The sequence below is a fragment of the Oxyura jamaicensis genome, unplaced genomic scaffold, assembly GCF_011077185.1.
Source record: "Oxyura jamaicensis isolate SHBP4307 breed ruddy duck unplaced genomic scaffold, BPBGC_Ojam_1.0 oxyUn_random_OJ97397, whole genome shotgun sequence".
Classification (NCBI taxonomy): Eukaryota; Metazoa; Chordata; class Aves; order Anseriformes; family Anatidae; genus Oxyura; species Oxyura jamaicensis.
The window spans coordinates 1-55,973 of NW_023312028.1; the positions used below are offsets into that span (position 1 = coordinate 1).

The 55,973-nt window shown below is 42.5% G+C and overlaps 1 protein-coding gene across 1 annotated transcript; it reads right to left on the bottom strand.

Moving 5' to 3' along the window:
- Nucleotides 1-3,259: 3,259 nt before the first annotated feature.
- On the bottom strand, nucleotides 3,260-35,151 carry LOC118160114 (probable polypeptide N-acetylgalactosaminyltransferase 8). Its single transcript, XM_035314647.1, has 11 exons — nucleotides 35,112-35,151; nucleotides 29,500-29,788; nucleotides 28,566-28,732; nucleotides 27,309-27,492; nucleotides 25,134-25,331; nucleotides 20,513-20,627; nucleotides 12,146-12,331; nucleotides 10,705-10,842; nucleotides 9,717-9,812; nucleotides 8,299-8,466; nucleotides 3,260-5,021 (listed from the first exon to the last, which is right to left on the bottom strand). Exons 1-11 carry the CDS (start codon nucleotides 35,149-35,151, stop codon nucleotides 4,836-4,838), a joined length of 1,767 nt encoding a protein of 588 aa, XP_035170538.1. The 3' UTR covers nucleotides 3,260-4,835.
- Nucleotides 35,152-55,973: the final 20,822 nt, after the last annotated feature.

Here is a 55,973-nt window from a genome sequence, read left to right on the forward strand (position 1 = left end):
CTGGGCCAGGCCTTTGTCAGTAAGCCTGCCAATTTTCAATCTCTGAATCATGGCTGCTAACAATTGTATAACTTATCCAAAATACTATTAATGATTTTGTATGTTGAGAGATTTCTGTTTAAAGTAAATGGTTTGATTTGGTGATTTTTTTTCTCTAGAAAATAATGTATTTTCTGATGTATCACAAAATCACCAGCTCCCTTACTGCCGAAGTATTGGAACACAAACTTGAATTTCAAGATGCAGGGAATTGCCAAATTACAAAATAATTGTTCATCTTTTGTCCAAAATTACCAGATAAATTATTGCAATGAACATTGATACTTACTTCCATAAAATTTACCTATAACTGCCAGAATAAGGTAAATGAAGTAGAGTAACTCTTGTTCCCTTGTTCTAGAAAGGTCTGCCATCCTTTTCACTCCCTTCAAAGGCTTGAAAGACCATCCAAGAAGCAGTGGTGAAAATCATTATAACGTTGTATAAAATCAATTCTTTCATTCCAAAATAAAATGTTTTATGAGAACAATGATAAATTAAGGCTATTACGTGTTTGCCTACACATTACACACCCATTGTACACACAGTTTTAAGGCAGATTAAAAGAAAGATTACACAAGAAAGATACCTTGAAGTAAGATACACTTTAGATTAGTGAGTAACCACATATTTGCACAAGGTGAAGTAGGAGGAAAATAATCCCTTGGAGACAGAGATGTAGGTTCCTTCATGGTGTAGTTCAGGATCTCACAGACAGATGTCCCAGAACTGGCACGCTGAAACTTCCTTCTTTGCTTATCTCACAGCAGAAACTGTGTTTGTGTCATCATCAGCTTGTTTAAAGGGCTTTTTCCTTGCAACCCCAAAGGCATGCTATTGATTGGGGGTGGAGTGGGCAGGATGTTTAACCACAGATATTCAATAAACACTGATTACTGCAGTTTTAATCTGTTCTGTAACTTCTTCTGAAGGGCAGCAGCAGTCTCAGTGTGCTGAGAAGCACGCGAGGCTTGTGAGGTCCCTGGAGGTATCTGAGGGGGTTCCTGAGCCAAAACGCTCTTGTACTGTGTGTTCCTCAATGGTCTCTCTGGCATGTTGCAGTCTGTGCAAACCTACTGAGAAGCTCAAGGTCTTCAGGAAATAATCAGTGCTTATAAGCAGTGTTCTGAGATTCTTGGTAGAATGGTAATTGAGAGCAAGCATATGCTGTGCTCTGCAGCAGCCAGGAACCTAGCCAGGGACAAGTGGAGGAGACCATCCAGACAGAGCTTCCTCTCAGTGAGGCTGCTGTCCAGGTGGAGATTTTGCAACCCACACTCTTGGGTGGAGGAGTGTGGGGTGCTCCACCCGTGCAAGGTGTGATCTGGTGGAGTTATGTAGGAAGCAGGTGGAGTAGCTGCTGAAGGAAGTCAGCAGGTGATGTTGCTTTAGGAAAGGGGAACAAGAAATACAGTAATACTTGTAGCACTGCATGGGTAATTACTAGGGCCCTGTCTCACTGATCTCCAAGGACTAGAAAACAAAGAACATCAACAAGACAGGCAGCACCTTGGAAGAGAAGGTGTGGTGTGGTCAGACACACAGAAATTCAAGTCCAAATGAGATGCAGAGGCAAACTTGGATGGCTCCGGTGTGTGATAGCTATCAGATGAAGTTTCCTTGCATCATAGGTTTGCACATATGTATCTCAGTCTTTTTCGACATGGCTGTCAGCGTAGCACTCTAATATTGCACCTCTTTTCCTTGAAATATGCTGAATTGACAATGTATTTGCAAAGTTACCTGTATGAGACGAGTATTTTGCCATTATCAAACTACTGTCTTCCCTTAAGATAATGTTTGCCATTAACCATATGTTGCTAGCTTTAAATACTGAAGATGCTTGCTTAAATAATACTTATGCAAAGCCCTAGTGCCATATTTACCAGGTGTGAGAGACAGGGCATTACCCTGTTTTACCCTCTGTAGTTGATGAGCTCCTTATCTTGTTGGCAATCTTCAGGCTTGTGCTTTGGTTACTGAGGGATTCTGGGTGGCTGTCTGTGAGCAGCTCTGCCTCTCTATGCTGGCACAGCTTCACAGTGGTATGAATCTCAGTCATTTTGTTGATAGTTGGTTTGAATTAAAGTTTCCCTTTGCGTCTGAACACTCATTAAAAACTTCTGTTATGTTATTATTTATTATTTGTTTTCCTCTGTTTAACACATGACTCACATGTCATTCTGCAGTAGCTGAGGTGATTTTCTGCGTTTCTGAATGTTCAGCTAATGACTGGTTACCAAATCAAGAAGAGATCCCATTCATTTACTCACTGGACTTGGGTGGCAAAGTTTTGGTAGCAGGGGGGACTGCAAGAGGGGTCTCTATAAGAAGAGCCGAGAAGCTGCCCCATGTTAGAGAAGAGCCAGTTCCAGCTGGCTCCAAAAGGGACCCACCACTGGCCAAAGCTGAGCCAATGAGTGACATTTCTTATGCTTCTGTGAGACCATGTTTAAGTAAGGGAAAAATGGCTGTTCAACAGCAGCTTGGAGAGAGGAGTGAGAACATGAGAAAACCAGCCCCACAGGCATCAGGGTCAGTGCAGCAGGAGAGCAGGAGGTGTTCCAGGCACCACAGTAGCAGTTCCCCTGCATCCTGTGGAGAGGCCCCTGGTGCAGCAGGCTGTCCCCCTGCAGCCCATGGGTCTCACATGGAGCAGATCTCCATGCTGCAGCCCGTGGAGGAGCCCCCAGTGGAGCAGGTGGATGATGTAGCCTGAAGAAGGCTGCGGCCCATGGAGAGCCCCCACCAGAGCAGACTCAGGGCCAGCCTGTGCAGAGGAGCCCATGCAGGAGCAGGGGGTCTGATGGGAGCTTAGCTAGCCATTGGTGTGAAACCACCACAGCTACAGCCATAGGTTCCTTCTCGTGACACACCATGACATACGGTTTCTACCCCCACTCTTGACTTGCTGAGAACTCATGCACTAGTTCACCCTCATGCAGTGAATTTCCAATTTAAAAAGTATTATTAGTGAGAGCAATGCATTACTGCTGTAGCACCAAAAATAAATAAATAAATAAATAAATAAATAAATAAATTGTTCTTTATGTCTCACCAAGGATCACCAGAAAGCACTAGTCAGAGAATTGAGTTATTCTCTTATGGCTACTGTCTTTCCTAAATTAGCCAAACAGTTGCATTTGTGGATGGGCTTCAAAAAAATAAGACAACACATACTTGAGAGAAACCAATGTATTAGTACATTTGTTTTGTTTTGTTGTTGATCCTTGTGTATAACTGTTGGCCATACATCAAGAAACAGAATATCCAGACTTTCTGGAATATTTTGATGTTTTCCAAACTCTAATTTCAAAACAGACTTGTTCAAATGCCTATTACATTTTGGTTGTATTAAAGATGAAGAAATGGTTAAGTGAACACTTTTTATTTACCATCACCAGCAGCAGCAAAACAGATTATATTCTCAGTAGTGCTGGCAAAATTTCCACAATCTTCACTGTGCTTTCCAAATTGCTAAATCCTTTGGCTTTGGTCAGACACACTGTTGAAGATGCAGAAAACCAGCAGAGCACATATAAAACATTTTCTTTGGTGTCTGGCTTTGACACAAAACATGGGAATAATCCAATCTGGATAAAATGTAGCACTTCTAAAAATCAATTTCCAGGGAACAAAAAAAAAAAAAAAAAAAAAGATTTTCTTTTAAGAAGAGTTTGTCCAATTCCAGACCTGAATATCAGGGATAGATGGTTCACACCAAGTTTACAGAGAAATCAGAAAACAAAATGGAAGTCATATCAGTTCATGAGATTATATTCAAACAAACTCTGAACACATTTTCTAATCAAATAAAGTGCTTGGCACTTTTTTGATAATGAAATTACTTCAGGCTGAAACTGTATATTTTCAGTAAGTTTGTTTTGCAGGAGTTCCCTTTAACAAATAAGCGTAGGTCCTAGGAGTGGTTACTCTAAGAAGTAAGACAGCTAGTTCCTCCTACCTCTATTTCTATACTAGAGAAGAGGAATTCATATTGAGTCTACCTGGAGTTTGCCTCTCATTAGCAACTCTGACTGTATTTTACATGGTTTCTTCAATAGGCATACACTACTGCACTGGCCTGATATTAGTTTGCAGAAACTACTGAATTAAATCTCTCTTAATAAACACTCTTAGCTGGCTCACACAAATCAGATTCATGAAGGTATTAATAAAATAGCCTTAGTGTAGCACACTGCTGAATCTAATAAACTTTACTGAGAAACTGATTCATGTCCAGGTAAATTATACAGAAAGAAAATGCACTTCATTTCACCCACTAGCATGAACACATAATGACAAGAAGTATTGCATTATCTGTATCATCCAAGAAAAATTATCCAATTCAGCCTAAGATAAACTCATAAGCTGTGTTTAAGCAAGAAGCCTTAGACCCATATTTGTTGTTTCTGAATATTCATAAGTTACAAAGTGAGAGGCATTGCAACCTGCTCTGTTATTAATGAGAAGAGGTAAGCACTTCCAAATGACATCATCAATAACTCAAGTGGGCTGAAACACTTTTAGGAGTAACTGCTTCTCTCCAGTGATGACGAAACAGAGCAAAGACAATTCCACTCCTAACCAAAGAAACTCATGGTTAGGAGTGGGATTGGCAAGGGCACGTGGCAAGGGATGCCAAGAACACAGAGAGATTAATGTGTACCTTTGCATTAGTAGATGACAGCTATTGTATTAAGTAACACATTGTTAAAACCCTTGCTATGTAACTCTTCAGTTCACTGCTTTCAGTGCTGTGTTACGAACACAGCAGTTTTCAAAGAAAAAGATCCTCAATTAAACACTTTCACTGCTGTATCCTGTGTTCCAGATCTTTGGTCTTTTCCCCAGTCCTTTACTGTGTGTTGAATATTCCACCTTTGTCCTGTGCAGGTCTGCATTACAAGTCTGTATGTACCTGTACTGTCTGCTGTGATTTCAAGGCATCTTTTAGTGTTTCTATTGATTACAGCTGATCCCTACAAAAGGAAAAAAAAATATGAGAGAAGATGTGGGCATGTAAATTTAGTGCTTAGTCAGAAAGTAATTGTCTTGGCCTCTACAAATGAGTCTGACAAACAATACTAGGTGACTGATACAAAAGAAAAATTTTACATTTGCCTCATGCTAATGAAGCATTACAGTTTTTGGTACCCTTCAATGCCTATTAAATATATTTAGAGATTTATTTTGTGCCTGCTTTTTGGATTTTTTTATTCTTCTTTGTTTGTTTCCTTTTACACTTCAAATAAACATTTTATTATATCATAAAATAATAGAATCATAATCATAGAATCATACAATCACAGAATGGTTTGGATTGGAAGGGGCCTTAAAGAACATCCAGTTCCAACCCCCTGCCATGAGCAGGGACACCTCCCACTAGACCAGGTTGCTAAAAGCCCCATCCAGCCTGGCCTTGAACACTTCCAGGGATGGGTTATCCACAGCTTCTCTGGGCAGCCTGTGCCAGTGCTTCACCACCCTCATAGGAAAGAATTCCTTCTTAATATGTAACCTAAATCTACCTTTTTTAGTTTAAAGCCATTACCCCTTGTCCTATCATTACACTCCTTGACAAAAAGTCCCTCCTCAGCTTTCCTGTAGGCCCCCTTTAGTTACTGAAATGCTGCAATAAAGTCTCCCTTTAGCCTTCTCTCCTCCAGGCTGAGCAACCCCAACTCCCTCAGCCTTTCTCCACGGGAGAGGTGCTCCAGCCCCTTGACAATCTTTGTGGTCCTCCCCTGGACTCCTTCTAATACTTCCATGTCCTTCTTCTGCTGTGCACCTCAGAGCTGAACGTAGTACCCCAAGTGGGGCCTCACAAGAGCACAGCAGAGGGGGAGAATCACCTTCCTCGCCCTGCTGGCCACACTTCTTTTCATGCAGCCCAGGATAAGGTTGGCTTTCTAGGCTACAAGTGCATATTGACAACCCATGTTGAGCTTCTCAACAACCAACACCCTCAAGTCCTTCTCTTCATGGCTGCTTTCAATTCATTCTCTTCCCAGCCTGTGCTTGGGATCCCAGTGCTTGGGATTGCCCTGACCCAGATGCATTACCATGTGGTTGGCCTTTTTGAACCTCACGATGTACGTACAAGCCCACCTCTCAAGCCTGTCCAAGTCCTTCTGCATGTCATCCCTTCCTCCTAGCATGTCAGCTGCGCCACTCAGCTTGGTGTCATCATCAAACTTGCTGAGGGTGCATTCAATCCCACTGTCCATGTCACTGATAAAGACGTTAAACAGTGTCAGTCCCCATACCTGCCCCTCAGGGACACCAGTCATGACTGATTTCCACCTGGACATTGATCCATTGACCACAACTCTTTGAGTGTGACCATCCTATGAATTCCTTACCCAATGAGTGGCCCATCCATCAAATCCATGTATTTCCAATAAAAGACAAGGGTATAATGCAGGACAGTGTCAAATGCTTTGCACAAGTCCACACAAATTATATCAATTGCTCTTCCCCTATCCATCAATGCTGTAACCCCAATTCATAAGGCCACAAGATTTGTCAAGCATAATTTTCCCTTAATGAGGCCATATTGGCTATTACCAATCACCTCCTTATTTTCCAGGTGTCTTAGCATAGTTTCCAGGAGGATCTGCTCCATGATCTTGACAGGCACAGAGGTGGGACTGACTGGCCTGTAGTTCCCTGGATCTTCCCTTTTTCTCTTTTTTAAAAAGGGGGGTTATGAATTTTCCTCTTCCAGTCAGCAGGAACTTCAACAGACTGCCAATTCTTAACACTGTATCCTGTTTCTAAATAAATCTTAACATATCTTAACACTACATCCTATTTCTCCATAAAACTAGTAACAGATAAAAGAATAGTCATCCCTTATCTCTAAGTCAATATTTCAGTTTTAACTATTGCGAAAGGCGTGGGGTGTGATTAAGTCATCTCATTACACTGGAAACGAGGATGTTGACAAGTAGCTGGGCTCCAGACCAACAGGATCTTAACTGACTCCTGTTTGCCAGTTGTTTCACTATGATAATGCTCGACACATATGAGGAACTGAAAGTTTACTTTTAAGGTGGATCTAAATCTTCCAGAAACACACCTGCACTTTTTCTAAGTTTTATGGTTACAGCCCAGACTAAAGATAAAAGAAAATCTGTATTAGAATTTCTGGAGAACATGTAGATCTATATTATTTGTTATACTTCACTGAAACCTTTGTCTTTCACCAGTTCAACTCTGTTTTCTACCACTCTTACTGGATTTGTCTCCTGTTTAGTTTTTCACTGAGAGGGATATATAGTAGACATTGCCCATACATTATATGTAAAATTAATTAACTACTAATTACATAAGCTAATAAGGTTTGAACTGACTGACAAGGGTGAAGATGCATGGCTTCCTTTCCACCTCTCCCTTCATCACTGCTATTGCTGCAATGTTTATCTTCCCCCAGCACCATGATACACCATGGCTGTATCTCTCCTAGACTAGCTGACTAAGCAGAAGGAAGAGGTACTGAATACAGAAGATGAAAGTATCACTGACGCTCTTAAGCATGTCAGCATCATCTAGCATAAATACTGCACAAATGGAGACAACTGAACTTTTCATATCATGAAGACTCTAATGGCCAGCTGTAACCAGAGCACTGAAAAGATGACCCTAGCCTGATCTCTGGCTAGGACTTCCATGCTCTGACACTGTAACAGATGAAAGTACCAGAGAGGGAGCAGGATGTGGTGTCGGCCTGTTACTTTTTCCCTTAAGACCAACAGGTCCCATGAGAAGAATGGGAAGACAGATGGTGGATAGTGGAGAGGGTTCACGATGCACAGTCAGACCAAAAGCAATAGAGACTCCTGGGTTTGCATATTTCCTACCTTTCAGCTGAGCTGTGAGCAAGTGAATGTTTTTAGTCTTCCCAGCTAAAAATTAAAAGACCTTTATGCTTTAACCTTTGTGTAACATGCTTAAGCCAGCTGATTCTACCCAGAAAGACAGACAGATGGACAAAGGTAAGTGGCTATGGTTCAGATAACAAGTGAATACTACTTAAATTCTGGTAACTCAGTCAGCTTCTGTTGTATGACCATTCCCCATATCACACACCCCTGAAGACTAAATCAACTTCATCTTAGCTCTTGTAGTGACACCTGCAAGTCTTGAAATTGAGGCAACACTATTCAGAGGCAAACTGTTGTGCAATGAAAGTGTTTAAGTGTTCCTCATAATGGGAAAGCTTATCAAAACGTGGGGGTATAGAAATGCACCTACCTGCTTAAAATCCCAGTGCAAATTCAGGCCTTTACTCACAGCTATGTCACATTGCTCTAAAATTGGCAGGTCCCCTCTCCCAGGGTCTGTTACACATCGATCAACTGCATTTAGTCGGGCACGTAAACCTCCTATGAACATTTCTCCTGTGCTGTGATAAAACACATGCTGAAAGGCAAGGTGACACCACTGACAGTGAGTTAAAGTACTAAGAAAATCACAGAATCACAGAATCACAGAACTGCAGGGGTTGGAAGGGACCTCGAAAGATCATCAGGTCCAACCCCCCTGCCAAAGCAGGTTCCTCAGAGCAGGCTGCCGAGGTAGGCATCCAGACAGGCCTTGAATATCTCCAGAGAAGGAGACTCCACAACCACATTGGGCAGCCCGTTCCAGCGCTCCGTCACTCTCACTGTGAAGAAGTTCTTTCGCATGTCGGTGCAGAACTTCCTGTGTTCTATTTTGCGGCTGTTGCCCCTTGTCCTATCCCCACAAACCACTGAAAAGAGGTTAGCTACATCCTTCTGTCTCCCACCCCTCAGATATTTGTACACATTGATAAGATCCCCCCTCAGTCTCCTCTTCTCCAGGCTGAACAGACCAAGGTCTCTCAGCCTTTCTTCATAGGGAAGATGCTCCAGGCCTAGTATCATCTTTGTGGCCCTCCGCTGGACTCTTTCCAGGAGATCCCTGTCTTTTTTGTACCGGGGAGTCCAGAATTGGACATGGTACTCCAGGTGAGGCCTGACCAAAGCAGAGTAGAGGGGGAGGATCACTTCCCTTGACCTGCTGGCCACGCTCCTTTTAATGCACGCCAGGATCCCATTGGCCCTCTTGGCCACCAGGGCACACTGCTGGCTCATGGTCAAATGTGTCATGGTCAAAATCTCATCAGCAGACTGATAGAAGACAGTTCCCAAACTGATATTGAGCTGTATCAGCTGTACAGTAGCAGTACTCACTGATCTCTCAGTAATGAAACTAGGATGAATGTGACACCATACAATGTCTTTCTCCTGTGGTAATGAAAAAAAGCAGGATGCTTACTCCTGAATGGTAACCCTCAGCTTCCTACCTATGGAGAGAATAGGCAGTGAGGTGTGTGGAAGAGCTCCATCTCTCTCCCTTTTAACGCACTGATCTTCTGTCAATCAACAGGATCAGTATCAACATAAGGTCTCATGTTTTTCAGCAAGGCTAAATCAAAAACTTTAGTTTAATGCACTTAGATGTCCAAATGAGCCTGCTCTGATACCAGTTGGATTGGGGATCAGAATTTAATGAAATAAAGTTTAATATTTCCCTTTCAAAAGCATAGGGAGGATAGTCATGATAGCCTTTTTCATGTCCCTTGAGAGCTTAAAAGTAACAGTTAGCAATACCTCATATGTGAATATCTGTTCACTTATTTGTATTACCTGTGGTGAGTATGCATGACAGGGATATATAATTGGTGTGTTTCCAGGGACCGGACCTTGATCAATGCAGAGGTCTTCTTTCAATGTGTTTTTCATCTACAGAATAAAATAGGAAATTTACCATGAGGAACAGCAATTCTATTTTTGACTCCTCATCCCTAATTTTAGAAACTGTCCTGAGAGTAATGTTACTTTATTCAGAGTATTGAATCCTGAAGTGGGAAATACATTATGGTTTTAGAAAAATAAAAAATAAAAAAATCTTGAGTTACTATTGTAGAAATTATTCATCACAGTAAAAATCAAAAGCAGATCTAAGGTACTTCAAAGGCTCATCAATGTTATGTAACATTGCACCATCTCAGAAGTCACCAGGCAGCTCCAAACAGGTGGGTACCACTGCCCAGCTCTAGCAAGGTATATAAGCCTGGGTCTAGAAACTGCTTAGCTATGTTAAGAAGCCACTGCAGCCTGGATGGTTAGTTCTCCCTTTTGTAAACAGGAAAAACTATTGTAATTATATATATTGTTATTCTCTAGAACTATTGCTAAGCTATTTGCTGTCTCAATTCATACTTTCATGTTTTCCAAATTATCCTGCTAACTTCTGCAGAAAAAGTCCATACAATCCAATCCTTATCGTTCAACTCCATGGAAAAATGCAGGTACTTACAAGAAGTTGTTGATCTATTCTTGTTGATCAGTTGGTGAGTTTTGCATATAGTAAAACGATGTATATTATGCACTTTCCCAAATTTCTTTTCTACTCTCATCACTACATATACAATAACCACAGTTTAGAAATTCTAGTTTGATAACTAATATGAAAAAGGTGTTTGAAAGCTTTAATGTCTAGAAAGACATGTTAAAAGACTTTTTAAGGTTTCTAGTGAAATATATTACAATCAGAAAAACAGTGTTTGCAACATTTCTTCCTAACACTAGAGTTAATGAGTCGTTCCATATTTGAAATAGACTCAGTACTTACTGTTCCATAGCCAACAATGTTGGGAAGAAATCTTAAATTAGGGTAAACATTTTTTATGTACCAGTCAAAGCCTTTACAGTTCATTTTTTTCCTTAGCTCTTTTCTGGAAGAAACATCTCCATAGTCTATTCCAGAATTCTGCAAGAACACCATACTTAATTTCAGAACATAGAAGTCATCTGAGAAACCAGGAAAAACACAGACTTATTTCTCCATATTTCCTATTGATGGCATACAAATTATATTCAAAAGGTCATTTAAAAAATCCATGCACGTTTTTAAGTTTCAGAAATTCAGAACTTGTTTTGCCTAGAAGTACCAATACATTGATGAAAAGCTAACATGCTATGATTTCATAAATATAAAGAATATCAAACTAGGAAAGTTTGACAGAGATAAGTCCTACAAGAATTTAGATCCAGTCTTTAAGCAGTGTTCTAAAATGCAGTCCGAGGCCTGAATCAGCTTAGGAACTTCAACTGCATTCGTACATCCCAGAGAAAAATGGTCATTAAAAATGAAGAATTTTCACACAGGTTTCATTCATTGTGAAAACTGTTATATATGTTACAACTAAAAGCTTAGTTTTTGATGACTACCATATTCAGATGAGAAATTCCATATATTTACTGTAAAGGTTAATGGGAACGGGAAATGAATTATTCTGAGGTTTTAATTTATAGTATGTGACTATGTATTTTGTTTCTGTAATACAAGGAAAATACAAGCAGATAGGAAGCTGTTCTTCCTTTGTTAAAGATTCATAAACCCACTAAGGGCAGACTGGGAGAATTCATACAGTTTTTGTTAGTAACCAAAGTATATATACTCAAATGACTTGACAATTTCATATCTTCAACAGTTTGTACAGGCTAAAATCATATTCAGAGGTATTGAAGTTAATTAAATATATATAAACATATACATATATATAAATAAATACATAAATAAAGGACAGATTATTATTAAAGGAAAAATAGCAGTGTAAAAATGTTTTTCATGAACAGGAGTAAAAAGTCTTGAACGGTAAATGACTTGACAAAGTGAGAGAGAAACAGAAAGTTCCAACAAAGAATCAAACAGGGACCTAATTTTATAAGACTTACCTCATAGATCTCAGTGAGTGTTAAGAACATCAAGCCAAATGAGAAGTCAATATACTGTGATTAACATGAATGAACTACTGCATTTGAAAACACTTTGAGTGGTGCCTGATGTAATTCACAGTGCTTTCTTAGCCAAAGAGGAACAAATCTATAAGCATGGCTCTTAGATGTCATCCATACCAATAATTACCACCACATCAATATTAATAACTTTTTTTTTTTTTAATAACTACTCGTAACCATGATAGCTTGCCTCTTTTCCTGTGGCCATATGCTCTTATTTGACCACTTTTAAACTCTGCTTATCAGTTTGAAACATAGGAAAACATTGCCACCTCAATTGGAAGATTCCATGCAAAGTAGACCATGTACTTGTAGTCATCCATCCATACTTCCGCTACTCGCAAGGCATTGCGTTTCACTGCAATACTCAAGTCCGGCAAGTAAGGCTTGTGAGCTCTTTCCAAATGAGCAATTCTCGAACAGGGCAGTACTTCTATTTTACCTCCACACTGCCAGGCCTGGATCAAGAAGAGAGAATGTCAGGTAAAGTTGCCCATTTCTTCAAGATCTATGCATTTTTGTTAAAATGTTCCCATTTTTGATCTCCCTAGTCTTTCACCAGATGAGCTGCCATGCCCTCAGCATTTCAAGTTATAGTTCCTGGCTTGAGTAAATGAGAATTTTTCAATACCTCTCAATGCTACTGTGTGTATCCCTATCACAAGTCCAGGAGAGCAAAAGAATATTCTTTCTTCCTTTTCTTTGCCATCATCATCAACAAAATTGCTCACCAGTTTCCTGTTGCAAGGCACTCAGAACCACTTTGATACTCTAAGGCAAACTGGTATATGCCTCCAAACAGTCTCACTAGAAGCTAGACTGCTAAATACTGTGGTGGATGTGGGCCTGAATCAGGAACTGTCAGGAGCAGTGACATGGCCTGGACAATCCTGAGAACAAAATTCATCCTGCAAAATCTTATATATGTTAGGAAGAATTCAAGAGGAAGAAAAAAAATCCAGTGGGTTCCTGGAAAATATGTACTTGGCATTCAAAAAGATACCTAAGCAGGCTACAGCCAACACTTCAAAAGTACCAAATATCCAGCACAAACATACCCAACCTTACTATATATGAACCAGTGCAAGTGTGGAAGCTCCTCAAGAGGCCAGAAGCTATGCTAATCTAAACTCAAGCTTACTAATTAGGATTCAGAACTAAAAATAAAAAGAGCTGTAAGAACATGCGAAAAAGTCCATACTGGACCAAAGGTCCATCTAACCTGTATTCTGTATACAGAACAAACTACAAACTTATTCCTGGAAAAGGGTAAGAACAAGCCAAATACATCTGTTACCTCTCACAGTCCTCAGTTATTTTCCGGCCAGGAGGCTTTCTGCCTGGTGTTTACTAACTCTGAGTACATTTTTCTTCAATAACTCTTCAGTCTTCCCATCAAGGACTGCAAATTTTTAAGACCCACCATATTTTTTGGAAGGAGATCCACAAATCTGCAGCTGGAAGAGTGAAGTTAATCCTCCCTCTTGTTCATTTTGAACCTGGCTACTACTGTCTTTCAAAGCCCCCTAGCTTTCATATTTCTTTAGAAAGATAAGCACTATGTTCTTTTTTTTCTTTCTTTTTTTTTTTTAATCTTCTTAGGTCTTCTAGAATATCTCCATCCACCATTACTTTTCAAAAATATTTGCTAATGGAATTTTTAGTTCTGAAACATGTTCCCTAATAGCTGAATATGCTCCAGATAAAAATATTGGGGAGGGGGGAAGTCATCCATTCTTGATTTGAAGACATCTGAAGTTGAAGAATACATTACTTTCTAGGGGACATGGACCTGTCGTTGTTTTAAGAATTAAAGTTGTGCTTTTGCAGTGGAAAATTCCACTAACCATGCATATTCAAAAGTGATTGCACAGACATAGCAGTGGGGAGTATGTTAAGCAAGTAAGGGGACAGTGGAAGGTCCCACTGTCCCAAAACAAGGAGGATGACTAAGAAAAACAAGACAAGCAGTTGCAGAATCATCAAGAACAAGAAGCTACAAAATCATGGCCCCCCTTCCAGTTCAAAAAAAAAAAAAAAAAAAAAAGGGGAGAAATAGGTGAAATTAAAGGTTGGTCAAATAAAATTGCATATACAGGGCAGTTTAACAAGCAGTGCATAGTTCATGAACCTGTAGCACTCAGCCAATGAGGAAACAAGGAAGGAATCAAGCGTCAGGTAATAGGGAATACAGGGCTATGATACACTTCCGCTGTGCGCACCTGCTTGCAGAATGCCCACCATTGCAATCATGAATAAAAATGCTACTTCACTGAGATCCTCGCCTGAGCTGCAGATTGTTTCTCATAAACTGGGGGCTCACCCAGGATCCAGTTGCCTTCAGGGGAGCCCCATTACCACTGCAGCAGGAAGGCATGCCTCACTGATTTCAGCGGTCCTGTGCCTTGGTGACGGTGCTTCTGCAGAGATCTGACAAAGGAACCGAGACTGATTACGACAGCAGGACTGGTGAAGAATTAGGGAAGAAAGGAAAGTAGGCATTCCAGTTTCGAGAATTGACCCAGTAACTCTGTGCACAGACCAAGGTAAGAAATATTAAGTATTGCCTTGGGGGTTGGGCAAGACTCGTGTGAAGTGTGATTGAGACGTACTTTTGTACGAAGTGAGTGTAGAGTCCTGATCCACAGTTCTGTAGCTCCACAAGGGGCATGGCCAGAGACAGACGAAGTGAGAGTTAGAAGAGAGAAAGGAAGAGTCTTGTGGAAATCTGGTGTACACTACCTCCATGCATGGCAAAGTGCTCAGCAGTACACCCCCATTTTCTTGAACTTTAGCATGTGGTACCCTGAAGGGGGAAAAATTTCTTCAGCAGCACACTGACAAGGGCTAGGAAAAATAGGAAATAAGGGTTCCAGGGGACTGCGAGATATCCCTAGGGCAGTGCCTACCAGTAGTCCTTCAGGAAGAATGATAAGAAATTGGAAAAAAATAATCCCAAAACTAGAGGAAATAATAAAAAGAAAATGATTAAATACTGTGTATTAATCTAAACAAAGGAACCAATTGAGGGAACAGCAGTATTTTGGCCAAAATATGGGTATGGTGAAAATTGGGTTTGTCAGGCTTTGAATTTATACGTAAATGATAAGGCTCCTTTTTTGGAGGAAGAGTTGTTATGCTGCTTGCTGTGTGCAGGAGGTAAGCCAGTTTTTATTGAAAAAGGGCCACGACCAGGCAGAGGGAAGTGCGGGTTGATGGAAACCCTTGGATAATTTACACACACACCACAATCATAATATTGCAGCAGTAGCAGCAGCAGCCGCTCCAGGAAGGGAGCCAAGGACTGCAGTTAACCCTGTCCCTAGACAAAAAGTGCACTCTAGACTCTGGCAAGAATTAGAACAACTTCGAAGAGATATTGAGAATTTCCCCTTCCCTTATACTAGCAGTACTAACGCTCCTAAGTATCCTCCTAGGGAGGGCCCAGAGGGACAAGGACAAATAGGTTATGTGAACTCCCCCCCCCCCCCCCACCCCTTACCAGCAGAGAGGTTAGGAAATTTGAGAAGGAAGTGAAGGCTTTAACTGAAGACCCTACAGGACTAGCAGAAGAGTTACACCAGTTTCTAGGGCCTAATTTAGATTTGGGGCAGGGGGGAGAATATCGATCTTGAGTATGTTATTCACTGGAGAAGAGGGGGGAATGATTAGGCAGGCAGCTATGCAAGAATGGGAAAGAACCAAACACCCAGGACAAGGAGTAATTCCAGAAGAGAAGAAATACCCACTTGCCAATCCCAACTGGGATAATAACCCACAGCACTGAAATCATATGGGAGACTTAAGGGATATAATAATAATGGCAGTTAAGGAAGCATAAATAGGAGAGTACTTGGGGATGAATCCTAAGGACCCAGTAGCCCAAGGGCTCTTATAAGTTCATTTTGTGACTAAAGCCTGGCTGGATATACAGAAAAAGCTCCAGAAGGTGGAAGGACAGAGCAAACAGTCACTGGAGACCCTCCTGTGGGAGGCCCAGAAAGGTAGATGAGAAGGAAAAGCAGAGAGCGAAACTAATGGTCTTCACAGTGGACCAGGTAGTGAGGTAGAGGGTTGGAGAAAGAGGAAGAAAAGTTTCAGGGGAAGTTGGGCCCAGGATAGAAGGGAGAGGAAGAGAGACAGAAGAATGGCAGGCTAGGAAAGCTACCTGTGTTACATCCTAAATCCTAGCAGGAACAGGCTTTGAGAAGATGTTCTAAGTATGGCCCAGCCAGTCATCTCAAACGGGAGTGTCCGGAATGGAAGAAGGAGGAGAGATTGTTTTCTGTTACAAATTCAGAGTAGGAGAGTCAGGGCTTCTCAGAAAGCTGGTCCCACCAAGCACCCCTGATAAATATAGCGGTGGGACCTAATGAAGGAGTTGTATTTAAAATAGATACTGAGTGTTGTGGTTCTACCCAGCTGAGCAGCTGAGCTCCACTACAACTGCATTACTCCCCCTTCTCAAAGGGAAAGGGGAAGAAAATACAATGAAAAGGTCTCAAGGACTGAGATAAGGACAGGGAAATCACTCAACAATTACCATAACGGTTAAAACAGAGTCAGAATAGGGAGATTAATAAAATTTATTACCTATTGCTGATGGGTTGGAGCACTGTGAAACAAAACAAAACAAAACAAAACAAAAACAAAAACAAAAACAAAAACAAAAAAAAAAAAAGAAGAAGAAAGAAGATGGGAGCGCATTCTCCCCATTCCCCCCTCTTCCACCTCCTCCCCTCCCCCGGACTGGCATGGGGGGGGCGGGAGTGGGAGCTGTGGTTGGTCTGCAACACTTTTTCTCCACAGCTCACTCACAATTGCTCTCTCCTCTGCTCCACCGTCGGGTTCCTCCCATGGGGTGCTAGTCTTGTGTGGGCTTCTCCACGGGTGGCAGCTCTTTGTGAGTTGCTCCTGGTATGGGTCCATGCTGTAGGGTCCATCCATCAGAAGCAAACTGCTCCAGCCTGGGTCCCCCACAGGTGGCAGCTCCCCCCAGACCCCCTGCTCCTGCTTGGGCTCCTCTCCACAGGCTGCAGCTCCAGCCCAGGGCCTGCTCCTGCGGGGGCTCTCCATGGGCTGCAGCCTCCTCCAGGCCACATCCACCTGCTCCACCGGGCACTCCTCCACAGGCTGCAGCATGGAGATCTGCTCCATGTGGGACACATGGGCTGCAGGGAAACAGCCTGCTCCACCAGGGGCCTCTCCACAGGCTGCAGGGGAACAGCTGCTCCATGTCTGGAGCACCTCCCTCCCTCCTTCTGCACTGACTTTGGGAGCTGCTGGGCTGGTTCTCACTCCCATCTCCCAGCAGCTGTTGTGCAGCAGTTTTTTTGTTTGTTTGTTTGTTTTTGTTCCCCCCACTCCCCACCCCTTTCTTAAATCTGCTCTCACAGAAGCACAAACAACATCACTTGTCAGCTCGGCTCTGGGCAGCAGTGGGTCCCTTTGGAGCCTGCTGAAACTGGCTCTGATCTGACATGGGGCAACTTATGGATTCTTCTCGCACAGGCCACGCCTGCAGCCCCCCACTATTAAAACATTGCTACATACACCCAGCACACTGGGGCAGCTAGGTCATCACTGGCCCATAAAGTATCAGGGCTTAAATTAACTAATGAAACCCTAAAGGTGACAGCGGCAGAAGGGACTGGGATAACAGTGCCAGTTTTTAGGGACATCAAACTGAGACTAAGGTATAAAACGATCACTGGGCAATTACTGTATGTACCTAAAGCAGGGACTAACTTGTTGGGAAAGGATTTGATGATGAAATTGGGCATTCAAATAGTAAGTTGTTAGACTGGAATAACAGTGTCAATGAAGTTATTGACAGAGGATGTTGAAAAAGAGAGAGACCCTGTGGTATGGGTCATGGAAGGAAATAGAGGAGGGCTTAATATCACTCTCCTGAAGACAGGTGTGCAGGAAGGATATGAGGCAATAAATCAGAAGCAATACCTTATCTCAATTGAAGGACAAATTGGTCTTACACAAGTAATAAAAGGGCTGATTAAAGATGGGTTATTGGAACCATGCTTATCTCCCTTTAACACTCCTATCCTGATGGTAAGGAAGGCTGGCAGTACAGATCTAAGAAAGATCAATGAGATAGTGCAGAAGTGGCACCCTGTGATTCCAAATCTATACACTCTGATAAGCAAGATCCCACATGAATGTAAGTGGTTTAGCGTGATTGATTTAAAAGATACCTTCTGAGCCTGTCCATTGGACCCCAAGAGTAAAAATATATTTGTCTTCAAGTGGAAAGACCCTGAAATGGGGCAGAAGCAACAATACAGATGGACAGTTGTACTTCAGGGGTTTACAGAGTCACCAGATTTATTTGGGAAAGTTCTAGAGCAGACTTTGGAGCAATTCCAACCACTGGAAGGGGCGCTAATGTTACAATATGTGGAAGATCTTCTATTGTCAGGACAGGAGAAATATTAAGTTTTACATCGAGGGTGTCATTGCAGAGTTCAAGCTGTGTGTGGCACTGTGCTATGGAAATATGTATGTGAGGGAATATATACTCCGGCTAACCAAGTATGCAGAGTAAATAAACATGAAAATTATTGGCAGCCAGCCTAAAAGGGGGCAAGAACCGGGAATTCAACCCTTCCAAAGTGTACAGGTAGATAGTAAAGAACTCCCTAGAGTAAGTAGATTTAAATACTTATTAGTCGATCATTTGTCACGGTAGGTGGAAGCTGTTCCTTCAGTATCTTCTACACTGCAAATGTGGTAGCTAAGGTACTTCTAGAACAGATAATTCCCAGGTATAGAATCATTTAAAATATTGACTCTGATCAAGGAAGTCACTTTACATCACAAATATTGCAAGGGCTAATGCGGACTCTAGGAATTACAAGGGAATTTCACACTCCTTGGCATCCTTCCTCTTCTGGAAGGGTGGAGCGGTGGAATCAGACAGTAAGGAAGCAACTGACTAAGTTAGTACTGGAAACTTGGCTCCCCTGGATGAAGTGCTTACCTTTGGCACTTCTCTGAATTCAAATGGCACCAAGAAAAGAAGTGGCAGTTTCACCATATGAAATGTTATTTGGATTGCCATACCTGGGCAAAGGGAATGAGTTATCTCAATTTGAGACAAAATATGTTTTTCTCAAAAATTATATACTTGGGCTGTCGTCCTCTTTGTCATCTTTTAGGGCCTGTGGATTTTAAGCTCAGACCCCATCTTTGGAAGTCCCAATCCAACCATTTCAAGCAGGAGACTGGGTTCTGATACAATCATGAAGGGAATCAAAGCTACAACCTGAGTGGGAGTGACCGTTCCAAGTACTCCTGACTACTTAGAATAAGAACAGCTGAGAAAGGGTGGACTCACTACATCTGGGTGAAGGCACCAGTAGACCCAGAGACCTGGGAGACCATTCCTATAGGAGAACCTTTAAAATTAAAATTAGGAGGAAGCGTGGAACATAGTTGTAAACTAACCTTTAACTTCTCCTTAGGAAAAATTAATGAATACCATGTGTAATTGAGGAAAAGGGTTGGATTACATAGAATTAGAGTGCCCCCACTGTATTCTGGTTTTTATATTAGTAGACATATCATTCTTTATACTGATGGAAATTCAGGGAGCAGTAATACTAATCATGGGTGTGGAGATGTTACCCGTGAGGTAGGGAATTATCCATATTGTACCAAATATGGTAATTATGGGAGTGCTAATATATATAATGCACACCAAACATAGTGCAGGAATTATTTGGTAGCTGGATGGCCAGTCTCGAATGGCAAAGAGTGGTATTGGCAATGTGGTAATAGGGCCAGGAAAGCATTGCCCCTAGGATGGAAGGGAGCTTGCACCCTGGGTGCAAGCAATAGTTCTGAATATAATCATTATTGAGGATATGCAAAACCAAAGCACAGGTCTCCTTGGGACCCACCTAAGCAGAATCAAGAGAACTTCAATTAATCCTGTAGTGGAGAGAGGAACAGTGTTTCATCGTTTTGCAGGGTGGTTTATCCCCTGGTTAAGAGTGAGTGAATTAGGAAAAACTATTGTGAGTATCTCAGCCATAGTCGAAGACTTAGAAAATAACACTCTAGATGTGAGCTGGGCAGTGCAAGAAGAGGTAACAAGTTTGTCAAAAATGGTATTCCATAATCTAATGGGCATGGGTTTATTACTGGTCTTGCAAGGAGGGTTTTGCACTATAATTAACGCCAGTTGCTGGATTTATGTAGACTGATCTCAAAAATATTTGGGAGAAAACCAAAATCTTACATGAGGTGGCCCAAGACAACACTTCCTGGGGTTTTAGAGACATTTGGGAAAAATTGATTCTGTTGTTGCCTGGTTGGGGTTGGCTCAAGCAACTATTTGTTAGTACTATAGTAATAATGGCATTGTGTATTTTGATCTGCTTGCTTATTCCTTGTGTTAATCCTCGTATGACGTGTATCAAAAAAGTATGTTCTTGGCAGAGCCTGTCATCCCTCCATTACGTTTGAAGGAAAATATTGTGCCCAAATGTTGGAAAAACTCGAGAGTGGAGGATGTGAAGAGATGCAAAATCAAATATAGGAGTAAGATATTTTTTTCCAAAAAAAAAAAAAAATACTAATTTTCACTGCTTCTTTCAGGAAAATATAAAATGGCTTACCCTCAGGCCAAGTTCAACATTTTCTCCTCCATATATATGCATTCCACCATCCAGTACACCAATCTCACCCAGAAATTTTCTATCTGCAGCAAGAATCCCCATTATAGATGGGCTCCTATAGTATAAAACAAGCACAATTGGAAATAAGCAACAATGATGAAAACAAAAGAGAGTCTACTGGCCATCAGTCAAAGCTTGAACTTCCAAAAATATTCAAAGGAGAGTAACAGGTTAACTTTAAAACAACGTGGATCAGCAGAGAGGAATCCAGAAGACAACAAATAAATTTGATCAATGGTCTAAAAAGCATGATCTAGTATTGTTTAAAGAATTAGTTCTATTTTGAGAAGAGATCTGGTGGCAGTTTTCAGATATTTAAAACAAGAAGAAAGAAATTGAGTTAAACTGGAACGAGGAAGAGTAAGGTTAGACATTATGCTAAAAACTTACACAGTAAGACACATTGCTAAGGGGGATCATGAAATTGCTGTCAATTGAGGTTTTGAAAGAGATGAGACAATTGTGTGGCAGGAACAATTTCAGTACAGATTAATCCAGCATAGAGGCTAGGGAAAAGGGGACTGAAGGTGGATTTGGTCCTCTTTTGATATTACCGTCCACTGTGACCAAACCCATTTCCATTTTCTCCCATCTAAAAATTGTGGACCTCCTCCCCAAGCTCCCCAACACCAAACCATTCTTTAAGCTACAAAAGGGGAAATTGTACTTGCTCTTAGTTGTGACCAGGGAATGATCTGACATTGAGTGCCAGAGGGCCAGACAGTAGAATGAGTTAAAGTGAATGGAAGTAGGAATGACAGGGTCAGAACAACTCTACATAATGGAGGGAAGATTCCCTTGTTGTTAAGAAAAGTAATGATGCTCACAAACCATTTTTAGCAAACAGAACTGGTACAGGGATATGAACCAAACACCAGGTAAGGTGCATGGCGACAGCATTCCTATGGCTGGTGCTGGTGAAGGTATATGTAAGGAATCATCCTGTGTTGCATCTTTGGAGACTCTGTAGATCCATTTAGGGCAGTAGGACTTTTTCCAGTGCATTGTTCATGGATTTTTTTTTTCATATTTAAATAGAAGCATGTTTAATTTGCCTCTAGCAGTACAACAAAAAATCCCCAATGCTACAGATGGCTTTCTTTCTTTCCATTCTCCTGTCAAACAATTACTGTTTACGATATAATGTTTTAACACATTACAGAAACCAGTTTCATATATAGCATTTTGTCTAGGTATCTGTGCAGCTTTATCTCCAACTTTTAGTTACAACATGTAGCAGCATACAAACATCTGCCTTAATTATATCTTATCTGTTACCAGTTTTTTTCTTTTAATGTAGTGTGACAGGTTTTTAAGAGCTAAGAGACTGTCAAGATCACCCGAAATCCTTGTAGAAAAAGGAGACAGATGCATTCAAGTATATAAGGAATTGGCTGGATGATCACACTAAAAGAGTCGCGGTCAACAGCTCGATGTCCAGGTGGAGATCAGTAATGAATGGTGTTCCACAGTATTAGGACACCTAATGTTTAACATCTTTGTCAGTGACATGGACAGTGGGACTGAGTGCACCTTCAGCAAGTTTGCCAGTGACACCAAACACTGGAAGGACGGGATGCTATCCAGAGGGACCTAACAGGCTTGACAGGTGGTCCTGTGCAAACCTCATGAGGTTTTGCAATGCCAAGTACATGCTTGCATCTTGGTCAGGGTGATACCAAGCACAAATACAGGCAGGGTAGAGAATGGATTGATGGGATCCACCCAAGGGTGCTGAGGGAGTTGGGCTGCTTTACATTATCTATCAGTGGTCATGGTCATCTGGAGAGGTCCTACATGACTGGACACTTGCTAATGTGACGCCCATCTATAAGAACAGTCATAAGGAGGACCCGAGAACCACAGGCCTGTCAGCCTGACCTTGATGGCAGGAAAGGTGATGGAACAGGTCATCCTGAATGCAATCACGCAGCATGTGCAAGACAACTAGGGGATTGGGCCCAGTCAGCATGGGTTCATGAAAGGCAAGTCCTACCTGACCAACCTCTTCTCCTTCTATGACTGGGTGACCTGCCTGGTGGATCAGGGAAAGGCTGTTGATGTAGTCTCCCTAGACTTCAGCAAGGCCTTTGACACAGTCTCCCACAGTATTCTCCTGGAAAAGCTGGGAGCCCATGGTTTGGACAGGTACACGCTTTGCTCGGTTAAAAACTGGCTGGACGGCCAGACCCAGAGAGTGGTGGTGAACGGATTTAAATCCAGTGTGAGACTGGGCAAGAGTGGTGTTCTGAAGAGGTCAATGCTGGGGACCTTCCTCTTTAATATCTTTATTGATGATTTGGATGAGGGAATTGAGTGCACCCTCAGTAAGTTTGCAGATGACACCAAGTTGGGGGGAAGTGTTGATCTTCTGGAAGGTAGGAAGGCCCAGTAGAGGTACCTGGACAGGATGAGTCAATGGGCAGAGGCCAATGGGATGAGGTTCAACATGGCTAAGTGCTGGGTCCTGCACTTTGGCCACAACAACCCCATGCAGTGCTACAGGCTTGGGGCAGAGTTACTTGAAAGCTGTGCAGAGGAAAAGGATCTTGGAGGTGCTGATTGATGCTTGCCTGAACATGAGCCAGCAGTGTGCCCAGATGGCCAAGAAGGCCAACAGCATCCTGGCTTGTACCAGGAATAGTGTAGCCAAGAGGACCAGGGAGGTGATCATCCCCCTGTAATCTGCTCTTGTGAGGTCACACCTCAAGTTTTGGGCCCCTCAGTACAAGGACATTGAGGCCCTGGAACATGCCCAGAGAAGGGCTACAAAGCTGGTGAAGGGCCTGGAACACAAGTCCTGTGAGGAGATGCTGAGGGAACTGGGGTTGTTTAGTCTGGAGAAGAGGAGGCTCAGGGGAGACCTTATTGCTCTCTACAGCTACCTGAAAGGATGGTGTGGGGAGCTGGGGGTTAGCCTCTTCTCACAGATAACTAGTGATAGGACTAGAGGGAATTGCCTCAAGTTGAGCCTGGTTTAGGTTAGAAATTAGGAGATATTTGTTCTCAGAAAGAGCAGTCAGGCATTCAAACAGGTTGCCCGGGGAAGTGGTGGCATCACCGTCCCTGGGAGTGTTCAAGGAAAGGTTGGATTTGTTGCTTAGGGACATGGTTTAGTGGGTGACATTGGTAATAGGGGGGCGGTTGGACCAGATGATCTTGAAGGTCTTTTCCAAACTTAATGATTCTATGATTCTGTGAAAGCAGCCCTGAGATGGACCTGTGGGTGCTGGCTGCTCAGAAGCTCAACATGAGCCAGAATTGTGTGCTTGCAGCCCAGAAAGCCATTCAAAAACTCTGGCCTGCATCAAAAGAAGCATGGCCAGCTGGTCAAGGGAGGTGATGCTCCCCCTCTACTCTGCTCTTGTGAGACCCCACCCAGTGTACTGCATTCAGCTCTAAGACCCCCAACATCAGAAGGACATGGAAGTATTAGAGGGAGTCCAGAGGAGGGCCACAGATAAGATCACAGGGATGGAGTACCTCTCCTATGAAGACAGGCTGAAGGAGTTAGGGTTGTCCATCCCGGAGAAGAGAAGGCTCCAGGGAGACCTTATAACAGCCTTCCAGTACTTAAAGGTTGCCTAAAGAGAAGAAGGGGAGGGACTCTTTGTCAAGGAGTGTGGTGATAGTACAAGGAGTAATGGCTTTAAACTAAAAGAAGGGAGATTTAGATTACATATTAGGATGAAATTCTTTTCTCACTGGGTGGTGAGGGACTGGAACAGGTTGCCCAGTGAAGCTGTGGATGCCCCATCCCTGCAAGTGTTTAAGGCCAGGCTGGATGGAGCTTTGAGCAACCTGGTCTAGGGAAAGGTGTTCCTGCCCATGGTAGGAGGATTGGAATTAGATGATGTTTAAGGTCCCTTCCAACCCAAACCATTCTATGATTCTATTATTCATCCCAAGCTGGTTGCTGATACCACAGTACTAGTGACCATCTTCTGTTGAATACATAAACTAATCTGAGTGTTTAAGGAAGATGTGAGAAACACAAGTAAATAGATCGGAGCCTAGCAGTAAGAGTAGGTATATCAGCTATATGCATTGTGTTCATGTCTTTTTCTTGGTTTTGTGTGATGCATGAATAATAAGGGTTGAAAAATGTTGCTGAAGATTATTGTTACTGTGCATCACTCCAGCATCTCCAAAGAAAGAAATAATTGAATCTATATGAGTCTTCACAGCTCAGTCCAGCAAACTTTTCAAACTTTTCAAACTTCACATGCTTGTCCAGCAAACTTTTAAGATCCACTGCAGATTCTTGGATAGGCATAGACAGGGGCCACAGTTCATCTTGCACAGTTAAATACTGCTACTACGCTCCTTTTTCGTGAGTATTGGATAGAAAAATCAACAACTTCTCTGCAAATGCCTGGAAGTCCAACAGCAGGATCAGCACAGGAAGATTTTGGAATACAACTCTGCAACTGGTATACTGAGATTTCTAGGCCTGCTGAAGAATCCTTGGTTCCAAACCAACTATCTAGTTACAATGTGCTTTATAAGTTTCTGTCCCACCACCTATGAAACAACTGTCTCAAATGCTGTTTATACTTACCGGACTGGAGCTGTTTCATCTTTAAGAGCATACCATTCATCTGGTAAAGGTTCATAAAGGCACCAGAGTGCCCAGTCAAATCCATCTGCAGCCACTGAATACTGAAGAAGCTCAAAGTCATCAAAACGGATATTGTCAAATACCGGTGATATTATAACAGTGTGATCTTCTTTTATTCGAGACAAAATAGGTTCAGCCCTACCAAAAAGAATTAACAGTATTTCAGCTTGAAAAAGATGAAATCTGTTGAACAGAACTATGTTTTACAACTTGTTTCAATAAAACTGGGTTAAATAATTTATTTAAGCCATTGACTTTGGCCTCCAAGAAAAGTTATGTACCAGTTTTAGAACATTGGTAACATGATTTTCTAATGCCATGGTTCAATTCTCTCTTACATTAGGCAACATCTGAATTTGACTGTCACTAATTATAATAAACATAAGTTCCACACAACTTGCTGGGTTTACTGCTATTCTGGACTGCTTCCTACAGATTCTAGAGTCTTCACTATCTGCATAAAGAAACAAGAAAGAAGAGAAAAAGAACAGAAAAAGACCCTGAAAGATACTGTAAACCACTGATCAATCTCCCTCCTTCCCTGTGCCTTGATGGCACAGCTGCTGTATGATGGAAGGGTTGACCAATCAATGAACCGCTACAGTGGAAGACATCTCAAAGATAGGCAAGGACTGATATAAAGCTCAGAGAAGAATGTAGGGAGTGACCACAGTGATTGTAAAGGAAATTAAACTTGTCTCAACACCAAGGACCTTTGTATGGATGTCTTTTGTTGTAGATAAATGGCAGTACCGATAGAGTGGGGCAACTGGTTATGTACATGTCCTTCCTAAAATAGTAGTAGAAAGTATTATCTTCCTGAGCCAGCCAGATCGATATTGGAGAAGTGTATATGTGGCTCAGCCCAACATAGAAGGTGAAAATTGAACACCCAGCAAAATTAACTTTGAAGAGAGTAACTGACTTGGCTTCAACACATGCATTCTTTCTGAGCAGATGGGGATATCTAGCATCTTGATGGTGGGCATATAGGGATCAGTAATGTGAATCATGTTCATATTGTGATTCAACTGAAATTGAATTTGAAGTTCAATTGAAATTGCTATATTATGCTTGTGTTGTGACTTCAGTATAGTGTAGTATCACTTTTCTAAACAAAATTCTGTGTAAGGCCAAAAATGTTCAAATAAGTAAATTTAGAATTAAAACATGAAACACATCTCGTGTGTAGTATCTAAAAGAACCTGGTCAGAGACTTCTGTAATCTGACAGAGGGACAGTCTTTTTGCTGGGCCCCAATTACTGCTAGACCTGGAAGAACTGACCTTATCTTTCCCTCCACATTCTTGCACCCCAACCTCTCCAAAAGAGTTCATAAAGCCATGACTAGAGGCCTTCAATATTACCTTTAAGACTGTAAGAAATAGAGAATATCAGTTAGCATGTTATCAAGGGAGAAACAAAAATCTGGACCAGAGCCATTTTGGCCCACGAAGGACTGAGAGAAAAACCTTTTTACCAGGAAATGAGGCAACATGGACAAGAGTCAGCCAGAGAATTCAACAACGCAGAGTGGACAGAATACAAAGAGCACATAAAACAGCACCATATAATTCATTACCTAACAGAATGTAAATATCCATCACCAGCCACCTGTTCTGTCTCTCATTGCAAAAGCAGACCTATAGAACTGTGATGCACTATTAAATTAACAGGCAACAGTAAACAAACTATCTAAAAAAGCTGGAATAGGAATCAAACCAATTTAAAGTCACTGAGTATTATGGTTCTCTAATATGCTTATAAAATGCCAAAGCTACTGGCGCTGGAACAAAATAACCTGCATCAGACAGATTATTTCACTGAATTAAGACTTTTGTCCTAGAAATGTAATGAATATACACAGAAAGTAAGCATTTCTCTCTTGCTTTTCACTAGACAAATTACAGATATGTTAGATATCTGTCTGGCTGTTTAATTCAAACAATTAGATTTCTCTCCCTCTTAAAAATAAATGACTTGTTGGCTGTTAATTAACATGTGGCAGACCAGAAAGGAGAGCCATATGCAGAAGTTTGTCCCAGCTGCACACTTGAACTCTTTGTCCACCTCTATATCCCCATGTCAGAAACCCCTCACTTTTAGTAGTCTTACCAAGCCATGTTCACTTCAATATGGGCATCCAAAATTGCAACGACATCTGCCGTTGATGCCTCCCAGCCAGAAATCCGGGCTTGTGTTAGTCCTTGTCTTTTCTTATGTCTGACAATTTTCAGTAGTCCAGGATGTTTTGCATTGTAACTTTTTATCTGTGTTTCCAAAGGTCCTTTCAGGTCATCTAAAAATGTCCCACACGTTTTAATGATTTTTAAAAATAATAATAGAGGTCATCAATATTTAGAACTGGAGAAGATCATGTGCGTAACAGCTTTTTAGCTTCTCACAGCTCTAGATGGAAAACTGATTTGTTCTTTACAGTAGAATAGGTAGAATTATTCAGGTACTAATGATTTCAAGAGGTTTATTTTAAAATGCAGCTTTCATTCCAGGAGTATGATTATGTACCTACATTTAATTTACATATTGTGATATTGTATGGTTTCTAAATTTTGTACAAATGCCTCAGTATGTACAAACTTTACTTTAGACATGCCATAAAAGCAAGTAATTAGCTGTCTTGGTGTAATAATTTATGTGTGTATCATATTGCTTGTAGAAAGGAAAAGAGAAAATAAACAAGTCCTGAAAATGTGAAATGGTCCTACAAGAGCTGTAGGCATGCCAACTCCCTTATCAAAAGGAAAAAAAATAGTGTTAGAGAAAAGGGATAGAAAATTTGGAACCTCTTAGCATTGTTTTTGAAATTCATTTGAATTCTTGCTGCACCCAAACTGACACGTTTTTCTAGCAGTTACAAACCTCAAAATTGAGAAATCACACACAACTCATTAGGCAAGGAAGAAAAAGTACTCCTAAGACAAGGGACATAACCATTTCTTACAGATAATCTTTACAGTGCTTTGCTCCATTCAATTTTAAGAGCAATGATGCATCCTCTGCTTCCCTTAGGACTATTTTCCACAACTCAGTATACCACTCTTCAAGGAGTTATTTCAGATGCTTCCAGAGATAGCTTTTTAAGCATACTCTTAGTTTCATAATTTGTCTTACGAGCCCAGGATAATAAATTTTTAACTTCTGCTTTTAACCTTTTTCAAATACTTGCAGCGCATCATGCTGTTCCTTATTGACATTTTCCAGGCTACTAAAGAGGTGTGTTTTTTCTCACATGCTCAATTTGTGTCTTAATTTTGAGTAGTCAATCCTGTGTGTATACTAACGGCCACCAAATTTAATTTGACACAACAGCAGCATACATTTGCAAGACTCTGCCTTCCCTGGGTCACTTACCATTTGAACTGTAATCATCTACCAGGATGATTTCTTTCAATAAATGAGCAGGTGTTCGATTAATTATACTAGTAATTGCACGTAAGATGATTGACAGTGCTTCATTCATAAATATAAGTACAACACTAATTGTTGGAAGGTCTTTGGGATATGTCTTCTTTTTACAGCTGTAATAGAAGAACAATTTTAACACAATTTCTGAAGAAAACTGACATTATGCACCAGAGTTAAGGCTTGATGCAAGACTCAGAGGACACCCACAATCAAGGGCCCAAATGGAACCAGCTCCAAGCAACAGGATCAGGAACCAGTGGTACTATTCACCTTGAGAAAAGGGATTTGTCCTTCTCTTCCACAGGAGCTTAGAGGGGAACCCCGTTTACCTCCTGACAGGATAATTCCTGTCTATGTCATTACTGGTGGCTGTTAGGCTAACCTGCTCTTGAAATCATCCAGAGGGCTGCCAGTAAGACAACTCCCTTTTAACCAACAACGTGACATGGTTAACTCAGGCCCAGTTTGCAACCCATTTTACATGCCACATTATTTGAAACTCTGTCAAATTTCATACAAGGATCTATAGGTACTAAGATGTAGGCTCTCAGTATATTTGTGACATTCTTCCACCTTTATACCAATTAACTCCAGTACAGTTTAATATTATATTTTGCAACAAATCATGTATCTTATCATATGATGCAAAAAAAATGTGTTTCCTTTTTGAATGGATACTCATTCCTAACAAGGTTGCTAGTGGTTACTTACATCAGCTCCTATAGTACCACTGGTCTGCTTAAAATATATTATTTATTGAGTTCAAGAACCAACTAATTTCTAGAAAAATACCTTATAATAACTTATTCCAAAACAATGCAGATTCTTTTCTCCTTAATTTCATGTCACCTTGTGAATATTGAGAGGGCTTATACTGTACCTGGGAGATCTGGTATCTGTGATAGGTCGGTCCAGAGGCAGGTGATCACTGATATATACATTATACCCATATTTTAAGAACAGCTCCTGTGCAACAGTTTGCTCTTCTTCACTTAAATCTGCACCCCAGCGTTTGAACAGAGCTGAGTCTGGGTACAACAAATGATGTACTATCTTCTTTTCCTCTTTCATATTATCAGCTTGGCGTACTTCAGTCCTGGAGATATATTGCAGCTTCTGATCATGTTCTATTTGTTTTACTTTTCCATGGACCTCCTCCAGTGATTTAGCTGATTGAAAATGAAAGAGGATTGATTATAACATCAGTTGAGAACACTGTCCATTTGTATTGAGTTTACATGGCAAGGTTTTGGTAGCAGTGTTAGACCAGTTAAACCTACTAGAGATAAAGCAGCACAGCCCTTTCCGGCTACCAACATGTAGTTTGTAAGGAACTTGAGGTAAGGACAGTAACTGAGAGAGTTTAACAGGCAACCCATAGACAGGATATTGTGTAGTGGGTTTATGTGGCAAGGTTTGGTAGCAGGGGGCCATAGGGGTGGCTTCTGTGACAAGGATCTAGAAGCTGCCCCATGTTTGGTAAGGGCCCCACTGCTGACCAGAGCCCAGCCAATAGGTGATGCTGTTTGCGCCTCTGTGAGAGCATATTTAAGACAGGAAAAAAAAAAAAAAAAAAACGCTGCGCCACAGCAGCTGGGAGAGTGAGAGGAGAGGAACAGCCTTGCAGGCACCAAGATCAGCGAAGAAGGAGGGGGAGAGGTGCTCCAGGCGCCGGAGCAGAAGTCCCCTGCGGCCTGTGGTGAGGAGCATGGTGAAGCAGGATGTCCCCCTGCAGCCCATGGAGTACCACAGTGGAGCAGGGTTCCACACTGCAGCCCGTGGAGGAGACCGCGGTGGAGCAGGTGGACCTGCACCAACAGAGACTGCGGCCTGTGGAAGACCCCTGCCAGAGCAGATTCCGGGCCAGACCTGCAGCCCGTGGAAAGAAGACCACGCAGGAGCAGGTGACCTGGCAGGAGCTGCTGCCCGTGGGGGACCCAGGTTGGAGCAGTGTGCTCCCAAGGGATGGACCCCGTGGTACAGACCCATATCTGGAGCAGTTCTTGAAGAGCTGCTGCTGCCTGTGGGAAGCCCACGCAGGATCAGTTCAGCAAGGACTGCATCCCGTGGGAGGGACCCCACAGCACAGGGGATGAGAGTGACCGAGAAGGAGTGGTAGAGAAGAATTTCTATAGACTGACCATAACCCCCATTACCCTGTTCCCCTGTGCTGCTCAGGGGGAGGAGGTGGAAGAGGGTGGATGGGGGGGAAGGTGCTTTGGTTTCTTTCCTTTGTTTCTCACTTCTCTAGCTCATTAGTAATAGGCAATAAATCTTACTATCTTCCTATGCTGAGTCTGTTTTGCCCGTCACGATAATTACTGCGCGATCTCCTTGTCCTTATCTCAACCCTTGAGCCCCTTTCATCGTATTTTCTCCCTGTTCCTCTTTGAGGAGGGGGAGTGAGAGAGTGGTTGCGGTGGAGCTCGGTTGCCCACCCAAGTAAAACCATCACACATTGCCAAAGAGTGTAATAACTGGTGAATTTGTGTTGTGGCAATATGGTAAATGGACAAGAGGTAGACTTTGTGTACTTGTCCAGCTCTGTAGGTGTGATGATGTTATGTTCACTTTGGTGTGGAGAATTCTTTTTGCTGATTTCTGTGAAGTGTGTGAAGATTGTGTGATGAATGTATATATTAATCATAATTTTAAAATATGTTTTTTACAGATGCAAGAGGTAAAATGTACTGTGCTTACATGGCAAGGTTTTGGCAGTGGAGGGCTACTGGGGTGGCTCCCATGAGAAGAGTCCAGAAACTGCCCCATGTTAAAAGCATGCATAAAAGCAAGTTCCAGCTGGCTCCAAAAGGGACCCACCACTGGCCAGAGTGAATCAATGAGCTCAGCTCACTGATGGTTGCACCTCAGTGAGAGCAAATTCAAGCAAGGGAAAAAAATGCAGCACAGCTGGGAGAGAGGAGTGAGCAAATGCAAGAGAAACAACCCTGAAGACACAAAGGTCAGTGAAGAAGGAAGGAAGTCCATAACACTTTCCATACAAAGTGTTATGAACTGACTGCAGCCGCCATTCCCCATTCCCCTGCCTTGCTCTGGGGGAGGATGTAGAAGAGGGTGGATGGGGCAGAAGGTGTCTGTAGTTTGGTTTTAGTTATCTTTGCTCTGTTATTAGTAGTCAATACATTACATTAATTTCCCTTTTGCTGAGTGTGTTTTGCCCATGACGGTAATCAGTGATTTATCTCTGTCCATATCACAACCCACGAGGGTCTTTTTTGATCATATTTTCTCCCCCTGTCCTTCTGAGGACGTGGAGTGAGAGCAAGCTGCATGGTGGTGCTGAGCTTCTTACCAATGTGAAACCACCACCCCATTATAAGTAAGCCAAATTCTACTCAAGGTGCTATAGGTGAAGTGATCCATGAAGTTACAGCTAAATTGATATTCACATGAGAGTAGCATCAGACCCTCCATTCTACTTGAGATCATTTCTGAAACATTACATTCCACATATCCCGCATCAAATTCTATACAAACACAGAGCAAGATACACTGAAGTAGTAGTGTTTGAGAAATCAGGAAGTAGGGAAACTGCATAATTTTTTTTAATGAGGCCCAAACCATTTTTATGAAATTATGTTTTTTAAAGACAACGTCTTTAAAAACATCTTCATGCACAAGCTGAGGACATATGCACTAGATAAGTGGATAGCAATGGGGCTCAGACAGGCTCAGAAGGTTGTGTTCAGTGCCACAAAGTCAAAACGGACACCAGTCTAGTACTATCTAACATGGTCATAAATTACCTTGATGATGGGGTGGATTGCACACCAGTAAAGACTGCACATGATACCAAAATGGGAGGAGGGACTGATACATCAGAGAGCCATCCTGCCAGTCAGAGTGATCTGAACAGGATGGAGAAATGAGCCAAGAAGGACATCATAAAGTCCAACAAAGCCAAGTACAAAGAGAATAACCCCATATTCTAACACCAGTTCTAGCTGAAAATCAGCTTTGTAGAAAAGGGCCTGGAGATCCTGGTGGACAAGCTGAACATGAGCCAGCAAAGTACCACTGCGGCAGAGAATGTCAATGGTATCCTGGGCTACATTAGCAAAAGCAGTGACAGCAGGTCAAAGGAGGTGATTCTTCCCTCTACTCAGGACTGATGAGACCACATGTGTAGGGATGTATTCAGTACTGGGATTCCCAAAACAAGAGAGACATGGACACACTGGAACAAATCCTACAAGGAACCACTAGGATAACTAAAAGACTAGAGCATCTGTATTACAAGGAGAAGCTAAGGGAGCTGGAGAAGAGAAGGCTTGGCTGAATTGATGAATATAAATATTTGATGTAAGGGACTAACAAAGACAAAGTCAGTCTTCTCCTAGTACACAGTGAAAGGACAAAAGAAGTCGGCACAAACTGAAATACATGGAATTCCATTTAAAATTTTTTAAAATACTTTTTTTGCCTGCTAGAGTGACTGAAAATAAGAATGGGTAATCTAGACAGGTTTCCACATTTCCTTCCTTGGAAATTTCAGACCCTGACTGGACAATATCCTGGACAGCCTGCTCTAGCTAATCATGCATTGAGCATGGGAATTGAACTAGACCATCTCCAGAGGTGCATTCCAACCTCAGTTAATCTGTGGTTCTGTGGCTAAGTGTTGAAGTGAAGGCTTCAGATCAATTCTTTCAAATGGCTCTAAAATACTCTAAAAAATATATACATAACTATTGGTGTCCATGAGAACAGTTGCAAGTGTCAACAATAACATGGCATTATGGGATATTAATGTTTGGGATATGGGATATTAAAGCTGACCAAGCTGTATGCGATATATTCCTCACTAAGTTCAAAGGTGCCCCACATGCCATTTGAAACAGCTAGTTTCAGGCTTGATGACTGGGACATTATAAGTTTGTTCTTCTATTTTACCTAGCATTAAATCTAGCTCTAATGTGAGGAGGTGTAGACAACATGACTGTTAAAACAATGACAGCCAGCATGGTTCTGGCTGCTTTACCCCTCCTACCACTGCCATGAAGTGATGATGTTATCCATAGGTTTGTGCCCAGTGCACATGGCTGTCCTGGTTTCAGTTAGGACAGTTATTTTTCCTCCTAGCAGCTGGTAGGGTGCTATGTTTTGGATTAGAATGAGAAGAGTGCTGTTAACATGCCGATGTTTTAATTGTTGCAGAGCAATGCTTACACTAAGCCAAGGACTTTTCAGCTTCTCGCTCTGTCCTGCCAGTGGGCAGGCTGGGGGTGCAGCAGGAGCTGGGAGGGGACAGACCCAGGACAGCTGACCCAAACTGGCCAAAGGGGTATTCCATACCATCTGACGTCGTGCTGAACAATATATAGGGGTGGCTAGCCGGGGTGGGGGGGGCGGCTGCTTGGCATAGGCTGGGCATCGGTCAGCGGGTGGTGAGCAATTGCATTGTGCATCACTTGTTTCGTACACATTATTATTAGTAGTACTATTATCATTATCATTATTTTCCTGTCTTAATAAACTGTCTTTATCTCAACTCACAGGCTTCACTTTCCCGTTTCTCTCCCCAGAGAGGGAGGGGGGAGGGTGAGTGAACGGCTGTGTGGTGTTTAGCTGCTGACCAGTTTAAACCCCAACAATGGCCAATAAGCACAGAGAGCTGGAATCCACACAAAGGTCTTAATTACATAGTTAATTAAATAATTCTGCAGAACTGTGTGCTTGGTGATCTTTTGCAAAGCAAGTACACCTCTGACTTGAATCAGTGTTATTTATATACAGATAACTTGTAAAACATTATTTCTGGCTACTTTTGATACTTTTTTTTTCGGGGGGGGGAGGGTGTTGTGGACAATGACACCAAATTCCACATTTCCATATATTTGCATTTTTATGTGTGTTTTTGAATATGTTAATTACCCTTAATCGCAGAATGTTAGGGATTGGAAGGGACCCTGAAAGATCATTTAGTACAATGCCCCTGCCGGAGCAGGAAAACCTAAATCACGTCACACAGCAACACGTCCAGATAGGTTTTGAAAATCTCCTGAGAAGGAAATTCCACAACCCCCCTGGGCAGCCTGTTCCAGTGTTCTCTCACCCTCACCATAAAAAACTTTTGGCTTATATTTAAGCAGAACTTCCTACGTTCCAGCTTGCACCCATTGCCCCTTGTTCTATCATTGGGTGTCACCAAGAAGAGCCTGGCTCCATCCTCCTGACACTCACCCTTTACATATTTATAAGTGTTAATAAAGTCACTCCTTGGTCTCCTCTTCTCCAGGCTAAAGAGACCCAGCTCCCTCAGCCTTTCCTCATTAGGGAGATGCTCCACTCCCTTAATTGTTCTCATGGCTCTGCACTGGACTCTCTCAAGCAGTTCCCTGTCCTTCTTGATCTGAGGGGCCCAGAATTGTTCACAGTATTCTAGATGTGGTCTCACTAGGGCAGAGTAGAGGGGGAGGAGAACCTCTCTCGACCTACTAACTGCACCCCTTCTGATACACCCCAGGATACCATTGGCCTTATTGGCCACAAGGTCACAGTGCTGGCTCATGGTCATCCCTCTGTCCACCAGGATCCTCAGGTCCCTTTCCTCTTCACTGCTTTCCAGCAGGGCAGTCCCTCAGCAAATAATATGATGGAGAGTGGCCTAGCAATGACTTCCACCAGCACCCTCAGCACCCGCAGATGCATCCCATCAGAACCCATGGACTTATAGATGTCCAGCTTGCTTAATCGGTCCGTAACCCAGCCCTCATCAACTAAGGCAAACTCCTTTATTTTGACTTTGTCTGGGACCTCAGGGGCATGGGGCTCCTCAGGAGAGCCTCTGGGATTATAGACAAAGAAGGCATTCAGTAACTCCACCTTCTCTTTATCTTCTGTCACCAGGGCACCCACCTCATTCATTAGTGGGCCTAAATTGCCTCTAGTATTAGTTTTATCTGCAATGTATTTGAAGAAGCCCTTTCTGTTGTCCATGACCCCTCTTGCACAGTTTAATTCTAAGGAGGCCTTAGCTTTCCTAGTTGCCTCCTTACATTCTGACAACAGCCTTATATTCCTCCCAAGTGGCCAGCCCCTCCTTCCATGATTTGTAGAATCTCTTCTTCCACTTGAATCTGCCCTGTTTAACCATGTAGGTCTCCTGGCTCTCTTTCCTGCCTGTTGCTTCTGTTCTTTAGCTCGGAAGAAGCAGTCCTTGAATGCTAACCAGCTATTTGGGCTCCTTTTCCTTCAAGTACCTTGTCCCATGTGATTTCCCTTAGCATATGCTTGAAAAGGCCAAAGTCAGCCCTACTGAAGTCCAGGGTTGCGATTCTTCTTGGTACTCTGTTCCTGCCACATGAAATCCTAAACTCCACCATCTCATGGTCACTGCAACCAAGGCTGCCCTCAACCTTCAATGCTTCAGCCAGCCCTTCCTTCGAGATGCAGCAGCGCTCCTCTCCTAGCTGGCACATCCACCATTTGCATCAGGAAGTTATCATCAATACACTGAAGGAACCTCCTGGACTGTGGATGGCTGGCTGAGTAGGCCTTCCAGCAAATGTCAGGGTAGTTGAAATCCCCCACAATAACCAGGGCCTGTGATTGCAAGGCTGCTATCAGCTGCCTGTAGAAGGCCTTGTCAACTTCCTCATTCTGATCTGGTGGCCTGTATCAGACACCCACAACAGTATCCCCCATGCCAGCCTACCCCTTAATTCTCACCCACAGACTCTCAACTCACTCCTCATCTCCCCCTGGACATCCTCCCTTTCACGTAAAGAGCAACTCCGCCACCTCGTTTTGCTGGCTGGTCTTTCTTGAGGACATACCTATCCATGACCACATTCCAGTCATGTGAGCTGTCCCATCATGTCTGTTATTGCCACTAGATCATAGTCTTCTGACCGAACATGGATTTCTAATCCCTCTTGCTTATGCCCCATGCTACATGCATTGGTGCACAGGCACTTCAGGGAGTGAGCTGAGCACACCAATTTCACCCTAGGGAGGTCTCCCGTTTTTCACCACTGCTAGAGTGCTGCCCCACCGGTGAAAGACCAGCTACAACCCCCTCTCCCTTCAGATTTAGTTTAAAGCTTTCCAAATGAACCCTGCTAATTCCTGTCCTGGAACCCTTTTGCCCCTGTGACTTTTCCCACATATTATTGCCAGGCCTGGTGTCTTATAAAACCAGCTATTATCAAAGAACCCAAAGCCCTGCCTGTAGCACCAGTCACACAGACAACCATTTATGGACTGGATCCTTCTATTCGGCCCACATCATCACCCCAGAACGGAAGGAGGGAAGGGAAAATGACTTGTGCTCCAGACTCTTTCACCAACCATCCCAAGGCCTTGAAATCTTTCTTCATTCCCCTCAGACTACAGGATGTGGCTTCCTCCCCACCTATCTGGAAGATCAGTAGCAGGCAGTAGTCTGTTGAGCACATCAGGCTGGGGAGTGTCCTGGTGATATCCCTGATCTGGGCTCCAGGGAGACTACAGACTTCCCTTCGATGACAGTCAACTCTGCATATCAGGCCCTCTGTTCCTCTCAGAAGGGAATCTCCTACTACAGTTACCCTTCTTTCTTTCTTTTTGAAGGCAATCTTGAGGCAGTGTCAACTGCCTCTTCCTGTGTGACCTTGTAGGCAGGCCTTCCACCATATCCTCACCTACCTCTCCTTCAAGATCCAGGGCCTCAAACCTATTACAGAGGGGCACCTGGGGAAGCGAGGTAGATAGGGAGGGGGGTTGCCCGCAGCGCCGAACTGGGACTTTTTGGTCCCTCCTCATCTTTTTGGTCCCCTCTCTCTGCCTGACAGCGACAGGACAGGGGCTGTCCTGGGCCGCCCCTGGCAAAGCAAGGGCCTGAGATCTCCCTGTAACGCATGGTCAGGTGCTGCAGCTGCACCAGCTCCAAGGCAGCCATTCTTGACTACTTAAATAATGTATGGCGTTTATTAATGTATGCCCTGTAATGGGGAAAAGGTTACCATAGGTCAGTCTGGAATCTTCCTTTAGTTGTTTTCCTCCTTCCAGTTTTCTAGCTTTCATCTCTTCTCTCTATTGCTTCTGCTTGCTAAAGGCTACCAGTTTCCCTGTATTCTTCAAGGTTTCCTTGTTTTCTTCAGCTTAAGACTACTTAAGGCTAATAAGATTCAAATTAAATCAAAAAAGTAGGAAATCAAAAGTAGTCCAAAGAAAATAGAGATCTGAAATCTTCAGCCCTGAACTGGGTGAACTTGACAAGGTTTTGGTAGTGGAGGAGGCTGTAAAGGAAGCTTCTGTGACAAGAGACCAGGAGCTGGCACCATGTCAGCTGGTTCTAGCTGGCTCTGCTAGCAGGGGCCTGCTGTTGGCCGAAGCTCAGCAAATAAATGCTGGTTGCACCTCTGTGAAAGCATCATTAAGAAAGGGAAAAATGCTGCAGAGCAGCAGCTGGGAGAGAGGAGTGAGAAAATGGAGGAGAAACAATCCTGTAGACCCCCAAGGTCAGTGAAGGAGGGGGAGGAGGTGCCTGGAGAAGATGCTTCTGGTTCAAAGTTGCCCTGCAGCCTATGGAGAGGTCCCTAGTGGAGCAGGCCGTCCCCCTGCAGCCCATGGGTCCCACATGGAGCAGATCTCCACGCTGCAGCCCATGGAGGAGCCCCCAGTGGAGCAGGTGGATGTGGCCTGGAGGAGGCTGCGGCACATGGAGAACCCCCGCAGGAACAGGCCCTGGGCCGGAGCTGCAGCCTGTGGAGAGGAGACCACGCAGGAGCAAGGGGTCTGGGAAGAGCTGCTGACTATGGGGGACCTGTGCTGGAGCATTTTGCTCCTGGGGGATGGACCCCGTGGTACAGAGCCATGTGGGAGTAGTTCTTGAAGAGCTGCTGACTGTGGGCAGCCCCCGCAGGATCAGTTTGAGATAGATGGCCTCCCACGGGACCCCTCATTGGAGCAGAAGAGAATGACCATGAAGGAGCAGTGGATACAAAGTGTCAGTGACTGACCGCAGCCTCCATTCCCCATTTCCCTGAACCACTTGGGGGGATGAGAGAGAAGAGGATGAATGAAAGAGTTGTTTTTTTGTTTGCTTTTAGTTTCTCACTGTTGTTAGTAGGCAATACATTACATTAATCTCCCTTTTGCTGAGTGTGTTTTGCCCATGATGGTAATTACTGAGTTATCTCACTTTTGTTGTCTTGATTCATGAGCTTTTTCCTTCCTATTGCCTCCCTGTCTTGCTGAGGTGGAGTGAGAGCAGCTGAGTGGGCGCACAAAAGCCAGGCAAACTTAACCTACTACAAGCTGTCATTCAGATGGCTCTGTTGTGCCCACCTCCCAACAGTCCAACAACAAATATCTGAAAACACAATTCTTCAAAATTCACAAACCCTGCTGTGAGAAAGAAGAGGGATCAATTAATATCCCTCATGTATAAGCACATCAGCTGGGATGCTGTTGGCCTTGCACTGTAATACTGTAAGTGAGAAATAACCCTGACCACAAATTTTAGCAAATGCTGCTTTGAAATTCACTCCAATTGACCAGGTGATGTAAAGTTCATCTACCTATTTACCTCACAGCAACTCTACTGTGTATATGCTCGAGTTGGATGGAGGAAAAAGACAGTGCTGGTCAGAAGTACCCTTGTTTCTCACCCACACAGCAGAGGCTGAGGAAATGGAGCATTTCCTATTTTTCATGAAACTAAATTTTTATGGCAAACAAAATAATGAAAGGCTTAATAACCACTTGAGATTAGTATACTGGTACAATTGCCTTAAAACTGCTTAATAGTTCAGGGCAAGAAGCTGTATAATATGCAAAAATAAAGAACACAGTGATGACTGTGAAAGACTTTAATGTGTTGCATGTAAGTTGAGAAACTATCACATCTTTTTCAAGATTGCAAGAAAGAAAAAATTTAATGTCCAGGGAAATCCAAGTAAACATTAGTGCTGTTAATTGTTATTCTGTCCTTCAGAAAATCTAGAAACCTAACTCTAAAAAAAAGTTAAGCAGCATAGCATTTTACTTACATAGGTTATAAATGTTCCAGTCCAAACGATTCAGTCTCTCAAGGATAAGATTTCCATTTAGAGATCGAGGATTAACTTCCAATGAATCATGTCTTCCCTTTCTTTGATCTTGCAATAAGTGCACAAGATAACAGACAAAACCTGCATTCATGATTAACAGTGCAACTTTATGCGGTCTTCTCCACGGTGCCATTATAAGTGTAGAGAAACTCTAGGTTCTGCTGGCAGAAGATTGTACCTGGTTCTAGGTCCGCACTGAGTCTTCCTCTTAGATTTCCTGTTTCAAATGCCTCTCAGTCAAATAGAAACAAGGACTGCTCAGAAGTAATTAACTGAGTCTAATGAGTCATGGAACTGATGGTAATAAAGTACAGCTTAAAGGTGTTCTCTCATTCATGCTCTTATGCAACTGTACACATTACCACTGTCAGAGAAAGAATGCAGTTCACTGAGTGCTTACCAGGAAGGATGCTGTCTGAGCAGGGCTGTTGCATATATATGTCAAAGTCTGTTGTGCAACAAAGCACATGATCACACAAGGAAGTCTGGAATAAAATATGAGCCACTTCAATATTTCCTGGTCATTATCAGCTAGAAATGTTATATACTATATATAATTAAAGCACACTATGAGATTAGCATGTGTACACCTGGATGGCATACAAATTCTGCAGCTGAATTTTTTCATATGTAGCCAATTCACCAAAAAGATATGATTTTCAGCAGAGTAATCAGTTCAGGACATTAGCTCTATCTTGCTCTCGTCTTTACAGAAAAAAGCAATAATCCTCTGAGTTCCACCAGAAATGCAAGCAGCTGCTTTAGTGACTATCTTCCAGGCAAGGAGAGGTGACTGACTCCATGTGAACAGAGCAGGCAAACAGGGTGTGGCATGGCAGTTGGCACTGCAGGGAGAGCCCAACCAGGGAGAGATGGTATCCACCCAACAGAAGGCAATGGCCTCTTGGAGTTTGGCACCCACCACATCCAATGCAGCCTCCCAGACAGAGCTGGGGGGGGAACATGCTGCCACTCAGGTGTCAAGCTGCCAAGTGTGCCCTTCTCTTATGTCAGTACAGGATGGCAGCAGTGAGAACATCTGTGGGAGATGTGACCAGGTTGAAGAACTGCTTTGCCAGGTGGCAAAGCTTCGGGAGGAGGTGGGCAGGCTGAGGAGCATCAGGAAGTCCGAGAAGGAGATTGAGTGGTAGGGTAGAGCTCTGCCACCCCTGAGACAGGCTCCTCAGCCAGCCACTATACAGTAAATTAAGTTTCCCTTACCCCCTCACCGCCAGGCAGAGGAAGGGATCTAAGAGGCAAGGGGAAGTCAAAAGCAGGTTCTTGTTCGGCACAGCAGGCGAACCCTCCTGCTGCATACGTCACCTTCCCAGGTGCCCCTACGCAACAGTTATGAGGCTCTGGAACTGGGAACTGGATGGTCAGGCAAATGATGTGGGCAAAGGTCCATTCATGTTGGGGAAGTTGCCCAGGGCGAGTCAGTATATGCCCTACACAACAACAACCCCCACCAAGAAATAAAAAAAAAAAAGAAGGATTATAGTCATAGGGGACTCATAGGGGACTCCCTTCTGAAGGTAACAGAGGGCCCAATTTGTGGTCCAGACCTGACCCACAGGGATAGGGAACTCTGCTGTCTCCCTGGGGCTTGGGTAAGAGATGTCACTTAGAAAGTCACTTGCTTGGTACAGCTCTCTGATTATTACCCCTTATTGTTTATTTCACATTGGCAATGATGAGATAGCAAAGAAAAGTCCAACAGTGATCAAAAGGGACTAAGGGACTTCAGGGCTTTGGGTCTATTGGTTGAAATATGAGATGCACAGGTAGTGTTTTCCTCTATCCTTACAGTAGTGGGGATCAATACTGAAAGGAACAGGCAGGCCCAGGAGATGTGGTTCTGAGGCTGGTGCCACCGATGCAGTTTTGGGTTTCTAGATCATGGGAAGGTCTACATGACACTGAGCATACTGGTTCCTGATAAGGAGCACCATTCTCAGAGGGGGGGAAAATGATTTTGCCCAGGAGTTAGCAGAGCTGATTGATAGGGCTTTAAACTAGATTTGAAGGGGGAAAGGGGCAAAAATAGACCACACTAGTGATAAACTGTGGGACTGCATGCCAAAAATTGAGGGACTGTGTGCTAGTAAGACCCTTCAGTCTGCCCCATGAGGAGCTGGGTTCAGTGAATCATAGAATCATAGAATATCCTGAGTTGGAAGGGACCCTTAAGGATCATCAAGTCCATCTCCTGACACCGCACAGGTCTACCCAAAAGTTCAGACCATGTGACTAAGTGTACAGTCCAATCTCTTCTTAAATTCAGACAGGCTCGGTGCTGTGACAACTTCCCTGGGGAGCCTGTTCCAGTGAAGTGAACAAGTGAAGCAGATCTTAAATGTTTCTATACAAATGCACAAAGCATGAGAAAAAAAGCAAGAGGAGATAGAAGCCTTGGCCCAGTCCCAGAGCTACAACATCACTGGCATAAGCAAAACATGGTGGGAAGAAGCCTGTGGCTGGTGTGTTGTGATGGATGGTTACAGGCTCTTCAGAAGGGACAGGAAGGGCAGGTGAGGCAAGATGATGATGCTCTATATAATGTAGGCACTGGACTGTATGGAGCTTGCAGTCGTCAACAATGGGGTTGAGAGCTTCTGGATATGGATCAAAGGACATGAAAATAAAGGGGTCCATCAGTGCTGGTCAGTTTTTAAGCACCACCTCCTAAGAGCATAGGAACAGGCAATTCCAAAATGTCAGAAGTCAAGCTGGAGAGACAGAAGGCTGGCTTGGCTGAGCAGAGATCTTCATGATTTTCTTTGTTCAGAAAAACAAAGTGGATGGCCACTGGAAGTGAGGTTGGAGAACATGGTGTACTAGGTCTGGCTGGGATGTTAACTTTCCCTGCAGCAGCCCATACAGTGCTGTGCTCTGCACTTGTAGCTAGGACAACAGTGGTATCACACCAGTGTTTTGTCTGCTACTGAGCAGTTCTGGCACAGCATCAGGACTCTCTCTAACCTTCCCAGGGGGTGGGCAAAAAGTGAGAAAGGAACATCACCAGGGCAGCTGACCTAAACCAACCAAAGGGATATTCCATACCATATGATGTCACACAGCAATAAAAGGTGGAAAAAGGAAGAAGAGGGGAGGGGTGGGCTCTCACGAAAATGTCTGTCCTGAACAATGGCTACATGCACTGAGGCCCTGCTTCAAGGATGTGGTCTAGCATCACTCATTTGTGGGAAGTAGAGAGTAATTTCTTTCCTCTGCACTTCCATACAGCCTTTACTTTTTTTTTTTTCCCTCCCTTTTCTCCTTTCCCTTTTTTCCCTTTAGTTAAATTGTTTAATTAATAATAATCTTTCCTTAATAATTATTTTTCACTTTAATTAAATTATCCTTATCTTAACCCGTGAGTTGTTCTTTCCTTTACTTCTTGCCCTCCTTTTCTAAGGAGGGGGAGTGAGAGAGTGGTTGTGGTGGAGTTCAGCTGCCTAGCACGGTAAAACCACCACACATGGGAGGACTGCAGGGGTGCTGCTCGCCTTTGTAGAGAGAGAGAATCAAGGCAGCCAAAGCTCAATTATAGCAGAAGCTTGCCAGCAGTGTGGGGGACAACAACAACAACAAAAAAGCTTTTTAAAAGTACGTTACTGGGAAAAGGAGGACCAGAGCAAACATTGGTCCGATACTTGATGAGGATGGTCACCTAAACAATAGGGCCATATACAAAGCAGAGACATTTAATGCATTTTTCACCTGTCTTCAACAGGAGTGATGGGCCCTGGGACCCCAGCTGCCCTGAGTTGAAGGACCATGACTGTGAGAATGATAAACTCCCAGTTAACCCCAGACTTGTACAGGATTTGCTGCTCCACCTGGATGCATATAAGTCCATGGGGCCTGATGAAATTCATCTCAGAGTACTCAGAGAGCTGTCTGATGTCATCACAGGACTCCTCTCAATTATTTTTCAATGGTATTGGGAATCCAGATCCCAGTTGACTGGAAGCTGGCAAATGTGGTCCCAGTTTTTAAGAAGGGCAAGAAAGAAGATCCTGGCAATTATAGGCCTGTCAGTCTCACTTCAGTGCCTAGTAAAATTATGGAGAAGATTATTCTTGGAGTTACTGAAAAACATCTGAAGGACAGCACAGTCATTGGTCAGAGCCAACACGTGTTTGCTAGGGGAAGGTTATGTCTAACAAACTTAATTTCCTTTTACAAGAGTACCCAACTAGTTGACCAAAGGAAATCAATCAATGTAATCTTTCTGGATTTCAGTAAAGCTTTCAATACTGTCTCTCACAGCGTCAGGACAAAATGACCAGAATACAGTTAGATAAAAGCATAATGAGATGGATGAACAATTAGCTGATGGGTCGGGCTCAGAGGGTTCTTGTAAATGGGATTACATCAGGCTGGCGGCCAGTCATGAATGGGGTTCCCACTTCAGTCTTCTTCAGTGTTTTCATTAACAATTTGGATGAAGGACTTGAAGGTTTTTTGAGCAAGTTCATGGATGATACCAAATTGGGTGGAGCTGTTGACTCCATCGAAGATAATGAGGCCTTGCAGAAAGATCTGGACAAATTAGAGAGCTTGGCTATCAGCAACAATATGGAGTTTAACAAGAGCAAGTGCCAGATTCTGCACCTGGGAAGTGGCAACTGTGAATATATGTAGACTTTGGGAACCCAGGAGTTGGACTCAATGATCCTTGTAGGTCCCTTCCAACTCAGATGTTATATAATTCTATGAGTTACTTTGAGTCCATCCATTAGCTGAAAACAGCTTCTTTCAGGTGTAGAAAACTTCCCAGAAGTCTCTCAATGTCCTGGAGCAGTGAGCTGTCATAGTTTCTAAGAGCTGATGTAACAGTGTGGGACAGGAGAGATTTTTCCATGTCTTCTGAAAGCCATCAATAACTACTGCTTTCTTCCAAGAACTTTGCTAACACTAGACAGCCTCTGCAGCCTCATTTTGCATGTTGCATTTGAATTACATGGCTGAATTAGAGAATGGAGAATGCCTAACTAGTGAGCTCACCTTCATATTCAGACTGCATAATGATAACATTCATAACAGCACGTTGTATCTTTCCATATAAATGTTAAAGTGTGTGCTAATATATTTCTATTGGTTGGTTTATTTGATTTTTCTTATTTAATTTCAAACAGTGTAATGACACTTTACAAACCTACTCCCTTTAAATTAAGCACTGAAATTGTTTTCAATTGGATTAGAGGTTGATATCACATAATAGCACATTATTTACCTATTTGCACTGCATACACTGCATTATTTCATCTTTTTTATCATTGTCCTGGTTTCAGTTAGGACAGTTATTTTTCCTCCTAGTAGCTGGTAGGGTGCTATGTTTTGGATTAGGATGAGAAGAGTGCTGATAACATGCTGATGTTTTAATTGCTGCAGAGCAATGCTTACACTAAGCCAAGGACTTTTCAGCTTCTCGCTCTGTCCTGCCAGCGGGCAGGCTGGGGGTGCAGCAGGAGATTGGAGGGGACAGACCCAGGACAGCTGACCCAAACTGGCCAAAGGGGTATTCCATACCATCTGACGTCATGCTAAACAATATATAGGGGTGGCTAGCCGGGGTGGGGGGGGCGGCTGCTTGGCATAGGCTGGGCATCGGTCAGCGGGTGGTGAGCAATTGCATTGTGCATCACTTGTTTCGTACGCATTATTATTAGTAGTACTATTATCATTATCATTATTTTCCTGTCTTAATAAACTGTCTTTATCTCAACTCACAGGCTTCACTTTCCCATTTCTCTCCCCCATCCCAGAGAGGGAGGGGGGAGGGTGAGCGAACGGCTGTGTGGTGTTTACTGCCAGCCGGGTTAAACCACAACAATCATTCTACACACTCTCCACTTATATATATGCTATACAGCACTGTTATCTATATGAACTGCACATTCCATTCCCCAGACTATTTACCAGTGAGTTTTTCTCAGCAAAACCACCAGAATTTCTCTCCAGTACAACAGAGTAGAAATCCCACCACAGTCTTTTCCAGGTCCCATACCAATAAGGTGTTCAAAAATTCCTTATTTACCTGTGCTTGCATCAACCACTTCCTTCTTCTCAAGTTTATCACAAAACATTAGAACTGAGTCATACATCCTTCTGTGTACTTCAAACATAAGAAAGCAATTCTGTATCATGGGGTTTAAGTCTGCTTTAATTCAATAAATACAAAATAAATACAATTTAAATACTATATAGGAAAATACTTTGTATCTTTTCTATATTTTTCAGCTCTTCAAAGACAATATCTTTGCACCACTTCAAGAACACCTACAAAATAAGCAAAGTTTCTATTGGAATTGGGTTCTCACACCACTTATGCACTTCTGGAAAAATTAAAATTCTGTTAAAAGGAAGAGGTCATAAGCGTCTGACTTACATAAGGCTTTAGGATACATACAACAGCACAGTAATGCTGGAATGTTAAAATGGAGAAGAAAAATCAGGGCCATTTCAAAAGTCCTGAACAAGTTGAGTCTCACTTAGCCAAAGGAGCTCTATTTGATTCTTCTGTTGCCTCTGAACTATCAGTTGGGATTGCTGTTAAAAATGCAACTGCTCACATGTAGAATGTAATTACTTTCAAACTCACATAACTCTGGGGAAGAAAAACATGGATAAAGGACAAACAGTTCCAAGAAGCTACGGAGTTTGTTTCCTGGTTCAGGTTTTTGACTCTTTCCAGTTCTGCCACAAAGGGCAGAACTGGAAAGGGCTCAGCACTAATTATCATTGTCCATCAAATGATCTTCCATGTTGTATTTGTGAGAAATAGGCACAATTTCAAGTCCTCTGACACCACAGTCCTCTAATGGCCAGGAAGAACTGACTAAAAGCTTCTCCCTAAGGATGTCTCACTTGGAACTTTAGAAAGATCCTTACGGCAGAGAATGAAAAAGCTGATTTTTTTCACAGTTCCAAAAACATTCTGCATTCCTCAGTATCCTCCCATAGTATCTGATTTTTATCTTTTCTTTCTATCAGAAAGTTTTGTGATCTTAAACAGCTATGGCATCTCACCTTATATAGAGCATTAGTCAAATGACTACCTCATACTTTTAGTAAGTTAAGTTGCAAAGCAGTCAATTGTGGTGGTTTTACTCGGGTGGGCAGCCAACTTCCACCATGGCCGCTCTCTCACTCCACCTCCTCAAAGAGGAAGTGGGAGAAAATATGAAACAAAGAGCTCAAGGTTTGAGATAAGGATGATTTAATCAAAGGGAAAAGGGAGAGGGAAAAAAAAAAAAAAAAAAAAAAGGAAAGAAAATAAAGAAAAGGGAAAAAAAAAAAAGCGAAGGCCGTGCAGAAGCACAAAGAGAGAGAAGCAGTTACTCTCTATTTCCCATTAGTGAGCGACATTCAGCCACATCCTGGGAAGCAGGGCAATACACATAGCGGTTGTTCTGGAGGACAGACACTTCCACCATGAGAGCTGCCACCCCTCACCCCCCATTCCCCTTTCCCACCTTTTATTGCTGTGTGATGCCACATGGTATGGAATATCCCTTTGGCAGACTTGGGTCAACTGCCCTAGTGATGTCCCCTCCCCACCTCTTGCCCACCCCCAGCCTGCTGGCTCTGGGGGTTTGGAGAGAGTCCTGATGCAGTGCCAGTATTGCTCAGCAGTAGACACAATACTGGAGTGATACCAATGCTGTTCTAGCTACAAGTGCAGAGCACAGCACTGTATGGGCCACTGCATGGAAATATAACTCCATCCCAGCCAGACCCAAAATATCAATTTAAAGGCAAGGCATGATATATGACTTGGGGGCACTCAGTGCCTGGAATGATTTAACGTAGTAACTCCAAGTTATGATCTCACCCAACACTGAGCTATTACAACTGCCTTGTTTCTACACATTAACAAATAAAATGTGGCCTGTATTCCACAGCAAAGTCTTTCTGACCTTATTTAGCAAGTACATTTTCCCCACGTTTAGATCTCCTGAAAAACAGCGTAATGTATCATCAAAAATATATATATTTCTTTGAATTCTGTTAATGTTGGATAGATGAGTGGGATTTTCTTGAAATATTAAGAACAGAGGCCCTGGAAAATAACCCTGCAGAGCTGTGATAATGAAAAGTTTTAAGGTTACTATTATATGTGTATGATAATATGATTATGCAGAATAAACGACTCTCAATAGCAGGATAACACCCCACAATAGTTATTACCATCCACATACCTGCAATTCAGTTTGAGCTACTTCACAAAGTATTTGAATCCTAAAATACATATATAATGAGTTTCTGGTCACAACATAGACATTTCCAATTACCATCAGCTAGAAGAACCGTGAACCTAGAAAAAACAGAAAGGTGTTAGTAGGTCTTCCAGCTACCGGAACCCACAAAAAAACATTTTGATGTGTCTTTTTGTTTTCCTAAACACATTCTCCTTTCCACACAGAAATTTTCCCCAAGGGGAGGATAAAAATGCAGGCTCGGTCCTTTATCTATCTGCTTGATGTTGATTTATGGACAATGAGTGGCTGACTTGTTTTTTATTAATTAATATAATAATTAGTGAAGTAAGCCATTAAATATTGAGATAAATCTAAAGTAAATTAGACTGCGAAAGCCATTTTTGGATTTTTAAGAAAACATAAGAAAAACATGGAAGTATTAGAGGGAGTCCAGAAGAGGGACACAAGGATGATCAGGGGGTTGGAGCACCTCTCCTGGGAAGACAGGCTGAGGGAGTTGGGGTTGTTCAGCCTGGAGTAGAGAAGGCTCCAGGGAGACTTTATAGCGGCCTTTCTGAAACTAAAGGGGGCCTACAGGAAAACTGGGGAGGGATTTTTTGTCAAAAAGTGAAGTAATAGGACAAGAAGCAATGGCTATGAAGTGAGATTTAGATTACGTATTACGATGAAATTCCATTCTATGAGGGTCGTGAGGCATGGTGAGTCACTGGAATGGGTTGCCCAGAGAAGCTGTGGATGCCCCATCCCTGGAGGTGTTCAAGGCCAGGCTGTATGGGGCCTTGGGCAACCTGGTCTGGTGGGAGGTGTCCCTGCCCATGGCTGGGGTGTTAAAACTGGATGATCTTCAAGGTCCCTTCCAACCCAAACCATTATGTGATTCTATGATTGTCACTGCAGGAGCTAAAAAAAAAAAAAAAAAAAAAAAAAAAAAAAGTACTTCATAAATGTGAAGATACAGACACACATACCAGTCTGTCCTGTGATGCTATCAAACTCCTTGTCTAAGCATAGTGCTCAGTGAGGGTCTCTCTATTCTGTGTGCATTTGTGCCCTTGGATGTCTAAATGCCAGCAATTGTAGATTACAGGTGAGAGGGCCTGTGTGTCTCTGTTTCCAACAACTGAAGAGACTAGACTAAGTGAAATCAAGTCTCAGAAACTAAATTGGGGACCTGGAGATCATCTCAAGCTGATAAGTAAATCTCTCTTTCCTACCTAAAATCTATTAAAGGCTGAAGTGGCAAACTTTAAAAATTCTGCTTAGCTGCCATCTAAATCCAGAGACACCTAAACACAGCAGTAGTATCTCTGTGGTGGGGAGCAGCAGGTTGAAGCTGGAAACAAAATATGAATCCCAGCATCAAATTAGATTATTAGCTTGGGTGGGTTTTTTTTGTTTTGTTTTTTTTTTAAATCATTCCAGTTTTACTTTTTTTTCATAAACACTGTTTAAAAAGATAAAAGCATTTTTAGTAAGCATACAGATTATGTTTTTGTCAAAAAAAAATTATGGAAAATTATGGAAATCCAAGAAAGAAGCCTTTCTTTATTTTTCAGGACACAAATAGTACTAGAAAAGATGACAAATTCATCCTGGGAAAGAAAAAAAAAGCTAGCAAGAGATTACAGATTTTGTTGCAAAATCTGTAGACGGTGGTACAGAAAATGAACAAGGGCCAACAAATTAACTATAGTGTAAAATGCCAGGAAGAAAGGCGTAGAAGATCAAGGTTCCCACACCACCATATACAGGGATGTAACAGCTTGGATGTAAGAGCTTCCTTGCTGTGAACTCCACTAAGATCACAACTGAAATATGCCAAATTTATTACACAGCATGTTTTACTAACATAAAAAAGACAATCAGAGGGAATGGAAGAAAAAAATAAAAAAAAAAGGAAAAAAAAAAAAAAGCACCTACTGCGCATGATGGGTCTAGGCAAGGCAAATGAACAAATACAGATAGCCTAAATACCTACACCAAAGATAAAGACACAGCTAATGTTCTGCAAAAGCAGTGACTGCAGGTACAGACCTGTTTTCTAGCACAACAAAATGGAAACGGGGTGAAAGAGGTAAATGCACAGGGTTAGAAATATCTTGTCAAGTAGTACAAGCATACTACAATAGTATTTTAACAAGTGATTGAACATTGTGGTTTGTTTTTTGTTGTTTTGTTGTTGTTGTTTTTGGTTTTTGTTTGTTTTGTTTTTTTAAAATACTTAATATGTGTTTAAAGGTGTGGACAAAATATATTTTGGGTAATGGGAGTGGTTTCTGCACGGCTTGGATGTACAGAGTGGGGACAGGAGAGAGGAGGCAAAAGCTGTACTATTCCACTTTCTTTCAGGGTCAAATAATGATCCTTTGCTGGTCTTGTATTGCAGCACAGTACCACTGTGATACACTGAAGAAAGGAGAGAGGGAGATTATTAGATTCTTTCTAAGATGCAGAATTTCTGGAGTTTGCTAGTAAGCACATTTGACACCCTCCACTGCTAACAAGGAAACACTGAGCAAAACACCCATACAGCTGAAGGCTGCAGCATTTCTGCCACCATCTGCAGCAAACTCAAGAATGCTTACCTACCATGGTAGAAAACGAGCAGCTTACAGGGCAGGCTCCAATGAACACCAGTAGGCTTCTAGCATGAGGAAGGACAGTCAACTGGAACTGGAGCAGAAAGAGATGGTCCAAGCCAAGGAAAAATCTTATTCTAGCCAAGAAAGGATTCTGTGAATCACACTTTCTTATTGTTTCTGAAATATTTTAAACCCATGGGCTTCAGGAATGGTAAGTCTGGATGAAAGTTCATTAACTGGGTTAAACAGTCATTGTCATTAGCACTATTATGTCCTTCATCACCATCCCAAGACATGCTTCCAACCTTTAATCTGCAAAGTAGGCCCATGTGCACCATGCACTATAACCCTCAGACCTATTCCACTTATTTCTTTCCAATAAATTCCCTCACACTTCATGGCTGAGGATTTTCTTCCCAAAACTGGACTGGGCTGTATTTTTTACTCATTGACATTTTTATTCTTTTTTTTTTTCTTCCACATTCCTGAAGTCTTGAATGTTCATTCTCTTGCTTTCACCCTCACAGGTATTTCCCAAACTTTCCAAATTAGAAACATCTTCACGTGTCCTTAACGCATCACCAGTCTTCTCTTGCACATCATAACAAAAAACTGCATTAAGCCAAAAATCAGTTAGGCGTTACTTCTCTTTAAGTCCCCACACTATCAACGGGCACACTTATCACAGTATTTGGTTTACAAGCCTTAAGGTTCTCCAGCTGTATTTAAATCCATATTAGCACTGAAACTTCCATCAGTATGAATCATGTTTTCCTCTCAGAAGGAAGACATGTAGAGGTTCTGCCGACAAGGAGATTGAACACTGCCAGGATTCACTCATTTTGTAATTAAAATTGAAGATATTATCACGTGTGTTCTCCATATGTTCTGTACTCATTGAGTTTTTTGTTTTTTTTTTTTACCTGGTGGCTTCTTCCCCCCCACCCCCAATTATCTGTATTTGTCCACCCAGGTTTTAAAGCAGCACTCAAAATCTGATAGTTGCTCAAAATCGATGTGGCTGAGCTCTATGCCCAGCTCCAACTCAAAATTCCAGCAACAAAATCCCTGGAATCTAAATGAGATTCCCTAGTGACAATGAGAAAAACTTAATTTCCACTTTCTAGTTTTCACCAAAAATCAAACACGCTTTGCCCCTTCACCTTAGAACACTCTCTGCAGTCTTAGAAGATCAGCTGTGATTTATGGTTGTTGATTTATATGAAAGCCAAAATAGAAATGTGTGTCAAAACAGGCGTAAGAAAGAAAGAAAAAAAATGAAAAAAAAAAAAAAAAAAAAAGAGGCACACAGGAAGAGAGCACTAGGTCTCATTTCTTTATTATAAGAATTTCTATGTTACCAATCTTGTAAGCTCTTTCAGGAAAGAATGTTGTTTAGAGTGACTTTCATGCTATAACTAGTCATTAAAGGATAGAAGGAAGCCACAGCAAGATGCTGTCCACTAAATTCTCAGCTCTCCCACCAGATTTCCTTTGTTTTTTATAGTGTCCTTCATCTTCTGCCTCCATACCTCAGAAAGGCTGCAGTAACATTGCCACAAATTATTTGTGCACACTGAACTTTGAATTATTTTAAATATAGCAGTTTTTTGATCTCCTATTTCCATATAGAACTGATCTCTTCTAGTACCTTTGCTGGACTATACATCACTTAGGGAGTTAGAGTGGAAGAAAACAGCATATAGGTAGAGGTAACTACAGAATAATTATTGTCAATGGGATTGCTCTTCTGAGTTGTTAACCATCTGTCTTCTAAGAATAAAGTTTTAAGGCTTTCCAAATGAGTCAAGAATGAAAAGAAAAAAAAAAAAAGTGAGAAAAAAAGAAGCAGACAGGAACATTTAATTCTATACAAGTCACCTGTTCCAACTTGGAGCACTACACAGTAATTTAAGAGTTACCACATTTTCAGCATAAATACACCTGCAATTAGCAGCAAGTCCAAACCAGAATCGTTATTACTTAGAATACATAGTCTCTGAAGAAACCTTAAGTCCAAATCCTTACAGGCTAGAAAAATGGGCCCAGGTGAACCTCATGAAATAAAAGGACAAGTGCAAAGTCCTGCATCTGTGTTGGAGCAACCCCCAGTATCGGTACAGATCAGGCACTAATTTCATTGAGAGCAGCCCTGCCAGGAACAGTGGCATACCGACTGGTGGAGATTTGGACACGAGCCAAGGGTGCACTTGCAGTTCCAAAGGCAAATCATACCTCGGGCTGCATAAACATAAGTGTTGCCAGCAGCTTGAAGGTCATGATTCTCCCCTTCTATCCTCATAAGACCCCCACTAGAACTACCGCATCCAGCCCTGTAGCCCCAGTGAAAGGAAAAGCTTTTCTGTCCAGAGCAGAGATCAGAAATGAAAAAGACTGACCAGGAGCCAGCTGCAAATTAGAGGCAAGCCGCATGCTTTTGAAGACCCGTTGCTGCTTTCTGCTCCACCAGTGACCTCTTGTGGACAGCGTGGAAAACAACACGTCCCTCTTCATACTGCTTCGAAAAGCTCCCCTCAAAACGGTGTTAAACCTGTGCCTCTAGATTCTATGTACTTAAAGCACCTCCAGTAATTGCAAACTGAAGATTAACAGAAAAAAAATATTGCAGGTGGTAAGACACTAGAGATAGGATACGAAGTAAGACCCTCTCATCGATAAATGAGCAGGGATAAAAATCACAGATGAAATTGAATCTTATTTTAGCATGGCTTCACGTGATGAGCATACCATGAAACCATCTAATCATTATTCAGTAGCCGTCAAAATAAATAAAATATAATAAAAACATCAAATGTTTGGAATTATTAGAAAAAAGGAATACAAAGCTAAACAGGCAAGCACCACTGAAGGACTCTGTAAAGCCACGATAAGCCCAACCCTTGATTGCTATATATGCAGTTACTCTTACCCACCATCAAATGGACAAAGGATACAACAGGAAAAGAGACTGCAAAAGGCAAAAAGGTACAAAGCAGCTGCTACAGACCAATAACAGAACTTCAAAAGTGGAAAAGAAAGAAAAGAGTACAAAAGTTTATAAATTCTCAACAGTTAAAGGGAAACAGTAGGGAACCAGCATTTCCTTGAGCATGAGCATGTAATAGAAAGGGATCACAACACTCAATCAAATCAAACGAGACAATCAGAAATGAGGAAATGTTTCCTCCTTGAACTTGCAGAGCCATAAGGTTTTATAGGTGACACAAGTTTTCTTAAGATTTAGAAAATAATTAGGCCAATTAATGGAGTGCTGGTGCATTGAGATATACCTCAGGAAAACTTCTAAACTACAGATTACTAGAAGATGGGAGAGTACCCAAGTAAGTATCACTCTCATTGTTCTCTTCTACTATGTTGCTCTACGTATCTGCTATTAACAGTGACAAAATACTGAGTTAGGCACACCGCTGTCTGACCCAACACAGAAATAGATCTGTTCATGTCATCAGCTGTTCTACCACAGGATATGCAGCTAAAACAGACAGGAAATTCAGTGGGATTAGTCCATTGTTTGCCTACATGAGATTTAGTACCAAAAGAACCTAAGATGTGCCCTCTCCATTTTTCACAGGAATCTTCTTATTCAACTTCCATTGAAATCAATGAAAGCTACCTACCACCTAAGCATTATGTAGGAGGGAAAAAAAAAAAAAAAAAAAAAAAGGCACACTTTAGAACAGACCCCAGTTTCAGATTCCCATCAGGGGCACTAGTCATACTAGTCATATTCTAGCAAAAACATATGAAGAAGCAAATGCTAATGATTCCCTGTCTTTAAAAGGTACTTCAGTGGTGCTGCACTATGTTCCTTGGCAAGAAACGTTAATCTAAACTCAAGTGACAGCCAAAAAGCCATATAGAGACTAGGAAAAAAATTACCATATTAAAAATTATTGAAGGAGTGGAAATAATGGATGAGAGATACACTGCATAATGCAAAGCATGGAAGAGATTAATCTGATTAGATTTACAGCTGTGGCTTGCTCACACAGCCTGAGACCATAGGTATGAGGCCGCCTAGTGGCATTCACTCAAAACAAAAGTCAACAACCGGGATCTACTAGAAGCTCCTATCTAGTTTTTCCTTGTAAATGAAAGAAAATAATAGTGACTGAGGCTGCAGTATCAGACTCTCAGAAATGAAAAATGTCAGAATTAAGGCTTCATACACTAGTATAATTTGTTCCCCTTCCATGTTGTGTTCTGATCTGTATTACAGTGTTGTTTTTTTTTTCAGTTTTTATTTGTTGCTGCTTTTAAATACATTCAGGAACCGCGTGTCCTATAGAAACTTGCAGCAGCAACAGCTGAGCACTACTTTGATGCTCCTCTTCTCCGGTATTCTTACCTGATGTGGAATAGTCTGCTTAAAGCTAGCTTTTCATAGATCAGGTGCATGTTCTCTATTTAATGTGTATCTTAATTAAGATCCTGTAGGAGTGGTCTTTGGTGCAACTGAAGCCATTGGAAAACAGAATCACAGAATTTTCTAGGTTGGAAGAGACCTCAAGATCATCGAGTCCAACCTCTGACCTAACACGAACAGTCCCCACTAAACCATATCCCTAAGCTCTACATCTAAACGTCTTTTAAAGACCTCCAGAGATGGTGACTCCACCACTTCCCTGGGCAGCCCGTTCCAGTGTCTAACAACCCTTTCGGTAAAGAAGTTCTTCCTAATATCCAACCTAAAACTCCCCTGGTGCAACTTAAGCCCATTCCCCCTCGTCCTGTCACCAGGCACGTGGGAGAACAGACCAACCCCCACCTCGCTACAGCCTCCCTTGAGGTACCTGTAGAGAGCGATAAGGTCACCCCTGAGCCTCCTCTTCTCCAGGCTGAACAAGCCCAGCTCCCTCAGCCGCTCCTCCTAAGACTTGTTCTCCAGGCCCCTCACCAGCTTCGTAGCCCTTCTCTGGACTCGCTCGAGCACCTCCATGTCCTTCTTGTAGCGAGGGGCCCAAAACTGAACACAGTACTCGAGGTGCAGCCTCACCAGAGCCGAGTACAGGGGGACGATCACCTCCCTGGCCCTGCTGGCCACGCTGTTTCTTGTACAGGCCAGGATGCTGTTGACCTTCTTGGCCACCTGAGCACACTGCTGGCTCATATTCAGCTGACCATCAACCATCACTCCCAGGTCCTTCTCTGCCTGGCAGCTCTCCAACCACTCATCTCCCAGCCTGTAGCTCTGCTTGGGGTTATTGCGCACAGGTGTAGGACCCAGCACTTGGCCTTGTTGAACTTCATGCAGTTGACCTCGGCCCATCGGTCCAGCCTCTCCAGATCCTCCTGCAGAGCCTTCCTACCCTCGAGCAGATTGACACACACACCTAACTTGGTGTCATCTGCAAACTTACTGAGGGTGCACTCAATGCCCTCATCCAGATCATCAATGAAGATATTGAAGAGGACTGGCCCCAGCACCGAGCCCTGGGGAACGCCACTAGTGACCGGCCTCCA

Bases quoted from the DNA above. Each gene is read 5' to 3' on its own strand.
- LOC118160114 (XM_035314647.1), bottom strand. From the start codon at position 35,151: ATGAGCCAGCACTGTGACCTTGTGGCCAATAAGGCCAATG. The intron at 10,843-12,145 runs GTGGCAATGTTT...GTGTTCTTGCAG, and splicing joins CATGGAATCTTCCAATTGAG to AATTCTGGAATAGACTATGG. The intron at 5,022-8,298 runs GTAGGTGCATTT...TTCCTTTTGTAG, and splicing joins TGCACTGGGATTTTAAGCAG to GGATCAGCTGTAATCAATAG.